The 67,984-nt window shown below is 52.0% G+C and overlaps 5 protein-coding genes across 10 annotated transcripts in view; 2 read left to right on the forward strand and 3 right to left on the reverse strand.

Moving 5' to 3' along the window:
• Dpf1 (double PHD fingers 1) overlaps positions 1–4,393 on the reverse strand; it is an 8,621-nt gene extending 4,228 nt beyond the window's left edge. For both annotated transcript variants that reach the window (XM_052179641.1, XM_052179633.1), the window contains exons 1-5: positions 4,325–4,393; positions 2,820–2,980; positions 2,639–2,746; positions 1,133–1,260; positions 848–937 (exon numbers count right to left, since the gene is read on the reverse strand). In XM_052179641.1, coding sequence (XP_052035601.1) covers positions 848–937; positions 1,133–1,260; positions 2,639–2,746; positions 2,820–2,980; positions 4,325–4,353 — 516 coding nt within the window. In that variant the 5' untranslated portion in view covers positions 4,354–4,393. The remainder of the gene's footprint in view (positions 1–847; positions 938–1,132; positions 1,261–2,638; positions 2,747–2,819; positions 2,981–4,324) is intronic.
• A 14,659-nt stretch (positions 4,394–19,052) lies between these two features.
• On the reverse strand, positions 19,053–30,168 carry Ppp1r14a (protein phosphatase 1 regulatory inhibitor subunit 14A). Its single transcript, XM_052167156.1, has 6 exons — positions 30,076–30,168; positions 27,504–27,770; positions 22,991–23,367; positions 20,779–20,859; positions 20,295–20,327; positions 19,053–19,253 (listed from the first exon to the last, which is right to left on the reverse strand). The coding sequence occupies exons 2-6, from the start codon at positions 27,538–27,540 to the stop codon at positions 19,125–19,127; spliced, it is 657 nt and encodes a 218-aa protein (XP_052023116.1). The 5' UTR covers positions 27,541–27,770; positions 30,076–30,168; the 3' UTR covers positions 19,053–19,124.
• Positions 30,169–30,378: 210 nt separating this feature from the next.
• On the forward strand, positions 30,379–54,550 carry Spint2 (serine peptidase inhibitor, Kunitz type 2). Of its 2 annotated transcripts, XM_052167134.1 has the most exons (7): positions 30,379–30,495; positions 47,308–47,478; positions 50,816–50,875; positions 51,798–51,851; positions 52,569–52,730; positions 52,974–53,012; positions 54,244–54,550. In XM_052167134.1, exons 1-7 carry the CDS (start codon positions 30,390–30,392, stop codon positions 54,408–54,410), a joined length of 759 nt encoding a protein of 252 aa, XP_052023094.1. In that variant the 5' UTR covers positions 30,379–30,389; the 3' UTR covers positions 54,411–54,550. The 2 variants fall into 2 exon arrangements, with proteins under 2 accessions (XP_052023094.1, XP_052023102.1); XM_052167142.1 differs by lacking the exon at positions 47,308–47,478.
• A 7,878-nt stretch (positions 54,551–62,428) lies between these two features.
• Positions 62,429–63,368, forward strand: C1H19orf33 (chromosome 1 C19orf33 homolog). Its single transcript, XM_052167209.1, has 4 exons — positions 62,429–62,578; positions 62,705–62,817; positions 62,976–63,044; positions 63,170–63,368. The coding sequence occupies exons 1-4, from the start codon at positions 62,557–62,559 to the stop codon at positions 63,293–63,295; spliced, it is 330 nt and encodes a 109-aa protein (XP_052023169.1). The 5' UTR covers positions 62,429–62,556; the 3' UTR covers positions 63,296–63,368.
• Yif1b (Yip1 interacting factor homolog B, membrane trafficking protein) overlaps positions 63,360–67,984 on the reverse strand; it is an 8,697-nt gene continuing 4,072 nt past the window's right edge. For all 4 annotated transcript variants that reach the window (XM_052167177.1, XM_052167168.1, XM_052167195.1 and 1 more), the window contains exons 2-8: positions 66,650–66,882; positions 66,455–66,559; positions 66,277–66,355; positions 66,121–66,178; positions 65,127–65,282; positions 64,955–65,048; positions 63,360–63,642 (exon numbers count right to left, since the gene is read on the reverse strand). In XM_052167177.1, coding sequence (XP_052023137.1) covers positions 63,487–63,642; positions 64,955–65,048; positions 65,127–65,282; positions 66,121–66,178; positions 66,277–66,355; positions 66,455–66,559; positions 66,650–66,882 — 881 coding nt within the window. In that variant the 3' untranslated portion in view covers positions 63,360–63,486. The remainder of the gene's footprint in view (positions 63,643–64,954; positions 65,049–65,126; positions 65,283–66,120; positions 66,179–66,276; positions 66,356–66,454; positions 66,560–66,649; positions 66,883–67,984) is intronic.

Here is a 67,984-nt window from a genome sequence, read left to right on the forward strand (position 1 = left end):
CTATGAAGATAATTCTTCTTGTTGTTTTGAGACAGGGACTCTCCACACAGTCCTTGCTGTCTGAGTACTCACTATATAGATTAGGTTGGCCTTGAACTCAGAGATCTTCCTGCCTCAGCCTCCTCAGTGCTGGAATTAAAGGTGTATTCCAAAACCTTTTTATTGTTCTTACTGGAGGGTGTGGGGGGGGTATGTGTGTGTATATGTGTGTATGTGATAAATGTGTTTGTATATGTGTATGTCTGTATGTGTGGTGTGTGTGTGTATATTTGTATGTGTGTGTTCATGGTATGTCTATATGTTTGTATATGTATATGTGTGTGGTGTGTATGTGTGTTTATGTGTATATGTGGAGTGTATATTTGTACATATGTGTTTGTGTGTATGTTTGCATGTGTTTTTGTATATGTGTTTGTATGTGTGTCTACATGTTTGTGTGTGTGTGTGTGTTTAGTGTGTGTGTTTGTGTGTGCATAGTGTGTGTGTATGTGTGTGTGTGTGTGTGTGTGTGTGTGTTGTTGCTGATGTTGTTGCTGGGGTAGCTAGTTTGGTTTAGGATTATTTTTATTTCTTTTTGCACATGATCTCTTTATGTAGTTCAGAATAGCCTGGAATTCACTTGTCTCAAACGTGTAGCAACTCTCCTGCCTCAGCATCCCGGGTGTTCGGATTACAAGTGTGGGCTACCACACCCAGCTCTGCAAGACAGCTCTGATCCACTAGGTCCATTTTTGAAATGTTTATAATCACTGAGTCTCCATTTCCTCACCCATGAAGACGGGTGTAAAGCCCTCTGCTCCTTCACATGGCTCTGGGGAGGAGGTGGAGGGAAGCTTCTGGAAGATACCTTTCCTTTGGCCCTGTTCTTCCTCCTGGGAATGTCTTCCTCCAAGTCTTCTACCTCGAGGTCATGCGGAAACTCCAGCAACTGCTGTTTCTGGGCCCAGTAGAAGGGAGATGGGGGGGTCAAGAAGGTGGGGGCACTGGTGTGCTGCAGGTGGGGTGGGAGAGCAGGTCAGGGAGCCTTCTACAAGCACAGGTGTTCTGGGAGGTCGGGGCAGAGGGTACCCAGAGGCCCTCAGAGCAGGAAGGCATAGTGGTGAGAGCATCTGCAGCCGGGCGGGGCTCCTACCTGACAGTCCATAATGGCCTCTTCCTCCTTCAGCTCCACCTTCTTCTCTCCAGTCTCAGCACACAGCAGAGCCTCAAGGACTGGCCCTTCCGGGAGGCCACCCTCCTTCTTCAGGGGCGCCTCGCAATCTGGGGACAGTCCACAGGGAAAGGGGTATCAGTTGAAGAGGCTGTGGCCAAAGTGCCCAGGTTGCGGGGTGAGGGGCAAACATGGTCCTTTCAACAGGGACAGGCTCTCCCACACGCAGCCAACGGTGGACATAAGGATTCAACTCAGGCCCTCGAAAGAATGCCGATACCCTGGGGAGACACAGTCACATCCTCAGCTCTACTAGATAAAGAAGACAGGACCAGACCCCAATACACCGGAAGCCTCAGGAACAATACGGACGCTCATAAACACAAACGCGGGACGTGCAGATAGATGGGCAGCCCCACGAAGGAACACAACCAACTTTTGAATACAGCTGGACACACAGAAGAGATATGATTAAGCCCTTGGATACAGAGATACTCAGAAAGAGATAGCCAGAGGCACAAAGAAATCTGGGCCTTCATTAATTAGGAAGACACAGGCAGGCCTTCTGATACACCTGGACACTCACAGACAACCCCAAGGAGAAACACTCAAATGTGCCCATATGTTTACACAGAGAAACACAGCCAGCCAACACGGTACTCTTGATCTGAGCAGACCTTCACTCGAGCATTTGGACAGAGGAAGAGAAGAGACCAATATCTGCTTTTCCTGAACACACTGGAAAACTCCAGAAGAAACACTTAACACAGAAAGACTCTCACAGACACTACCCCAACACGATGCCCTGATGGAATCAGATATACCCCACCCCCAAAAGCTAGATATACTCAGACCTACCATACACACACAATCAAACACACTTTCTGATACATACTCTCTTGGAAACACAGGCATTCTAAAACACTCAGCAAAACACAAGAGTTACAACTAGACACTCCTAGCTCAGAGTCTCTCAGCCTTCCTAAGAGTGTGACCCTAAATTTAATACAGTTCCCCATGTTGTGGTGATCCCCAGCCATAAAATTATTTTGCTGCTATGACTGTAATTTTGCTACAGTTATAAACACACTTACATAAATATAAATATGTCATGCAGGGTCTCCACCCACCTCTGGAGAACTGTTGCTAACTCTTACAAATACACAGAGAGATGGCCCTCAAGCACCCACATAAAGAAACGCAGCCAGACACGGGTGTATCCCAGCTCCCCGGGAAGCACATACACTCCGATCTGATTCATCTAGACATAGATAGCACCGCATCCTCCATACACCTGCTCGCCATGACCCACATAGCAGGTACAGCTGGCATCTCAGTAACTCAAAGAAAGTAACTCAAGACATCCGGGGACAGATAGCCTGCTGTGTGGACTCTCAGGATAATAAAGACGAAGTTCAGACGGGCAGCAGGGGAGCTGAAGGCCTTGGTTGGGGCCACAGCAGGCACAGGGGACACAGCTCCACCCACCGATCTTGTACTCGCAGGGCCGGAGCCTGGGGTCCTCGAGGATGTTGAGTCTCCGTTTCTTCCTCCAACAGCGGGCGGGGTAAGTGTAGATCTGTCCCGGGGCCAAACCTAGAGGAGAGAGGCTGTGAGAGTGAGGTCCCCGGACGCACGCCCCGCCCCGCCCCAGCCTCGCGGCGGGTACCAGGCCCGCGATGAGTCTTCTCCATCCAGATGTAGCAGTTGTTCTGGGCCACGCCGGTCTGCGAGTCGAGGAAGGGCAGGCGCAGGCTGCGCTCGGCACACAGACGCGCGTTGTAGCTGCGGCAGTGCTCGATGGCCTCCCGGTAGAAGTCCTCGCCAAGGCTGCGGGGGCGGGCGAGCAGCGGGCGGACGGCTGTCAGCAAGGGCTGGTGCGGGGAGGCCCAACACCCTCCCCCGGCTGTCCGTTCCCGCTGGTCGCACAGGGCAAGCCGGCCAGGTCCACCTTCGCCTCGCCTCCCCCATCCCCTCCCACCTCTCTGGAGCCGGGGGCGGGGCAGGGTGCTGGCAGGGAAGCAGCTACCTAAAACTTGATTATGTCTCGGGTTAAGAAGTGATCACAGACAATATAGAAGCAGACCAAAACATACCGGGACCCATCCACACATGGACGTAGCCAAACACCCAATACAAACAAATCGCACATGGCCACACAGGATTCACACACAAAGAGAAACATATCCCAATCTTCACAAAGGAGTAGCAAACAAATTCTCTCTGTCACACAGACACACATCTCTTGCAGAACACAAATATTCCAAATCAAAAAAAGTCATAGAACTACCTATGAATGTCATGTATCCAGAGACCCAGATGTGTCCAGAGACCCACAAAGATCCACAAAGACCCACAACATGGAAACACACCACACAACACTCATCCCAACAGTAACACAATGTCAAAAGATAGGGACCCTAGAATCAGTTACATATACGCTTACATATCCATCCAGACACTCCAGCCAAACACACAATACAAAGACCATCACAGAGATTTACAAGGGTACACATACACACATTCACACCCCGAGAAAAACAGAAACCCAAATTTAAAATACATTCCCAAATACACAGGTACACACCTCGGAAACAGAGGGACAGTCAGGTCTGCCCATGTTCACACAAAAATTTAGACCTATCCTCACACATCCATATCCAAAGACACAGAGCATAAATGGTGCAGATTCGCCAGACATGTGCACACACTTAGAGACCCAAATACTCAGATAGGTAGTGCAGAATAAAAGAAATCCTATACATACCCACACATTCAGCTACAAAACAAAAAGCAATGTATAAGTCACTCAACACACTCCACACACCAAGACAAAGGTAGCGTGGATTCGACTCGAGTGTACCCAGGCCCCAGCTTCCCTAAACCATTTACCCTCTCTCAAACCCTGGCATCCCTGGGAGGGGACGTGACCCCTTTCCCCTAAAAATCCTTGGAGACCCCTCCCCCACGCCCTCCACCAGTCCAGGAGCAACGCGTCGGACATCATTCTTGCTAGACACCCACAGTCTCATACACTCGCACCCCCGCACGCGGTGACAGCCCCCTGACACCCCACCAGCCCCACCCCCAGCGGCCACACACATACACACGCGCGCGCGCGGCCGCACAGACCCTCCCGCGCCGACTCCCCCGCCTCGCGCCCGCCCGCACCACCTCAGGGGGCTGGGGATGACCGTGGCCATCTTGCTCCCCGGGTCCTGCCCCCAGCAGGTCCCTGCCGGGTCGGTCCTCCCAGCGGTCGGGCGGGCGCTGAGGCCGCCCATCCATTCATTCCCAGGGGGCGGGAGCACGAGGATCTCAGCCAATCAAGACGGCAGGGCGGGCCGCCCAAGCCATGCCGGGAGTGGTAGTCCCTAGCGGGTCCTACGACCCGGGTGGGGGGGTAGGTGGAGGATCACGCAGTCGTTCACACACGCTCACTCACACGCACTCCCAGCCCCACGTGCACAGACGCATGCACGCACACACGCGCACATGGCATCTTACACAGAGTCACACTACACTCGCAGACTTCCATTCACCCCACCTTCACGCACACCCGGCCACAGGCGCCGGGACATCGCAGGTGCCCACCCAGCGGTGTCACCAGCAGGCCAGACGCCACCTGGCACTCCAAACTCTAGAGAACCCATCGTGACTGAGAGATGACTCTCGCGGCCGCCACAGTGCACTCCTACGAAGGACTACAGAACTGCCGTCATTCTTCCTGGCCTCAAATCCTCGCTGATAGGACTTCGTGCGCATGACTTAAGCGTTCTGGGCCTGTCTCAACGGACTGAAGATTACAATAGCAACAGGGTAAGTGGCTGTTTTAGGGACAGCATCTTGCTGTTCAGCCCAAACTGGCCAATTTTCCTGCCTCTGTCTCTCCAAGTGCTGGAAATAGTGTGTGATGCCACACCAGCAAGTGCTGGAATTAGTACCTGGCAGGTACCTTATAAATTCATTTATTCCACAGAGAAGATATCTACAAAAAGGATCTAATATGTACCAAGGCATAAAGTGGTAACACTGTTATTAGGGAGAATAAGTAGCCCGCCTTAGTAGGTATTCAACAAATATTTGTTGAGTGAATACTTAACACCCACTGTGTGCTTAACCCAGCTCTCTGGAGGCTAAACCGTACTATCCTCATTTTCTAGGGGAGGATTTTGAGATCCTGGGAGGAAAGCTCACCTGTTCTCAGCCCCTGACTGCTGTCTGGATGTAGCATTCTTGTGCCTGTCACCAATCCCTACGGGAGCCCCTCCTTTTCTCTCCCACCGTCACCCACAGACTCTACCCTAAGAGATCCCCAGAGAATGAGCTGACCTACTGAATCACACGAATCACACACACACACACACACACACTCACACACACACACACACACACTCACACACACACACACACACTCTCAGCCCCACCCTCTGGGGAATAACTTAGCATTCTGATTAGAGTGGCTGCATAAATTAGCATGTCAAGTGTTAATACAAAAACATTCTTGTCCAGCAGGGGGCAGTCCACCCATCCTCATACCGCTCAAGATTTCCCGCACTTCACACACACAATACACCTCTAGACTTAGCTCCCTTCCACAGATGTCCCCATCCACCCACCCGTCTCGGGCGTCCAAAGCCTTGACTCCTCCATCCCCCTGCACTGGTAGGGTGTCTGATTTATGTCCTGCCCGGGAATAAATAAGGGGTGCTGGTCCCCCTCACTCAGTATCATCTCGGGACCATGCCACAATCCGCCCAGTCTCCAGGCCCAATGTGGAGCTCAGAGGGTCCTTCTCACAGTCCTCTGCCACCCTCCGGATCCCAGCACACCAACTTGCTCCACGGCGCTACCTCGGCCCTGTCACCTCTGAAGCCCAGGCTACCACAGGACAGGGCCTGGCTCCATCTCCGTGCCTGTCACCATCACAGACCCTTCCGCACGCACACACACTCCCCCCAGAACTTGGTCCTCGCAGTCCTCTCAGTTGCCCAAGCAACGCTCCTGTCCCTGAGCCCAGTGCCCTGTGTGATAATACTAATTAGTCACTATTTACATCAATACTTTGAGTCAGGCTCTGTGCAGACTGCGCGACAAAGATGGGCTTTTGAGTGAGGTCCTGTGGCTCAGGTATGTCACCCTGGCATTAGTTGGCAACCTGCACCTAGAGAGTTTTTAAGAATCTGTCTTGAAAACAAAACAAGCAAAAACCCACGAGACTAAAAGATGGAGCGTGATGGTGCACACTTGTAATCCCAGCACCTCGCCGGTGTCAACGGGAGGTCAGGAACTCCAGGTCAGCCTCATTGATTTAGTAGTGGCTTTGAGGCCAGCTTGAGAACTACCTAGGATCAGCAGCCTCCCAGCGCCATGCTGCTGCCCCCACGAGGAAGCACAACAGCCCTGCTGCCCGATCCACACAGGGTGACACTGAGGCCCAGAGTGGGCTTCAAGCCAAGTGTGAACTCAGGCAGAGAGAACTACAGCCAGTGCCGGTGGACTCGTCACCCCAAGGGGATTTGGCTCTAGCCCCGGCTGGCCTGGTGCTGCTGTGTAGACCAGACCCGCAGAGATTCTCCTGCGTCTGAGATTAAAGGTGTAGGCCACCACGACCTGTGGCTCTGGCACTCCTGAGGAGCAAGTGTGTCCCCACTTCCAGCCCAATAGACAGACCCCTTGGAGGGTAACCTGAAGAGATTGGCTGCCCCCTCTACTCCTGCAGAGGGCACACCACACACACTTCCTCCAACGTGTCTGCAGCCCACCAACGCAGATTGGAACTCCACTCTTCACCGATTTCAGGGTATCCCTCCAAAAGGCGGACCTCTGTGTGTGTGGCTTTGAAGGAGAGGCAAGCATACCACATTACTCTCCCCTCACACTGACCCAGACACCAGACAGTCCCCCTGGTCTGCCTTGCTCCACTGTAAATCCCTGCCCCCTAACTCACACACACACACACACACACACACACACACACCAATACCAGAAACCAGACGCAACTGGGGAGGGGCTTTGGTCCAAATAACCCTTCTGTGGGTGGATGGGGGTGGGGGCGCACACCCCTTGTCATCCCAAAGCTCCAGGCTCAAGGTCAAGTCCATGAGTGCAGGGGGTGGGGAAAAGTGGAGGTAGCCCCGGCCCCTTTGTGCGGCGCCGCGGGCGCTCGCCCTCCGCCTCCTCTGCCGGGCCAGGAGCGGGGGAGGGGAGTGCCGCGCTCCTGCAGGGAGAGAGGGCGGGAGCGGCCACGCTCCTGTCACTCGGAGCCGGCTGTCACCGCCTGGGGAAGGGGGGGCTGGGGATGGGAGAGAGAGCTCTGGGACCCGGGAGTCCGGGATCCCGAGAAAGGACGGAAAGAGGGAGATATAAAGATCGGCTGGCAAAAAGCTAGGAGGGACCGGGAGGGGCTAGCCTCGGACGCAGGCGGCCGGGTGGCCAGTCACCCGGTCCAGCAGGCAGCCAGCGCTCAGAGCAGAGTAGCGCACAGACCCAAAGGGAGGGAATTCCGGGAGAGGGAGGGCGCTCCCAGCACCGGCTCCCGAGGCACGGGTCCCCACGGGGATGGGAGGTGCTCGCGTTAGATGGGTATGGGCGGGGAGAAGGAGGAATGCCGCTGTCCAAGCCGACCGAGACATCGGGACTTCTAGGTCTGGGAGACCCGAGAGCAAAGAGGCAGTGAGGACTCAAATGGGGATGGCCTTAGCTCCCACTCTGCAGCCACGGGGTTCTCGGAGAAAGACCCGACAAGAGGATGCTGCTTTGATGAGGGGGAATGGGGTGAGATTCGTGAGGCTCCTGGTTCGTACTCAAAGGTTGGTACCTCCCGCCCACCCGGGGAAGTCGGGCACCCCAAAGACTCCGAGGAGCAGAGATGGAGTAGGCGAGTGAAGCCCCTACCCCCACTCTGGGTGGGGACACGGCCTCCACCCCCCCTAGCCCGCGGCACATTCCTTCACTGACAGCGACAAAGAAGAGGTGCCCCCGCGATCCAAAAGGACTCCGGTACATAACCCCAGGAGCGATAGGGGGTGGAGGGTCAGCAGGGGAGTGGGGCGCAAGGGGGTCCCCAAGTACCATTTATACCACCCATGCGCTGCGTCCTCCCACCCCGGCCCGGGGGAGTGCGAGGGGGAGGAGCGGCTCCTGAGGGAGGGGTTCCGGACTTGGGGAAGGGACACTCACGACTTGAGCGGGTTCTGAATGGCGGTGGCCATGGCCCGCTCGGCTGGGCCGCCTCCGGCCCGGGGCGCCGCCGCCGCCGCCGCCGCCGCTGCTGCTGCGCGCGGGCCCAGCCCGGCCTGCGCCGCCCGCTCTGCCGCCCAGCGCGCTACGATTTCATTCATTCTTGGGGCTGCGGCGCGAGCGAAGCGGGGCGGACCGGGGGCGTGGCTCAGCCAATCCCCGCGCCTCCCGGCGCACGACGGGACCTGGAGTCTAGGGGCGCGCGGCGGCGCCCGAGGGCGCCCCTGCAGGGACTACACGTCCCAGGGGCCGTTGGGAGTATGGCGTACCCATTGGTTGCTGGGGATACAGGGAGGGGCTGGGCATCCCACTAAAGCATCCTTCCTGCCCACTCTGGGGATGTCTGGGTCCCAGCTGGGGCTTCTTCCACCATCTAGTCCCGTACCACTACCACCACCAAGGGATGTGGACGACCCACAGAGTGTAAGGGGTTTTGATGTTTTTTGTTTTCCCTGTCCCTACTTGTCTGAGCGGCTCTAACTTGTAAAGCTGTCCTAGAACAGAAGGGTTTGATCAATGTCTTTGTCCATTGATATAGCGCCCACGGGCCGGCACTCTCCTTGGCACTGGGGACCCGGCAATGTCAAAGTCACTGCTCTTCTCAAGAAGTTCATATTCTAGTGCTGGAGAGATGGTTTAGCAGTTAAGAGCGCCGCCTGTTCTTCCAAAGATCCAGGTTCGGTTCCCAACACCCACAATGGGCTGTCTACACTCTCTTGAAACTCCAGCTCCAGGGGTCTGACATCCTCTTCTGGTCTCTGTGAGTACCAGACAACGCACAAGGCACACAGACAAGCACACATGCGTGGAAACACTGGCAGAGAAAATAAGTCAAGTCTAAAAACAAATCTTAAAAATAAAAGGTACCGTAGGTGAATGAAGAATGGGGTCAGTTTAACGTAAGTGAGGAGCCAGGTGGTGGTGGCGCACGCCTTTAATCCCAGCACTTGGGAGGCAGAGGCAGGCAGATTTCTGAGTTCGAGGCCAGCCAGGTCTATAGAGTGAGTTCCAGGACAGCCAGGGCTACACAGAGAAACCCTGCCTCGAAAAAAAACCAAACCCAAAAAACCAAAACAACAACAACAAAACCAAAGCAAGCAAACAAACAAACAAAAAGACGTGAGGAGGACTCGGATGGTGTAAGATCTTAGAGGACACTGCAAGGGAAGCGGTGTGTTCCAAGGGGCACTCATCCTCCACACCCTTCTTCCTTAGAGAGAGCACACCACAGCCATCGCCAGATCCTACCACCCAAACAGTCGGAGGACAGCTAACAAGAGTCCCTATTATAAGCACAGGGTTCAGGATTGGCCAGTTCACCTGTCATACTTTTTTTTAAAATGTTACCTAATGTATTTATTTTGTGTGCATGTGTGGCTGTGTGTGTGCCCACTCAGAGCTCCTGCTGTTTCCACTGCCCTTGTGTGGAGACGAGAGAGCACCACACAAGAGGGCGCGCTCTCCGACCGCGTGAGTCCCAGAGCCAAGATGCTGGGAAAAGCTCTTCTCTCACCGAGCCGCCTCACCAGCTGGCGGTTTACTTTTTACTTGACAAAGGGTCTCACTAAGTTGACCAGGTTGGTCTTGAGCTAATAATACATTTTCTCCTGAATCTTTATAGCTGTTACACTATATACACATTTAATCATTCACTCCATTGTCTACCTCCACTCTTTAGAACACTGGTGGTGACACAGATTTAATCCTTGCTCTCAGGAAGCAGAGGTAGGCGGATCTCTGAGTTAGAGGCCAGCCTGGTTTACAGAGCAAGTGCCTACACGTGCAGAGAGAGAGAGAGAGAATGGGCTCCAGAAGGTTTGTGATTGCATTCATAGCTCTGTCCTCACTGCCTGAATAAATGGATAAAATCCCAAATTAGTCCCGTGTTCCCCTTCCCCATCCCCTGTGCGTTTCTGAGGACAAACCCAGCATGCAGAAGTAGTGAGGTGGCTGGCCAGCTGTGCTGCCACACACCTGGGGCACCCTCGGTTGGGGGAGGGTTCGGGCTCTTGTATTAGGGACATCACCCAGGGGACAGTCCCAGGCTGTAGCCTCCGGGCAGAGAGAAGGGAAAGGTTAGTAGGGGTCTGGGCATGGTGATCTTAGCGCTCCGGAGGCTGAAGCAGGAGGATCAGGAATTCAAGGCCTGCTTCAGTTGCATAGCAAGTTGGCGTGTACAGAATATGAGTAAGTAGATTTACCCGAGTACTGTGGGACCTCCCTAAGGAGCTCCTAACCCACTACCTGAAGGTAATATGTTTCTGTGTTTCTAGCTGACTACGTGTCCTGATCACTGCTCAAGGTTCTGCATTCTCACCTCCTTCATCAATGACGCCTTACCATCCTCTCACTCAAGTGCTAGGGGCCAGTGTTTCACCATCACCATCATCATCATCTATTTTAGTTTTTTGAGGTAAGGTTTCTCTGTGTAGTCCTTGTTGTCCTGAAATTATATTTGTAGACCATGCTGGCCTCAGACTCCATCTGTCTCTGCCCTCAACCCGAGTGCTGGGATTAAAAGTATTTTAAACCCTTGGTCATTTCTCTTCAATCGGAACCCAAAAGACTGGCCACGAGAGGGCAGTATGGCTCGGTCTTTGTCCCGCAGAGCCGGTTCTTGTGTTTTGGGATGGAGAAGCCACATCCCAAATATTGGGGCCTGCTAGGGAGACACAGACTTAGTTCTGCACCTCCAACCTTCTTCAAGGCCTGCGCACCAGATCTGCTCCCCACCTCCCCCCGCCCCCCAGCATCATAGGCTCCCGTGTACAGCGAGGCACGATGGTTACCTGCCTGTGATCCGCTGAGGTAAGCGGATGGAAAAGCTTCGGGGGTCTTAGCCTGCTTCACTTTGGTGCATAGCAAACCTAGGCCTCAGGAGGTGGAGATTTGAGGAGCAGGAATTCACGCTGAAGGGAGCTGTGGAAGCCTTGAGAGGTCCCCAATACCTCAGATCCACAGCAGTGGCTTCCCCGAGGTGACCGATGGCAAAATCTTTGCTCCAAATGCAAATGTTGACAGCTAAACTAACAGCTACAGCTTCCCCTTGGGCTGGGGAAACTCACCGGCAGAGACCTCCTACAGAGACAGGCCTGCAGAGACCTCCTACAGAGACAGGCCTGCAGAGACCTCCTACAGAGACAGGCCTGCAGAGACCTCCTACAGAGACAGGCCTGCAGAGATCTCCTACAGAGACAGGCTTACAGAGACCTCCTACAGAGACAGGCCTGCAGAGACCTTCTACAGAGACAGGCATGCAGAGACCTCCTACAGAGGCAGGCCTGCAGAGACCTCCTACAGAGACAGACCTGCAGAGACCTCCTACAGAGACAGGCCTGCAGAGACCTCTTACAGAGACAGACCTGCAGAGACCTCCTACAGAGACAGGCCTTGCAGAGACCTCCTACAGAGACAGACCTTGCAGAGACCTCCTACAGAGACAGGCCTGCAGAGACCTCCTACAGAGACAGGCCTGCAGAGACCTCCTACAGAGACAGGCCTGCAGAGACCTACTACAGAGACAGGCCTGCAGAGACCTCCTACAGAGACAGACCTTGCAGAGACCTCCTACAGAGACAGGCCTGCAGAGACCTCCTACAGAGACAGACCTGCAGAGACCTCCTACAGAGACAGGCCTGCAGAGACCTCCTACAGAGACAGGCCTGCAGAGACCTCCTACAGAGACAGGCCTTACAGAGACCTCCTACAGAGACAGGCCTGCAGAGACCTCCTACAGAGACAGGCCTTGCAGAGACCTCCTACAGAGACAGGCCTGCAGAGACCTCCTACAGAGACAGGCCTGCAGAGACCTCCTACAGAGACAGGCCTTGCAGAGACCTCCTACAGAGACAGACCTTGCAGAGACCTCCTACAGAGACAGGCCTGCAGAGACCTCCTACAGAGACAGGCCTGCAGAGACCTCCTACAGAGACAGGCCTGCAGAGACCTCTCACAGAGACAGAGTTGTTAAGAGGTAAAGGCCCCCCTCCACCCGGTCCACTTGGCCCCAGCCTTCTGCACATGTGTTCAGTGTCTGTCCTTTTCTGTCAGGCCAACTCTCGACACCAGGACACAGCAACATCAATTTGGAAACCAGACTAAAGCTACAAAAAAATCCTGCCTCCCCCACCCCCATCCAAAGAAAGTATTTGCTCATTCATATCTGCAGGTTCTAGCTGCGTCCATGCAACTAAAGTCTAATGTTATTCTGCCTGCTCTGCAAGATGGACACCATTTATACGGAAGTCCTTGGAATGACAAAGATGGCTTAGGTCTGGGCTGGACAACCGGAGGTACTGGGGTTGGATCCCCTGATGTAGGCCAGCCTGGGCTGGGAGTCCACGTGAGGGAGGCCATGCTGTCCAACCTCTGGTGTGTCGAGCTTGCTGGGGTCCAGCCATGGCTTCAGGAGATGGTCTGCAGGCCACGGGCGGGTAAGAGAGACCCTGGAAGCCGGACTGCTTGGTATACAGAGGAAAGTCGGAACTGGCAAGTCAAACATCCATCGAGAAAGGAGAGTGACGTTCTGGGTGGGCGGTCACCAATAGGTGGAGAGACAGAAGTAATGACAAGAGGTCAGAAGGGGGCATCGGAGTGTGGCTGGGAAAGAAGATAGCTGACCACAAACCACCTACCTGCTGAGGCTCTAATTCTGATGTGACTGAAGTCTAGCATCCCCGGAGACCCAGACCTGTGACTGGGAGAGTGAAAGGCAGAACTGTGTGTTTTCTTTTTGGCAAACTGCAGCAGAGAAGTGGAGCTAAGGAACTGGCTCCCAACACAGAGAGAGGTAGAGGAGGGATGCTGAGGCAGGGGATTTCAAGGTAGACACCAGCCTGGGATACATAATAAAACAGGTCTCAGGGTAAACAAGAGACAGGCCTGATGGTGCACACCTGTAACCCTAGCACAAAGGCCGCCGGGGCAGTGGCGGAACAAGCTTTAATCCCAGCACTCAGGAGGCAGAGGCAGATGGACCACTGTGAGTTCGAGGCCAGCCTGGTCTACAGAGTGAGTTCCAGAACAGCCAGGGCTACACAGAGAAACCCTGTTTGAAGAAAACAAAACAAAACAACAACAAAACCCAGAGCTGCTCTGGCTGTAGCATGCTGACCGACTCAGCTGCCGTCCCGACTTGGCTCACGTTGAGTCGGTGGGTCCCAACATCTACTCCATCTATGAGCTGCTGGAGTGTGTGGAGGGGCTGGTCCTGCCCCAAGGATGAAAACCTGAAGCATGGTTGTGATTGAAGATGGCTGTGGTGCCCGGTACCTGCCTCGGGACTTCAAAGCAGCTCCAAGGAGCCCGAGAGAGTGGAGGAGCCTGCTGGGTAGAAAGTAGGAAGGTGTGGCTCCAATCCCATGCCAGCGAGATCACCACGAGTCTAGGCAACAGCAAGATTATCCAATAAGAGTCTCGGACGGTCCAGTGTTCCAGGCCAGCCTGGTCTACAGAGTGAGTTGCTGGACAGCCAGGGCTACACAGAGAAACAATGTTTCAAAATACAAAACAAAATAATAACTCTTCACAATTGATGGCTTCTGGTTTCTTCTTCTTCTTCTTCTTCTTCTTCTTCTTCTTCTTCTTCTTCTTCTTCCTCTTCCTCTTCTTTGTTTTTGTCTTTTCTTTTTTCTTCATCTCTTCTCCTTCCTCTTCTTCTCTTCATCTTCTGTTTTGGGGGAGGTCACCAGTGTGGGGGGTGAACCTGGGCAAACTAGAAATAAGTGGGTTTGGTGGGGTGCCTGATGGGAAATTTCCAAATAATTAATAAAAATGTGTTTTAAAAATGGGTTAAGGCAGGAGGATCACTTCAAGTTCAAAGCCAACCTGGTCTACTCAGCAAGTTCCAGAACCGCCTAGACTGCACAGAGAGTTCTAATACAGCCTGCAGTTTCAGTATGAACAGGAAATTCTTCAGTGGATTAATATGCTAAGAACTTAATAGTGGGGTGGGCTGTCAGGAGGCCAGCCTGGATGGAGGAAGCAGGTCACTAGGTCACTGAAGACAGGCCCTTAAAGGATGCCTTAGCCTTGGACTCTTCCCATCATGCATTGCTTCAGGGACACCAGGAGGGGAGAGAGTAGGCACCTCTGGTTCATGTACCTCCTGCAGGATGCCCCGACTCACCTCAGACCCAAAGAAATAGAAAGCAGAGCCAGTGGGCTTTACAGGAAACTATGGAAACTGAGTCAGAATAAATCTTATTTTCTTTCCAGTGTCAAAGGTCAAACCTTTGGATCTGGGACATCTCTAGAATGTTTCTGTCTCAGAAAATTTCTATATCTCAGGCTGGCTTTGAACTTGAGATCTTGTCTCAGCTTCCAGAGTTCTGGGATCGGTCCACATTTGCTTTGGAATATAGTTTTAAAACTGACTCATGCAGATAGGGCTACACATCAGCACTCAGCATCTCAGGGGGTGGGTGCAGGGGAATCCGGAGTTCAGGGCCATTCTCTGCTAAATAGTTTTTTATGTATTTTATTTTACTTTTTTCCCAAGACAAGGTTTTTCTGTGTAGCCCTGGCTGTCCTGGAACTCACTCTGTAGATCAGGCTGGCCTCGAACTCAGAAATCTGCCGCCTTCTGCCTCCCAAGTGCTGGGATTAAAGGCGTGCGCCACCACTGCCCCGCTAGGAATTTTTAAGTAAGCCTGGGCAACATGGGACCAAGACAAGAAAAAAAAAACAAAAAACAAAAAAAACCCAAAAAACAACAACAACAAAAAAAAAAAACCAAAAAAAAAAAAAACCGATAACCTGATGGATGGGGAAGGAGGGTGGGTGAGTGGGAGGGAAAGGCTCAAATAGCCAGGACGAGGGGCTGGGAGACCTCGGGGGTGCATGGGCCGCAGTTAGTAAATATGACCACTAGGGGGCACTGGCGGCAAGCAACTTGTAACGGACCAGCGCTGTTGGAGCAAGGGACCAATGAACCTCAATTAAACTCACACGTCCTTTGGAGGTACCCTAAATTCTGTGGAAGAAATTAATCAGGTTAACCTTCAGAACAGGTGTTTCAGGGCAGTGCCGACAGGAGGATCTGGGACTCAAACGCACGGAGGCGGGGCCTGTGGCAAAGAAGCCAGGAGGTGTGGATGCTGCCAGTAGAGGGAACCGTGACCAGAGAGAGAGAACATAATTACTTTAAAATTATTTTTAAAATATTTAGGGGATGGAGAAGTGGCTTAGTGGTTAAGAGCACTGGCTGACCTCCCAGAAAGTATTTATCTGGGGACTAGAGAGAGAGATGGTTCAGATATTAAGAATTCTGGCTGCTCTTCCAGAAGACCTGGGTTGCATTTCCAGCACCCATGTGGGGCTCACAACCATGTCTAACTTCAGTTCCAGGGACCTGACACCCTCTTCTGAGCTCCTTGGTGCCCACATACGTGCGAACAAAACGTTCAGGCACATAAATAATTTTTTTTTTTTAAAGTCAGATCCACCTGGGTAGTGTAGCACACACCTTTAATCCCAGCACTCAGGAGGCAGAAGCAGGCACATCTCTGAGTATGAGGCCAGCCTGGTCTACACAGTGAGTTCCAGGATAGCCAGGGCTACACAGAGAAACCCTGTCAAAAAAAAAAAGAAACAAAAAAACAAAAAACAAAAACAAACAAAAAAAAAACAGATTCCCCAGACTGAGAACAAAACAAAAAAGAATGAACATCTTTTTGAAAAAAAAAAAATGTTAACTTGGGCACCTGTGGAAATCAGAGGACAACCTGCGAAGACGCTTTCTCCTCCCACCATGTGGGTCCTGAGGATGGAACCGTTTGTCACACTCAAAGGCAGGTGTCACTGAGCCAACTCCACAGCTTGGGAAATGGATTTTGATCAAAGTGGGGGTGAGACGATTTTTGGAGGAAAGGGGAACAGGGTGGGCAGGGACTGGAAGAGGAGGCGTGTGCCACTGTGGGAGAGGGTGGTGAGTCGGGCCGCTAGTCCCCCTCGGGGTCAGCACAACACCGGCACTGGGTGCAGAGCGTCTCCTGGGCAGGGCGGGCGGGGCGGTCAGCCCCTTCCCACCATGACAGGTTCACCCTGTGTGTACACACCTTGTCTCTTCCGGAAACCTCACAGCCCTCGGCGCGGGCAGCTCTAGTCATCTTTATTCACAGCCGCTGGCATGAGAGCGCATCGAGGCTTCAGGACTTGTCAAGACAGAGTGCACGAGGGGTTCGGTGGCACGTGTGTCACACTGGGACTCACAGAGGCCAGAGAACGGTGGAGTTGTTGTGGGCTGCCATGCGCGTGCTGGGAACTGAACCTGGGTCCTCTGCCCTTAGCTTCCCAGCCACCTCTCCATCACCTCTTCTCCGTTGGTGGTGGTGGTGAGGCATTTTCGAGACAGGGTTTCTTTGTGTGGCTGTCCTGGGACTCACTCTGTAGACCAGGTTGGCCTCGAACTCAGATCCACCTGCCTCCTGTGGGCTGGAATTAAAGGTGTTTACAGTGTGTGCCACCACTGCCCAGCCTTTTGTGAGAGAGTCTCACTACCTAGCCATAGCTAGCCTCCAACCTACTTAGATCACGATGGCCTCGAATTCCTGCATGAGGCGCATGTGTGAAAGAAAGGCTGTGAGGACCTGCCCTCGGGAGCCGGTTCGTTTCTTCCATCCAGAGACTGAACTCAAGTTCAGTCAACAAGCTTAGCAGACAACACCTTCAGCAGCTGTCTCTTTTTTGTTTTTATTTTATGTATTTGAGAAAGGACCGGGCCGTGTTGCCCATCCTGGGGCTCAGTCTTCCTGCTTCTGCCCCCCACACCAGGGCGGCAGAGCCCTGCCCTGTGCTTAGGGAGTTGTACACAGTGTTTCTCTGTGTAGCCCTGGCTCTTCTGGAGCTCGATGTGTAGACTAGGCTGGCCTTGAACTCAGAGAGCCGCTTGTCTCTGCCTCCTAAGCGCTGAGATCAAAGCGGTGTGCGACACTGCCTGCCTCTTGGCTGACCACAGAGGCCCGCGGCTTCCTGGTGCTTTTGCTGTGACCTCACATGCCTTTTCAGGGGATCATCTCCCGGAACTGTTAGCAGTCACCAACACCTTAGTAAGAATTAGACAGGGGCTGGAGAGATGACTCAGGGGTTAAGAGCACCAACTGCTCTTCCAGAGGTCCTGAGTTCAATTCCCAGCAGCTGCATGGTGGCTTACAACCATCTGTAATAGGATCTGATGCCCTCTTCTGGTGTGTCTGAAGACAGCTACAGTGTACTCATGTACATAAATCTTACGGGGGGGGGGGGGATTTACCCAATCTCCTTCCAAAACTAAAAATGACCCGGTGCTGGGGTGCCACCCGGGGACCACCACGCCCCAGTTTCCTAACAAGTGGTGCTGGTGATCCGGGCCTCCGAGTCTTCATCTGCGATATTCTTGTATTCTATAGACAACTGCAGACAATTTCACAACAGTGAAATCCAGGCCTGGGACTGGGGCTTGTCACCGCCATAACCATGAGAAACCAAAAACAGGTTCTGTGAAAGGGAAGTAGAGGGTCTGTGGCTCCTGCAGTGTTCTGGGACAAGAGGCCAGGTGATGGGCACCATTGCACGCCCCCCAGCCCCACCCAATCCTTTGCTCTGAGGGAGGAGGCGGCTGAGAAGCCCATCTGTGTGGAGACGGCTAAGCTGTCACATCTGGACAGCCAGATGTGAACTATCTTCCTTCCCTTACTGGTCTGTGGCTCAGATCCACAGGATGGGGCCCTGGTCCAGGAGGGGCAGCTGGGCAGCACGTGGGGTGGGCAGTCTCACTAAGATGGGTGAGTTGTTTTCCAAGACACCGTGACTTTGGGGTCAGAGCGTCAGTCACACAGAGGATGTTGTTAAGTAGTCACTCTCCACTTCCGACAGGTATGGAAGGCCAGGCGTCACTAACCCTTGATCGATTTCCCTGCCTGGCTCTGGGGACACTGTCCATCCTGATCAATAGTTGGTATTATCCCCAACAGAACTCTAATACCAACCTTTCTGCTTCCAAGTTCACTCTGCAGATATGGTTGAAGCAACCTGTGTTAAGTTCTGGCCTTGATGCTGATTCTTCCAGGAAGCCCTCCCAGATATTTTTGCCCAGCTGAGGAAGGAACCCATCTTGATTATGCTAAGTAGGTGCTCTACTGCTGAGCCACACCCCTCGTCTCTCACTGGTGGTTTCTAGCAAGCGCTCTGTTGTCCTATTGTCTGCTTCTCCACACCCTGGAGAAGGGGCAACCGCTCCTCCCACCCTGGAACCTAAGCTCACTGTGCACGCTGGACTCATTGTTCCTAACGGAATTGGGCTCTTCTCTCCACTTTACTGCCATACACCGCTGTCCTGTAGCCTCGGCTCCTGCAGTTACACCAAGCACACTCTCCCTAGAGTAGACTAGTGACCTCATCGCTGTGTGATGCCCTATGGGAAGTTGCCAGGGGGTCCCAGGGGGTGCGGTGACACAGGGATCTGGCCCTGACCTTCCCCAGGAGCTGGGACTGGGTCCATATGGGGGAGGTGGGGACAGGATGCGAGTCTCCAGGACGCCTCAGGGTCAGTAGGGTACATTCTCAGGCTCTGTGGCCAGGAGGAATGTTTCTCCGCCTGTCAGGGCCAGCTGTGGCTTGGGGGACCAAGGACAGGGACTACAGAAGGTCAGGGTGATGGGGAGAGGAAAATCCAGACACGGGAGGCAGTTACAGAACCATTAAATACAACTTAGACACAATCCGGGCTTTGGGGTGGAGCACAGGGACGCCGCAGTCAGGGTGGGGCGGTGTGGGCCCGGTCCTGGCGGGGGCTCAGGCTGCGGTCATCTGAGGGGCTGGGCTGCAGGAAGCCCGGCTGCTTGTGCAGGCCCCGAAGCTTGGCCAGCAGCTCCTGGACAAAGTCCTAGGGACAGAGTGGGGTTCTGAGAACAAGGAGGGAGGCCTCCCACCCCGAGGCCTGTGTCTCTTTGGGCAACAGCTTATTCAAAGTGGGATATGGGGCCAAAGAGGGAGGGGGTGGAGCCTACGATAGGTCAGAGAAGGGGGGAGGGGCAGGTAGGGAGATAGGAGGAAGCTGAAACTACTCCTTGGTCGCGTAGCTCTACTGGAGGCAGGAGGATTGCTTTGAATTTACACACTGAGAACATCTCTCAAGAAAAAGGCGGAGGGGTGAAAGGTGGTCCCGTGGCCGAGAGCAGTGGCTGCTCTTCCAGAGGATCTGAGTTCAGTTCCCAGCACCCACACAGCAGCTCACGACTGTGTGTAACCCAAGCTCCAGTGGCTCTGAGCCCCCTTCTGGCCTCCATGGGCACCAGGCAGACATGCAGACAAAACACATATCCACTAAAAATGAAGTAAAATAAAAATAGAGATGGAGAGACAAAGACCCCGATCTGAGAGAGACTTATAGACAGACACGGGCCCCGAGGGAAGAGGGGGATGTTTCTCAGGCCGAGAATCAGTCCCCAGAGAGCGGCTCTGAGCCAGCGCCAGGCGACTGACAGGCGTGACGTTTGTCTTTCAGGCATCTGGGAGCTAAGGGGAGATCCGTGAATATTTTCCCTTTTAAAGCTGGGAAGGAGGTGGGAGTGGCCGCGCTGCCCAGTCCCAGGACCTGCAGGATGGGGGAACCCAGGATGGTATAGACAGTAATACGGGGGAGAGAGAGGGTGAGCCCTCCGGACAACCAGCAAGGGCGGGCACCATATGGGCAGAAACAGGAGCCCCCTGGGGGATGGGCTCGGAGGCAGCAGCCTGTGGATCCCGGGGACAGATGGGAGGGAGGGAGGGAGGGAGGGGAGGAGGAGACGAGGCTGACAAAGAGCAGGACAGAGATGGGATCCCTAGGCCTGTCCCCATCCATTCCGGCTCTGGCCAGCCTCCCCCTCCCTCCTCCCTCCCCCATAAAGGTGAGGGGTCCACTCCAAGAGAGACAGAAACTCACCTCTGTGGGATTTGCACAAGCCTCCAAGAGTCCCTGGGGGGTGGGGGAGAGCAAGACAAACAAACAAAACCAAGACAAACAAACAGTAAATAAATGACACCCGTTCCCTCAGAGGCCCTCCCTTTCCCAAGGGAACAGATGAGGGTCAGACCCAGGGTGGACAGCCCAAGTGGCTTCAGACAGGAGCTCAGAGTGACCAGCTCCTCTGCGGTAAGGTCATCGTGGAAGGTCAGGCGGGGCGGCTGGTCAGCCCCGGGTTGGCTGCGAGCTTTGGACAAGCTGTGTGACCCCGAGCAAATACTTCAGCCTCTTCAGTCTTCTTTTCCTTTCGGTGGTAAATGTGCCTACTTTATAGCGTTTTGTGGAGGATTTAGTGTCTGGCTCAGGAAGTGTTTAATAAACACGTCAGCTTGGGCTGTCCTGTTTGGGGCCCTGCGAGTTGTTGGGCTGGGGGAGGGGCGACCCCTGCTTTCTCTCCACCTACCCGGATTTTCCGGGATCTTTCCTCTTCACTGCTCAGTTCCAACAGTTCATCGATGTTGACCTCGTCCGGCATGTCCGACTCCTATGGCCAGGAGAGTGGGCTGCTGGGAGTCACGTCTCCCTGTGCCCACTCCACAGCCTTTTGTCCAGGGCGCTGGAGGCCCCTCACCAACCCCAGGCCCAGCTGGCCGGGCCAGGCCTGCAGCAGCAATGTGGCAGGCAGGGACAGCACCACTGAGGCAGACATCTGGGTCTGGGGTGGGGGTGGGGGTGAGGGGAGTGACAGATGGGTGGAAGGAGGCCCAGGCCCTGGTACCAGTCGGATGCCTGCACCCTTGGCTCAGCTGCGGGGGCCTTGGGGCTGGCACGGGGCTCTCTCCTTGGCTGCTGTTCCTACTCGGCAAAGCAGGCCCGGTCCAGTCTCGGAATGTCAGATTCTGGGATTCGGGGAGGGATTGGCTTCTGCCCTTTCAAGGGAAAGTCTTAGCAGTGGTGTGGGGGAGGGGAGCCAGCTGGGGCGGGCCCCTTCCCCTGGGGACCAGAAGGGCTTCTGGGCTTAGGGCCAGCCAGGCCTCCCAGGGCCACATCGCAGGCTGCTGGGTCAGAGAAGCGACCACCTAGGCCCACCACGGCTGGCTGACAGGAATCGCCTCTGAGGGGAGCCTAAGGCCTCATGGTGGTGGTACAAAAGATATCTGGTCATGCTGTGGACAAGATCCAGGGGTCCTGGGCCAGAGGCCCCTGGGCTTAAGCCTTTACTTTCCCAGTCCTGTTGCCCAACTGGGGCGTGAGGGTGCTGTCCTGTGAGGGAGATGGGACCTCTGGCATCTAAGTGTGCTGGGCCAGAGACTGAGGGGCCTACTTGCCCTGAGTGAGTGTATCCAGTGTGGCTGCCTCTCCAGGGTGGCTATCTCACGTCAGACATGGCAAACTGCAGTGACTATCTTTATTTATCTTTGTTTGTTTTTTATTTGTTTTTTTTTTTTTCGAGACAGGGTTTCTCTGTATAGCCCTGGCTGTCCTGGAACTCACTCTGTAGACCAGGCTGGCCTCGAACTCAGAAATCCGCCTGCCTCTGCCTCCCAGAGTGCTGGGATTACAGGCATGTGCCACCAGCGCCCGGCTTTTTTTTTTTTTTTTTTTTAAGATAGGGTCTTTTCTACGTAGCCCTGGATGACCTGGAACTCACTCTTATAGACCTGGCTGGTCTCAAACTTACAGAGCTCTCTCTGCCTCTGCCTCTGCCTCCCCAGGGCTGAGTCTAAAAGATGTGAGGTGTGCCACCACCCCAGGTTTGTCTTGGATTTTTCAGACAGGGCCTCCTTATCTGAGGTTGTCCTTGAACCCCTAATCCTCCAGCCTCAACCTCTCAAGTGAGTGCTGAGATCACACGCGTTCGCAGCATGCCTAGCTTGGTTCTAATGCTCTGTATTCCTGGGACACTTTTCCCTGTTTTGTGTGTAATTTCCACAGATGTGTGTGTGTGTGTGTGTGTGTGTGCAGAGCTGTGATATCTGCCCTTCCGTTTGTTGGCAGCCATACTTTTTTTTTTTGACTGCAGATATTGGCCTATGTAACTTGAGTCACTCTGTGTCCCCGGATAGCTATTGCAGCGTGGGGCACCGCAGCTGAAACTGATGTGTATCTCTGCGCAGCTGTATCTCTTCACTTGGCGCTGAGGATGACTGTGGTGTGCGTGCGCGTTATTGTGCCCATGGCAGTCCATTGTGTCCCTTGAATTCATCCACTTGTGTTCCTGTGAGTTTGTGTGTGGTTCACTTTGGTGCTGTTGTCTATGAGTGGCTGTGACTTCCGTCATCTGTGTATACTGTTGCTTCCTCTGATGAGAGTCTCTGCTGTCCTATCTCCCTTGTCACCCATGTCTATGTTTGGCTTAAGGACATCCCGTCCCTATCCATTCTCTCAATATGTTGGCTCTGCCCTGCCCCCGCCCCTTCTTTTTCATCTCATCCCCAGGCCTTCCAGTTGACTGGGTTGATTGGACGCACACATGTCTGGGGATCCTGGATACATGTCTGAGTGCCCACAAGCTAGATGCCTCTGAGCGCAGAGACCAGAGCCTCAGGCCATGAATCCTCCTAGCAAAGCCACTGTCGGTGCACCAGCGAGCCTGTACTAGGGTCTCCGAGGTCGCAGGGTCGCAGGGTCTCAGCCTACCTCCGTCCCTCAGCCCCAGCCCCTCTGAATCTCACCCTGCCACGGTACAGCTCCTCCAAGCATCCGTCGATCCACTTCTCCACGTCCAGCCGCCGCTGCAGCTCCCGCCGATCGTACTTGACGGTGACTCGCGCGTGCCGCTTCTGCAGCCCACTGGGGCTGCCCCCCGGGCTTCGGGCCCGCGATGGGGACTGCAGCTTGCTCAGCACGCGCTTGCCCAGCCGCTGCGCTGCCATCTCGTCCTCTGTCTCCTCTTTGCTTCCAGCCTCCTGCTCCGGGCTCTCACTAGCCGGGGCGGGGCCACCGGGGGCGGGGCTCGTGCTCTGGGACCCGCCCATCTCTAGCCGCAGGGCCTCAGTTTCCCTTCCTACAGAGGCAAGCAGGCTAATGTGCAGACTTCGAACCTCGGGTCCTGCGGGGGTGCAGATGGGGTGGGGGCGGAGTGCCCATCTCAGAATGCTCCAGGGCAGGCATCTCCGGGCGGGGTCCCGGGACACGCTCTGGGGTCCGCCCTGTGCGCCCTCTGGCGGCAGCAAAGGGTGTTGCAGGGGTGCCGGGCTTATCTGTAGGGCAGCGGGGCTCCCTGTGAAGTTTCTCCTTTTTTTAAAAGAGGCCTCCTCTGGTCATGAACTACTAAACCTCCTGCCCCCATCTCCTAAGTGATGCGATTCCAGACCTGAGCCACCACACTCAACATTTTCTTTCTCACCCCCCACCCAGAAGGTGATCGGAAACGGACCTCAGGAAGGTTAAGCAAGTGCTTGAACCATCATTTAGTTTACCATCTATCCATCCATGTATTCCCTTGTTCCAGTAAACAGTGTACTGAGTGACGTCAACAGCATGTAACTCAGGCACTTAGGAGGCGGTAGCAGGGGAGTCAGGAATTCCAGGTGAGGGTGGGCTACACAGTGAGTTTCAGACTTCAGAACAGGCTGAGCTGCAGACCCTGCCCAGATAGATAGGTAGGTAGGTAGATAGATAGATAGATAGATAGATAGGTAGGTAGGTAGATAGGTAGGTAGATAGGTAGATAGATAGGTAGGTAGGTAGGTAGGTAGGTAGGTAGATAGGTAGATAGGTAGGTAGATAGGTAGATAGGTAGGTAGGTAGGTAGATAGGTAGGTAGGTAGATAGGTAGGTAGGTAGATAGGTAGATAGGTAGGTAGGTAGATAGGTAGGTAGATAGGTAGGTAGGTAGATAGGTAGATAGGTAGGTAGGTAGGTAGATAGGTAGGTAGATAGGTAGGTAGATAGGTAGGTAGGTAAATAGGTAGATAGGTAGGTTGGTAGGTAGATAGGTAGATAGGTAGGTAGATAGGTAGATAGGTAGATAGGTAGGTAGGTAGATAGGTAGATAGGTAGGTAGCTAGGTAGGTAGGTAGGTAGATAGCTAGATAGGTAGGTAGATAGGTAGGTAGATAGGTAGGTAGATAGGTAGATAGGTAGGTAGGTAGGTAGGTAGATAGGTAGGTAGGTAGGTAGGTAGGTAGGTAGATAGGTAGGTAGGTAGGTAGATAGGTAGGTAGGTAGGTAGATAGGTAGATAGGTAGATAGGTAGGTAGATAGGTAGATAGGTAGGTAGGTAGGTAGATAGGTAGGTAGATAGGTAGGTAGGTAGGTAGGTAGGTAGATAGGTAGGTAGGTAGATAGGTAGGTAGGTAGGTAGGTAGGTAGGTAGGTAGATAGGTAGGTAGGTAGGTAGGTAGGTAGGTAGGTAGGTAGGTAGATAGGTAGGTAGGTAGGTAGGTAGGTAGGTAGGTAGATAGGTAGATGGAAGGTAGAGAGCCAGCCTGGGTGAGTGTGACCGCTGTCTTGGTAAAGAGGCTTAGTGCTAAGCCTAAGGACCTAGCTCGATGAATCTCAGCTACTGAGGAAGGGTGGTAAAGACAGTAAAGAGAGGCTGAGGCAGGAGGATAGATGAAAATTCTTGGTAAACTTGGGCTACATGCTGAGAATTACCTCAAAAATGGGAGGTAGGGGTACCTGGAAAGATGGCTCAGCAGTTAAGAGCATCAGCTGCTCTTGTAGAGGAACTGGGTGCACACACGTGCTCACGCATGCGCACTCGCACACGCAACCCCCCACACCCCCACACACCCACAGGATGGCTCACATCTACCTGTAACTCCTGTTCCAGGGAACCTGATGCCCTCTTCTGGCCTCCAAGGGTGTCAGGGAAAGATCCTGGCTTTGTAAAGTCATCCTACTCAGGGCAGAAGCAGCAAGAACCATCCTTCTCTATTGCTTAGGGTCTGGGGAGCTCCAGCCTCACTGGCGGTGAGCAGGCAGTCTGTCCCTGAGCTCAGCTCCACGAGACAGCACTTTCTCAAGGTGAGTGTGTGAGTGCGTGTGCGCGCGCGTGTGTGTGTGTGTGTGTGTGTGTGTGTGTGTGTGTGTGTGTGTGTGTGATTTATCCATTTGCTTTTTGCCTGTTCCTCAACCAGCACTGGAGTAAAGGTCAGTGGGAGTTATGTGCCTTGGGCACAGGCAAAATGTGGGTAACGGACGGAAGGGCTGGAGCAGTCAGTACAGTGCTTGGCCTGCAGGCGTGAGGACCTGAGTTAGGCTTTCCAGCCCTGTGTTAGCCTGGGACGGGCAGGAGGTGGCTCAGAGGTTAAGAACACTGCAAGAGAACCGAGGTCCGGCTTCCAGAGCCCACATGGCGGCTCGCGACCACCTGAACTGCCCGCTTCAGGGGATCTAATGTCCTCTTCTGAACAACAAGGGCGCCGGGCACCCACATGTTCTGCGTATATACACTCAGGCAAATGCTTATACACATAAAAAAAGAGCTGGGCATAGAGGTGTCTGCCTGTAGTGACAGTTCTAGAGAATCAGAGAAGCCCTGGGTTTCTCCAGCCAACTGGTCTACCAGAATCAGCAAACAGCAGGTTTAGTGAGAGACCTTGCCTCAAAATATAAGGTGGAAGTGGATTGAAGAAAACAGTAGATATTGATTTCTGGCCTCTACTACCTACAAGTACATGTCTGGGCACACAAATACATAAACACAAGAAGCCATTGTTGGCTACATAGAAAGATCCTATCTGAGCCTACCTCCTCTCTAAAAAGTCATTCTTAGGACACACTGCACAATTCCAAGCAAATAGTGCCAAAGGATCTTTCCATCCAAGGGGATAGTATGCTTTATGAAGCCCCGCCTCAAAGCCACAGCTCCACCCTTCTTCCTACCTCCTCTTGCTTTGTTTTTGTTTTTTTGATTTGATTTGGTTTTTTTTGTCAAGACAGGGTTTCTCTGTATAGCCCTGGCTGTCCTGGAACTCACTCTGTAGACCAGGCTGGCCTCGAACTCAGAAATCCACCTGCCTCTGCCTCCCAGAGTGCTGGGATTACAGGCGTGCGCCACCACCGCCCGGCTTCTACCTCCTCTTGCTATGTTATCATCATCATCATCATCACCATTATCATCACCATCATCATCATCATCATCTTAGGACAGGGTGTGCAAATGTTATTGAGCCTGAGACTGGCTACATAGACCAGTGCCGTTCTGGGCGGGAGACACAGGAGACTGCCACCCTAGATCCAGGTTCACTGAGAGATGCAGTCTAGACGGAATAAGGTGGAAAGACATACAGCAGGGCTCTCAGAGATCTGCTGGGACGAAAGGTGTGTCCCATATGCATTACAAAATTAAAGTTAAAACAAAGAGTACGCATACTCTGTGAGAGTGCTTGCCTGACACGGATGCCTCCCTGAGAGGCCCGGGCTCAGGCCTAGCACAGCCCTAGTCATTCGCATTGTCTCCACAAACCCGCGGTTTTCCAAAGATGACAGCTGACCTGTCCAAATAGGCCGGTTTTCACCGAGATGATGGTGAGCTGGTCTTTAAACAAAAGTAACCAGAATAAAACAGCTGTTAGGCAAGTTCTCAACAATTCTAACAAGGAGATCACAGTTTGTCTCATTGTGCTGAGTGTGAACGTGCAGGCTTACACTCCAAGACCAGAGAGCTACACCATCCTCGGTGGGTCTCCATCTTATCTATTTACTTTATATATGTGAGTACACTGTCACTCTCTTAAGACACACCAGAAGACAGCATCAGATCCCATTACAGGTGGGCATGAGTCACCATGTCACAGGGTGCTGCGAATTGAACTCAGGATGTCTGGAAGCACACGCAGTCAGTGCTCTTAACCGCTGAGCCATCTCTGCAGCCTCTCTATTTTATTTTTGACAGAGGATCTGCCACTAAGCCCGGAGACTGCCAATTTGGCCGGGCTTCCTTGCCAGCGAGCCCTCGGTACCCTCAGCCTCTGCTTCCCTAGCACTGGGCTACAGTCAGTCTGCTGGGCTGCCCACACTTTCCATCGGTGCTGGGGATCGAACTCAGCCCTGAGCGGGAATGACAAGCACTTTACCAACAGCCAGCTGTCCAGCTCTTGTTCCCCTCCCTCCTCCCTGAGCCCCTCTTGAGACGGGGTCTGACTGTGTAGCCCAGGCTGACCTGGCACTTACCATGATCTTTCTCCCTCCGCCTACTTACTGGCAGGAATTAAAGGCCTGGGCCACTGAACCTACCTGAGGAGCATTCCAAAGCAATCACCATGGCAAGCATTAGACATCTATGGCTGCCACTTCGTGGTGGTTTCTAACAGAGCCCGGATCGGTTCATGGTCGCGCCTTCTCAGCATCTATAGCAGGACCGGACTGTGCTGAGTGAGTTTGCTTCAGTGGGTGACGAAGAATGAGTGGTGTTTTCCCCACCCAGGATCTCCAGCCACATCAGGCTGTTTACATGCGCAGAGTAGGAGCTGGTGGGAAGCCGGAAGGGTAGGGATCGGAGTTCTGGACAAGATAAAGAAAAGAGCAGCATAAAACTATCTTAGTTGCTTAAGGCAAACGCTGTATAGATAACTCATGTTTTTTCAGCAACACAATGTTGACAGTGGCCCCCGGCTTCCACAATACCCAGGTATCATAAGATTATCTACGGCAGCCTGCGTTGGTGGTGCACGCCTTTAATCCCAGCACTCTGGGAGGCAGAGGCAGGCGGATTTCTGAGTTCGAGGCCAGCCTCTACAGAGTGAGTTCCTGGACAGCCAGGGCTACACAGAGAAACTCTGTCTTGGGGAAAAAAAAAAAACCAACAAAACAAAACAAAACACCCCAAGAATATCTATGGGCTGGCTGTGCCGCTTGCCTTTAAGCCCAGTACTCCAGAGGCAGAGGCAAGTGGATCTCTGTAAGTCTGAGGGCAGCCTGGTCTACCTAGAGTTCTAGGTCAGCCAGGGTTACACCAAGAGCCAGTGACAAAACAAGGAGACCTCTTGCACAGGACTGGGGTTTGGTTTCGAGCTTCTACAGGGCAGCTCACAACTGGAGTTACACCTCTAGTTACAGGGAATTTTATGCCTCTTCCGGTCTCCGTGGGCACCAGGCACACATATGTGGTAGTCATGCAGTCCTATGCACATGTAAGCAAAACACCCACGCATATAAAATAATCCTGAAAAGGAGAGAGGGCCCTCTGCTGCTCCTGACGCAGTGTGTGCTGGTCGTCTCCGAGCCTTCGGCTGTGAAGCTTGCTTCTCACAGCCCTCTCTCCTCGGCCGGCCAGCTCCAAGACTCTGGGCGTATTCCATTCCAGCCCCAAATCCACCCTCCAGTGTTAGGTTTGGTGTTTGTTTGTCGGTTTCTTTTCTCTGTTGCTTAGCAGGGTCTCCTGAAGCGCAGCCTGGTCTGAGTCTGCTCCTCTGGCTAGGGACTTGAACTCTGGCTCTGGGTCCTCTGGCTCCCAACTCCTGAGTGCTGGGGTCACAGGCATGTGCCAAGAGGGCTGGCTTTGTGTGCTGAGAATCAAACTCAGGGCTTCCGGCATGCTGGGTGAGCGCCTCGCAAGTGGATTACACCCACACCTGGTGGTTCTGTCTTTGCTTGTTTTTGAGGGTAGGGGCTGGTGCCTGTTGATGGCGTTGGCTGTGAACTATCCCAGTCCTGTTTATCCAGAGCGCTGGGGATACAGGCTTGCGCAGTCAGGCCTCCTTATATTACAGTAACAAGAATGCGATTTTCTTTTTCTTAAACACATTTGTGTGTGTGTGTGTGTGTGTGTACACACACGTGGTCTGGCAGGTGCCATGGCTAAGAGTGTGGAGGTCAGAGAACTTCAGGAAGCCAGTTCTCTTCCTCCACCATGTTTGCACCGGAAATCGAACTCTGGTCATCAGGTTTGGTGGCAGGTGTATTTACTAAGCCACTTGGCTGGCCCAAGAGCAATATTTTCAATGATAATCTGATCGATCATCTTAGTTCTCCTGCTAATGATCTTCTACTTCCTCTGTCAGTCCCGCTCCATTCCTCCAGTTTAAATGGAGCCTCTTTGCAGAAGCCCACTCTGGTTCTGTGGTAGTGGTTTGCAAGTCTCCTTTGGGTGTAGAATCAATTCCAGTCCTGGTATCCCTCCCTCTTTCAGGTCATCCTATATAAGCTTCTGATCTTCACCCTAACACCTCTTTATAGCTGTATTTGTCTTTCTGTACAGGGTCCAGAGAGGCCTGACGTTTTAGGGACCTGTCACCTCTTTCCAGACAGTGCCCTGCCTAGCTGGCAGTCGCAGTGAAGGAAACCTGCGTGGGCTCTTATGTCCTGATTTTCACTGTCCCAACCCCTGCTCACTCAACTCTAGGATTTCCCCATCGCATTCCTGATCACTCTTCCCTCTCCTTCCGCATCACTACTACGGGCTGACCCTGTCTGACGACACACAGGCTAAGCTGGCCTGGCCACTGCTGAATCTAGGACATTTGGTTATGGCTCAGAGAACAGGGAGTTAGGTAGGATAAATCCCGCATACCTAGAGGAAATCTAAAGCAAAGCGGGCAGAAAGCCACAGGTTTCCGAAAAGTTTGTTTCTCTTTCCAAAGTCACAGCGACGTCGTGGCCAAAGCCCACACCGAAAGGTGAGAAAGCTCGGCCGACCCACCCCTCCCGCAAGGTCCGGTTGGGGCGGAGTCAACGACAACCACGCCTCCTCCCACGAGCCGGGGGCGGTGCCAGGTGTAGGCCGCAGAGCCAGGTGCTGGCCCTCCGCGCCTGCGCCCTGTCCGCCCCGCCCCTCCAGGTGTGCCCCACCCCCCAGCCTGGGTGCCACCTTCTCCGGTGTCCCTGCGTCCGCCATTCGCCGTAGGGCCCCTCGAACGAGTGGAGGTCCTCCTCTTCTGGGGAGAGTCGCAGAGTGTTGCCGGGCGTCCAGGGACCGTGTTGGGAGGCAACTAGGGCGTCGCACGCGCCAGAAACCAGAAAAAGGGACTTCCGGGGACCCGGGCGCCTCGAAGTCCTACTCGCGTACCTGAGCTCGCGGGCCTGCAGTGCGCGTGCGCGGCCGTGGGCTTTTTTTCCCCCCCGCACCTGCTCGCGAGACCCCCCCACCCCACAACGGCCGGCGCGCGGCGCGGGCAGCAGGTCATGGCGCAGCTGTGTGAGCCGCGGCGGGGCCGGGCGCTCCTCGCCCTGCTAGCTTCGCTGCTTCTCTCCGGGGCCCAGGCGGCCAGCAGAGACCTAGACGTCCACGGTGAGGGCGAGGCGGGGGATCCGGGAGCAGGGGCTGGAGGCGGCCGCAGCCGAGGTGGGGTACTCAGTGCGCGAAGGAATCGCGGGCTCCTTGCGGGTGGTGAGGGCGGGCAGCGGAGCCAGACCTCCAGGTGGAGGGGTGGAAAGGTTAGGGGACACATCGAGCACGGCGAGCGCGGAGGCGGAAGGGTTAGCAAAGTGTCCCTTAGAGGAGGAAGGAGGGAGGGAGATGAGGTGTATTGACCCAGGAAGGCGTGGCGCTGGAAGTGGGTGAGGAGCTCAACGGAGCGGAAATGGCTTGGCCGAAGAAAGCCCGGGGTGGGGCTGGGGGTAGGGAGCGAGCGCATCCAGGCCTCAGAAGGTGGAAATTTGTCCCGGAGACCTGTTGGCGGCTTTGGGTACAGGGAAAATGTTCTTCAAACACCTGTTGTTACCATGTGTGGCAACAGCCCTCCGTCATGTCCCAAGGAAGAAGAAAAGCAGCGGCGGTGGAAGGGAGATTTGCCAGTGCAGGAGGTCTCAGAGTGTGGTATTGGCATCCAGCAGCTGGGGTTTGCTTCTTCAAGTGTTAGCACAACTTTTAACTGCTTCAGACAAGCGCTAGCCGGCTTTGAAAAGATCTCTGTTGAAAGACTTCATTGACTGAGCAAACTCACTGAGTCCCCGCTGAGGGTCAGTCAGGATGGTGATTGTGGCTGACCCGAGACTAGACAGGTTCCTTCATTCGCGGAGCGTGGATTCCAGTGGGCACGGAAAACTTACCGTGCAGAATACTCGCCAAAGGTTAAATGACTGAGCGGTGACAACAGACCGTGGGATAATAACAGTGATAGAAGATGGTGAGGGGTAGTTAGAGGTACTCTAAGGAGGGTGGCACCTGTCCTAACAGGAAGGCAGCCGTACTAAGACCTTTGTCCCAAGTAGTGGGAGGGAGTAGTGAGAGTCTAGAGTTGGTTGTGGTCAAGGGAGAGCCCGTCCAGGAGGCTGGGACAGAAGTCAGGAAGGGGACACAGCCACGAGCCCCAAGGCCATAGTGGGCAAGCTATTGGTGAAAGAGAAAGCAGGACGTGTGGCAGCCAGGCCATCTCAGGGTAGCTTCTGGGGTTTATTCCTGTGTCTAAGACTGGGGCAACAACGAGAATTATTGGGAATACCAAGGGCCAGTGGGGAGAGGCTCAGCTCTGTGAGAGTCAGAGTCAGAAAGAAGCACAGAGGTTGGCCATCGTTGTAGTATAAGCCAGACTCTAGCAGCATTTACAGACCGTTTGGCGCCTTGTATCTATAGTTACCTGGCCTGTGACTGTCTGGTTTTGGCTTTTCTAAGCTCTTGGGTCATCTAAGCCTGGAACCAGCCTGATGTGGTGGTGACATCACAGGCCTTCGGAAGGTCGCACATAGCGACTGGTGAGCCCATGTCCTTCCCAACAGGCTAGACCTACTGACCTTTTTGAAGGCTGCCAGCCATCAGGCCGGTGCACCGCTACCCTCACTTATCTCAAGTTTGAGATACTGTTTGAGAGCTTCAACAGCTCCAGCAGAGGCTCCGGGTTTGATAGGGTTTTTTTGGGGGGGGGTGGGCTGCATGTTTGTTTGGCTTTTCTCAGCAAACAAAGTCATACTCAGGTGAGGTGTTTCTTCGTACCAGCTGTGCGGTGCCAGTAAAAGAAGTAGAGAAACTTGGACAGGAGTGACTATGAAAGGCTGCTCATAGAATCTTATTTTCGCCAGTGGCAGAGGGGCAGTGGGAAGGTGGCAGGTATGGCCAGCAGATTGTTAGGGTTGAGGCTCTGGAAGGAAAAACCTAGAAACTAGCTAGAGTGGACCCTGAGCCTGGATGAGGACACTGGGGTCCTGAAGAGATCTAAATGTTGATGTTAGACTGAGGTGATGGGAAAAACAAGGTCATTGGAGGATAGACAGAGAACAAGGCTCCTTTGTCTATGGAAATCCCCACAAGTAAACACAGCCTAGGCCATGAGCCCTAGATAAGGGCTGTAGAGAGGAGCAGGTGTGGGCCAGCAGATGACAGACGGCGGGCACTGAGCCTTTACTCTTGATGACTTCTTTTTGCCTCTAGAGGTTTGGGGAAGCTGAAGGGAGAGGGGTCTAGAAACGGGTGTAGCGGTGAATTAGTTAAACCACTTTGGCTCCCTGTGGGTCACTATTCCAGCTACCTGCCAGAGCCCTCTGGATCCAAGAATGAAACACACACACACACACACACACACACACACACGCTAATTTTGATATGTCTTGACTAGCTTGGAGGCTGGGCATTTCTAATCCTTCTGGAGGCTAACACCCCCCCCCCCCATATTCGTGAGTTAATATCTTTTAAAATCTGTATTTCATTTCTGCTACCCCAACCTCTAGGGCCACTTTCCTGGATTCTTACATGCCAGTGGGCCTTTAAGTTTCATCTTTTCCCTTTCCTGTTAAAGCGATTCTGTCTTTTCTTTCTCTCCCAGCCCCTTGTCCACACAATCTAAAAGTCCCCCACCTTCATCTCCCTGCCCGGCTGTGGCTGTATGGCAGTTCTTTATTATCAGTCAAAGCCAGCTGGGACAGGGACCCTCAGGCCTGGAAGTGTGGCTTTTGGTAGACAAAATAAGACAAAGCCTTAGAACAAATTCCAGCACGGGTCTGGATTGTTGTTAGACAAAGGTATCATGAAGGCTCATAGGGACTGCAGAGATGGCTCAGGGATCTTGCAGAAGATCCAGGTTCAGTTCCCACTAAGCACATGATGGCTCACAACCATTCATAGCTCCAGCTCCATGCCCTCTTGATTTTCTCAGGTATCAGGTATGCACATGGTTTTGATATATGCATGCAGGCAAAGAACTGAGACGTATGAAATCTAAAATTTTTAGATTAGGGTTTCTCTATAGCCCTGGCTGCCTTGGAACTCTGTAGACCAGGCTGGCCTCAGACCCAGATAACCTGCCCCTGCCTCCTAAGTGCTGGGATTAAAGGTACGCACTTCCATCATGGCTTAATGGTTTGTTTGTTTTTTTTAAGGTTCAGAAAAGAGATTGAAGAAATGAGCAGGAGTGAGAGTTGGGTGGAGGTAGAGGCAGAGCAGGCTGTTGAGGGCTGTCATGTGCATGGATGTGATTGAGGTTCTGCGATCTGACATTGCCGGGGTTGATAGCTGAAAGCAGTGGGAAGGGTGTCCCACTGGCTACATGTGGGAAGGCAGATCAAGAGGCTACTTAGGCAAGTAAGCAGGGAAACGCTGATCCATGGAGACTCACCCCAGGGGACTGTCACAACTAACAATAATTGTATGATTTCTGAAGTTGAGAATTTGTAATGTTAAGGTGTTTAATTTGGGGACATTGACTGACAGTGTGAAGGTCTGATACCTTGAGCAGAGTACAGGCCTGTTTTCACACATAGCACCCATGGGCCAAAGCCAGGAACCTCTGTGAAACAGGACACACTTCCCAAGTCTCTGATTACATATTCCGTCATACACCTGCCTGCCCTTTATGTCTCAGGTTATGGCCGGATCTCAGGCATATTACTTCCTTAAATGGAAAAGCTGCTTTGCCAGATGCTCTGCTCCCTGATATTTAAATATTTAAGAGCCCTAAATTTTCTTGCTGTTTTTTTAAACAGCTGGGGGTTTAACTTAAGGTCTCATATATGCTAAGCAAGCACTTTCTGTACTTTTAAATTTGTTATTTTGAAGCAGTGCCTTATATGTAGCCCAGACTGGCCTCACATACACTTGCATGCCTGCCTGCATGCCTGCCTGCCTGCCTACTTTTCTATTTTGAGGTGGGTTCCCAGTTGCCTGGGCTGGTCTTGAACTTCTGTAGCCCAGATAGGCTTTGCCCTTGGGCTCTTTACCTCAGCTACCTAAATAGCTGCAGTTACAGACCTGTGACAACTACCTTGGCAGAGATAATGTAATTTTGATCATTATTCCAAGGTCAGGTAACAATTTTCCCTAGTTGGAAATCCCTTTGAGTCATGAGTTAAGTTCCTGCTCCAGTAACTGTTAGCCATGCCTAGGGCATCAGAGTTGTTTGTTCCTTGGTGGTTCTTGGGAATTTCCTTTGGAGCTGAGCCCAGCTGCATTCATTCCTGAGCCTCTGCTGACTTTCCAGCATCTTGGGTTAATCACAGCTTCCCCAACACCTAAACTTCAAGGTACACTTTTCGACCAATCTTCACTGAGCATGCCATTAGTTCCTGGCTCTTTTCTTTCCTTACATGGTTAGTATGACCCCGTGGTCAACATAGCAGCGAGGAGCTGAGGTGTAGCTGGACTTGGTATCAGCTGGGCACATTGAAGAGGGAAGGAGTTGTCCCGCTTGTGGGTAGTGCTTTTGGAAATGCTTATTAATTTAGCTAGCATATACTTCTTACAAGTACCTACTAAGTGCTAGGCATCCGTTTAGATTTCCAAATAGAACACTGAACAAAACAGGCTAGGGAGACAGCTAAAGACTGATGGCTGAGTCAGTAAGGACCTGCTGCACAGGCATGCAGACCTCCCCAGCACACACCGGATGTTATAGGGTAGGCCTGTAGTCAGCAGCAGGGCAAGGCAGCCAGACTCGGTGAATCAGTGAGCGCCCGTCTCAAATATAAGGTGGAGGGGCTTGGCATGGTTGTCTGTGCTTTTAATTTCAATGCTAGGAGGCAGAGGCACATGGGTCTCTTGAGCTCCAGGCCAGGGATAGTAGCCTGCAAAAAAAACCCAAACAAACAAACAAAAAAACAAAAACCACCTGTGTGAGAGAGACTTGACTGCTGCACACAAGCACAGTGCACACAGTGAACTCACACGTGTGCTGCGGGGAGGAAAGGAGGACTTGGAAATGGCTTCCTCCCTTGCAAGCCACCACCACAGGGCAGGTTCGCCATCCTGTTTCAGTGATGAGTATGCAGTTACAGTGGGTATGAGCAGTTGTTTACATGAAATGTAACTTTTACATCTAAATAGTTTATATGTAGAAGATCAAAATTTTATATCCACAACACCAAAATTTTATGACCCTTGTAATTTGGGTTGGATTTGTCATTATAAATGTTCTTTCCTCATAAATACCCATAAATATTGAGTTACTCCTAATAATGACACATTCCAGACACCAATGCCTAGGAGAGATGGGGGTTAGTTAGTAGGCTTTGTACTGGAAGTACATTGAGACATGTCAGCCATCTCGATAACCACAAATAAGTGGCTTTGTCAATCACTGTAAGGCTGAGAGCGGAGTATGCCTTTCCATGCCTGTCCTCCTAGCACCTAGGAGGCAGGGGCAAGTGAATCCCAGAGCTGGCAGCCTGCTTGCTCTGCAAAGTGAGCTCCAGGCCAGCCAAGGCTGCACAGTGAGAAGAGGATACATTGTAACGTGCATGGCAACTTCGGAACTTGAGAGTTAAGACTGTTTTGGTGGACAAGAGGGTCAGCCCTGGGGAGCATGGTGAGACCCTTCTCAAAAACCCAAAACCAAAACAGCACAAAGGCCAGGCATGGTGGAGGCAGATTAGGAGTTCCAGGAGGCTATCCTCTGCTACATGGAGTACCAGACTAGCCTGATATACATGAGTCTCAAGAGACAAGAATGTCGTCGGTTTTGTTCGGAGTCAGTTTCCCCGGGTAGCTCTAACTGTCCTGGAACTCACTCAAGACCAATCTGACCTCCAACTCAGATCTACCTGTCTTTGCCTCCTGGCTGTTGGGAATCAAAGGCGTATACTACCAGTACCCAGATCATAAGAGTGTTTTAAAAACATAACCCTGACTGTCTTCTTGTCCACTATCTGTGGTGTAAAGGCCTGTAATCCCCTTTCTGGAAGCTGAGGCAGAAGGGTCAGGAGTTTGAGGCCCTCCTCAGCTATATGAGACCCTGTCTTAACCACAACAGAAAATACTTCTTCTTTTTATTTAATTTAATTTTATTTTTTATTTTATTTTATTTTTGGTTTTTGGTTTTTTTCAAGACAGGGTTTCTCTGTATAGCCCTGGCTGTCCTGGAACTCACTCTGTAGACCAGGCTGGCCTCGAACTCAGAAATCTGCCTGCCTCTGCCTCCCTAGAGTGCTGGGATTATAGGCATGCGCCACCACCGCCTGGCTAACTTTTTTTTTAGGCAAAACACACCAGATGTCCAGGCACTAGCTCAAGTCTAGGTTTCTTCCTTCCCTAGTTCCCCTCACTGTCTGCCTCCCAATGTCTCCTCTGTATCCCTGTACCCAAGTGTCATGGTGTAGACAGGGCTCAAGCCCCTGGAGACATTGCTGTTATCATGAGAGGACTCCCAGGGAGAGTGTGATTCTTACAGTTCTGTCCTGTTTGCCTTGGGCTGCTTTCTTTATCTTTCCTTGTCCATCACCTGCTTTGGTGAGTTTCAGTTTAAGTTTTTTCCCAAATAGCAGTAGTCCTAGCTTGACTTCAGTATTGGATCAGCAAGCTGCACCACCACCCCCTGGCTATTTTAAGCGTTTATAACTTCTCTTCATAGCACCTGAGTTCTTAGTACTTACCATATCAGGACAACCTCCATCTGCTTTGCTTTGTGGCAGTGAATGGGCGAGTGAGGGAGCAGAATGCATCTCTGGGGTCTGCAGAGAAAGCTGGCTTTCTACTTTGCCATGATAGCCTCCAGTTTGATTGTGTGGGGCTGTGAGTGGATGTGGCTCAGTTGTGTACAATGCCTGCCATGAATGCTTGAAGCCCTGGGTTCCATCCTTGATGCTTGCAGACCAGCTGTGGTTGCTCTGGGCTGTGGGGGTGGGGGACTAAGATTGGAAGGAGCCGGGCAGTGGTGGTGCACACCTTTAATCCCAGCACTTTGGAGGTAGAGGTAGGCGGATTTCTGAGTTTGAGGCCAGCCTGGTCTATAGAAGAGTAAGTTCCAGGACAGCCAGGGCACACAGAGAAACCCTGTCTCGAACCCCCCCCCCCAAAAAAAAAGAAGAAAAGAAAAGAAAGAAAGATTGGAAGGGGTTATCCTCTGCTGTATAGCAGTGGAGTCTGAGGCTAGCCTCATGAAACCTGGTTTCAAACCAAGGAATAAAATGTTAGCAGTGTGTTCCAGAGCTGGAAGCTAACTAAGTCTGAAGGAAGGTCCTAGACCAGTGCTTGTAAATAAACTTGGGCAAGAAACACTTCCTTACTTACAAGATCCAAACAGGTATAAATGACAGACAGGTCTTTGTCTCCACTTGCGCCTAGTTATGTTAATAATGTCCTTAGGAACACAAAGGGATGAAGCAATTTTATAGTCAGAGCTCCTGAAAGCCGTGGCCTCTGTGTTTTGAGGTGACATCCCCTGTGCTGCCCTTGCTGGCTTTGAGCTAGTAAGGCGCAGTGACTGTCTCTCCTCAGCCTCTTCATCACTGCCCTCGCTCAAGGCGCAGGTCTGCCTCCTGTTGGTTTGTTTAGCCAAGCTTAAATCAGAGGAAGTGGGCTTGCTGTACCAAAGATTATGAGGCTTTTTGTCCAGGCCTAGTGGTACAGGGCTATAACCCCAACTACCAGGGATGCAGAGGCAGGAAAGTCAAAGCACTAAGGCCTTGGCTGTAGAGGAACTTGAAGGCCAGCCTGCACAACTTCCTAAGGTCTTCCCTCAAAAGGGACAAAGAGCTAGGGTGTGGCCCAGAGTTAAAGCCAGTGCCTGGCAGTGTAAGAGGCTCCGAGAAATATTTTAAAAACTTACTCCATTAGACTTAAACTTTTAAATTTTTCATATCGTTTATGGTGTGGATGTTTTGCCTGCATGTAAGTCTGCACCGTGTGTGTGTGTGTGTGTGTGTGTGTGTGTGTGTGTGTCTTTCGCCCTTGAGGCAGGCAGTTGGTGTCAGATCCCCTGGGACTGGTGCTAAGAATCAAACCTGGGTCCTGTGAAAGAGTAGCTAGTGCTCTAAACCATGGAGCTATCTTTTACTTTTTTATTAAATTCTTATTTGTTGGTTTTGGATGCTCACATGCGAATTTATAGATCATCCCTTAGGAGTCAATTCCCTCCTTATGCTGGGTCTTGGGATTAGATTCCGGCTGTCAGGCTTGGTGGTAAGAGTCCTTACCCACTGAGCCATCTGCTCATCTCCCCCTTCCTCCGCATGTGTCAGGTTACTGTTCCTATGAATGAGGAAATAAACAGAAGGAGGCCAGAGTCACTGCTGGGAAACTAGCTAGTCAGAGGGTGCACAGCCTCGTTCTCAGGCTCTGTGTGCTCTGCAGTCTGTTAGGTACTTCTGCTAAGTGATTTCTGCTGTGTACTTCCTTTGGTGGTTTCCTTTGTACCTTATAATAATTCAGAGGGCTTATAATAAGCTCTTAGGATTTGGGGTGTGTTTATAACAATTTTCCTTTTTTTCACTATGCATGAAAGTCTACAGGCATCTATCTGCCTAATTGTGGATGTGTGGAAGGCAAGCACTTGGGGGGTAATCCACGTTCCCCTTCATCTCAGGACAGTCTTTAAAAGCATCCCTGCTGGGAGTGGTAGCTCAGATGTGTGATTTCAGAACTCAAAAGGCAGAGCTAGGCGATTTCTGAGTTTTTTTCAGTCAGTCAGATCTACATATTGAGTTCGAGGACTGCATTTGTAAAACTTTATAAACAAAACAAAATCACTTTCCTCCATCATCTGTCTTGGACATTTTTTTTTATCCTCCCCTGGTGCACACCTGTCTATTTTTAACAGCTTGGAGTCGTCCCTTATCTGGATGTCTGTGGTTGGTTTGCCTGCCAGCACAAACAGATGTGTTGGAGAGACTTGAGCTGCTACAAACCTGAGCCTCGAGCCCTGTGGACTGCACAGCATTGTCCCGGTCTGAGCAGTTGCCTTGTCCCTGTCTCATCTCCCCTCTGCTTTCCTTCCTCATCCTCTTCATTCTCCACACCCTGCTGTGACTGGTCTGGAACTCAGAGATCTGTTTTTGCTTTTGCTAGTGTGATAGCTTGTGAACCTCACACTGTCTGAAGGTCTTAGTAACTGTAACCCGATTGCCTCTGTCCTTCCCCTTAAGAGTTCTAAGCAGCTTTAATGAGAAGAGCACAGCTGCTTTTTACACTGCCTGGACTTTTTGGCAAAGGATAACCTGATGAGGAATGTGTGTTATGCAAACCTTCAAAGTCTGGGTTATGGGTTCTCACTTCGAAGGTTGTGGTATGTCATGGTGGTGAATGATGTTTTCTAAACACTTCAAAAAAGAGTGAAAGTTCTTAATATATTATCATGTTTTTGACATGATGTCCGTGAGTTGGGGCAGGCACCAGCATACCACCGTGCCCTGGAAAGAGTCAGTTCTCTCCTTCCACTGTGGGGTGTAGAGATCAAAATCAAGTCTTCAGCCCTAAATTGCACTTTATAACAATGCCTGCCTGTACCCCTAAGTGCTGAATTTACAGGTGTGTGCCACCACACCCAGCAGTTTGTTTTTGAATAGTTGAACAAAATCTAGGGAACACTATGTTGTAATTTGGGAATTATATGAAATTCAGTTTTACTGCACATAACAATTGCTATAGTGCAGCTGTCCATTCTCACATTGTCCTGGACACTTTGTTGTTGTCATGATTATGACATCTATAGAGACCATGTCATCTATAAAGCCCTGGCAAAGGCAGTTTTCCACATCCACATGACCTCTGTGTGATGTCCTATAGAAGCGAGGGGTTGGGTTGGTTTGTTTCTGGTTTTGTTTTTTAGATATAGTCTCACTATAAGCCCTGGCTATTCTGGAACTCAAGATCTACCTGCATCTGATTCCTGAGTGCTAAGTGCTAGGATTGAAGGTATGTGCCACCATGGCCACCTCACATCAAGTGCTGAGCACTGTAGAAGACAAGCTGAAATCTTAGATGTGGGTCTAGATCCAGAGAAGGCTAACGGAGGAGGCCTGTGAAGAGTGGTGAGAATACAAGAAGCTCTGTTACTTAGAGGAAGAAGTGAAGCATTTAACCGTTTCAGTATTTAACTATGGCTAGACTGGTGGTGTACACCTTTAATCCCAACACTGATGAGGCAGAAGCAGGCACAGCTCTGAGCTCAAGGCCTGCCTGGCCTGCATAGTAAGGCCAGAGTCAGCGTGTGCCCCTAAGACTCTGTCCCACACAAACAAGCTGGAGTATGCGTTCTAAATACCTGTTTTTACCTTTGTGACCAAATTATTTTGTTTTGTTGTTCTGATCATTTGTTTTGAGACAGGTTCTCAGTTTGTGGCCATATTGGCCTATTGTCTACTATGTGCTATGATTACAATTGTGGCAACTTAACAAACATTAAAGATATGCGTATAAGATTGCTTTTCATGACTTCACACTCTCCTGCAAGGCAGGTATTCCCTGTGTTCGCCACTGGACCCTATCAGATTTTTTTGGTCTTTGCTCTAGGAAAAACAGATGGGCAGACAGGACTTGTAAATGGTTTGGGGCTTTCCTCTTGTGTCTATAGCTAGCAGATCATGAACTTCAGTTTAAAGTAACCTTCAAGTTTCATGGGATGTGATCATGCACATCTGTAATCTAGCAGTCCATTGACTGAGACGAGATTGCAAATTTGTTTTGAAAATTGTTTTTTAAATATTATTTATTTATTTTATGTATATGAGTACACTGTAGCTCTCTTCAGACACACTAGAAGAGGTCATCAGCTCCCATTACAGATGGTTGTGAGCCACCATGTGGTTGCTGGGAATTGAACCCAGGATCTCTGGAAGAGCAGTCAGTGCTCTTAACCACTGAGCCATCTTTCCATCCCAGTTTTGTTTGTTTGTTTGTTTTGAGACAAAGTTTGACTATGTAGCAACTGCCAAATAGGGGTCAAACTTAACCCTAAGACATTGTGTTTCAAAAGTGAATTTGGGAGCTGGGGATGTAGTTCAGTAGTAGAGCTTTTGTCAAACATACCCTGGGTTTCATTACCTGAATGCACACATCTTACAAGAGTAAACCAAATGGATATAAAAACCTACATGAAAGAAGCTGGGAGTCTGGAGGTGCACACTTGTAATCTCAGCACTTGGGAGGCTGAGGCCTAAGGTCAAAGCCAGCCTGGGCTGCAGTGTGAGACCCTGCCTCAGCAAAGAAAAAGCTGGGAGGCAGGAGGATCTCTCCTTCAAAGCTATCCATAGCTGCATAGCAAGTTCAAGGCTAACTTTGGCTGCATGAAACCCTGTTTCAAAAAAGAAAACGTAGAGATCCAGATGGTTGTTCATTTGGGGGAGAGAGCAGATGGAAGATGAGCAAGGGTTGGGGAGATCTCTCTGAGGTAGAGCTCACGCCTGGCACATGGGAGGCCCCAGGCTCACCCTTCAGAACCTCGTGATAAGGCTAAGAAGTCATGCACTGTATTTTCTGTGCCTTTCGGCATTTTGAAATGTTCCTAAACTGCCTTTGCAACGAGTATAGCTGTGGAAAATGATCCCGTCTTGTCTATTTAATCAGATTGGTAATGCTTAGGAGCCTAACCTTTCTGTGATGCCCTTGTTAAAAGGTGACAGCTCATAGGAGGCTGTGAGCTCGATACTAGCCTGGTCCACATAGAGTCCAGGGAGCCAGGAAAGCTGCACGGAGACCCTGTCTGCCAGGGTCCAGCCTTGGCACACGATCGGAGTTCTCAACTGGAAGCAGGGATATCTGGGAGGCTCATAATAAACACACGCAGACAACTTTTTAGGTACAAACTGAGAGGCAGTTTTTTAAGGCTTATCTTTCTCTCTGTCTTGTAGCTTGAAGCTGTATGTACTTTTGCTCTCTCTTCAGGCTGGGGTTGTGCTCTCTTGTGAGAAAGGTCTCACGCTCACACACTGTGTTCTTCTTCCACACACACGTCTCCTCTCTCACTCCACACACTCCTCACCGTCTTTCTTCACATGCTCGCTCTCCACACGCTATACTCCCCATGCACACCTTACTCTCACCTTTAACTTGCCAGTCTTCTCACTTTTTACTCCAAAAGCAGGTTAAAAAAAAGACATTGTATAATCTCTGCCAAATCAAATTCAAAAGAAAAACCACATCCCACAAGAGAATCAAGAATTAAATTGTTCCCCAAAGCTTCAAGCTTCTCCTATTCCCAGGCCTGTGACCAAAATAATAAAAATTGAGCCTTTAATTCCAGCACTGGGAGGCAGAGGCAGGCGGATTTCTGAGTTCAAGGCCAGCATGGACTACTGAGTGAGTTCCAGGACAGCCAGGGCTACACAGAGAAACCCTGTCTCGGAAAAACCAAAATAAATAAATAAATAAAAAGAACTTTTTGTCATTATTGAAACTTTAACTTTTGACTTATACTACAGAGCTCTGAGGTCAGCTACATGCATTTTCCTGTGAGGCTCTAATGATAAATGACATGGGCAAAGCTGCCAGGCAGTGGCCAGAAAGAATCAGGTTAACCCTTAACTCCGTAGTTCCCCTAGCTTTCCGCTTCTGCACATTGCACACAGTGACTCTGCTGAGAGTCCCAGTGCTTTGACTTAGTTTTACTAGTATATAATTTTATGAATTCTATACTTGTTTATCCAGGAACCACTCTCAAATGTTGTGTAAAACTTATTTCATAATTTTAATAACTTTTTCCTTTCTCAGGGTCCCAATGTTGGCTCTGTTTCGTTTTCTAATATTTCTAAACATAATTTTTTTAGACTTTCTTTACAAGTCAAACATTAATCCAGAACTGCCACTGTGCAGTTATTACGTTGTTTCCAAGAGGAGAGCATACAGCATGCACCTGGGCCATTAGGACTGTGCTGTGCCCCTATGCCTCAGTTTTTTTTTTTTTTAAAACATTTATTTTATGCATCTGAGTATACCACCATTGCTCTCTTCAGACACACCAGAAGAGGGCATCAGATCCCATTACAGCTGGAAATTGAACTCAGGACCTCTGGAAGAACAGTTGGTACTCGTAACCACTGAGCCATCTCACCAGCCCCCTATGCCTCGATTTTAATTAAGAATCATTGTATCAAGAAACATCTAGTTTCACAGAATTCACCAGAGCAGGAGAAGGGAGTAGGAAAGTCAGATATAATAGAATAATTATGCACACCAAGGCCAACTGAAAAACAGTCACATTCAAATAAAATCTATACAACCGTTGTCCAGGGCTAAGGTTAGGAGAAATGGGAACAACTGCTATTTTATAAAGAGCTGCCGTAGGCTACTGAGATGTTTCCATCCTGACCTACTGCAGGCAGTCCCTTATTTCTGATGGTGGGTCGCCTGGAGGGATGTGTCTGCTTCTTCTCAGGGTCCCAGATGCCTTCCTTTGTTACAAGGAGCTGCCTCAGGCTTCTGAGATGTCTCCATCCTAGCCTGCTGCAGGCAGTCCCTGTCCTGGCATGCTGTCTTCAGCACCTGGAGAGAGAGAGGCGACAGCAAATCTTTCCATTTACCAAAGCAGGGTGAAGGGTGGGACAGTAGTGGCGCACGCCTGTAACAGGTGGATTTCTGAGTTCAAGGCCAACCTGGTCTACAGAGTGAGTTCCAGGACAGTACAGAGAAACCCTGTTTCCAAAAAAATAAATAAATAAATAAAACAAACGTAGTAACCCGAGAACCAGAGAAACCTGTTTCTTCTTGACAGCATTCCCAGACATCAGTCTGCAATTTTATAGCAGTGCCTGCCAAATTAGGGTGTGTTCCCTTCAGTCTCCATGGGAGAGAGGTAGGAGACAGAAAAGCAAGGCAGACAGTTTTGCTCCGCTCGTCTGGCTAGCCTGTAACTCTGTTTGAGTAGACTGGGCTAGGCTCTGGTTTGAGGTAATCCTCTTGTAGCTGCCTCCTAGTTCTGGGGTTGTATAGAATGTGTGACCACCTGTCTGCCCAGCCTCCCTGCTTTTCTTACCTGCTTCAGAAGCAGTAGAGATAATTTTGTATTTTAGGTTGAATGTGTCTGAAATCCCAGCATTTGAGACCCTGTCCCCCCAAAATTGTGTGCCAGCCGGACTTGCGGCTGCCGTGTGGCTCATGCATAGTCCTCTGTAGGCCCTGGGCCTTTCCTCAGTGTTGGAAAGGAGAAACCAACAAATAGAACAGGAGAGGGACACGCCTTTCACAGTTACCTGTAGTGTTTAGACCAATTACATTTCTTTCTTTTTCTACACAGGGACTCAATGCTGGGCTGGCACTGGCTATGTAGACCAGACTGACCTTAAACTCAAGATCCACCTGCTTCTGCCTTCTGAGTACAACACCCCACTAAATCATTTTATAGTCTTGTTTATTTGTTTAAAAGTAAAAGCCCTGCTAGGCAGTGGTGGCACACGCCTTTAATCCCAGCACTTGGGAGGCCGAGGCAGGCGGATTTCTGAGTTCTAGGCCAGCTTGGTCTACATTGTGAGTTCCAGGTCAGCCAGGGCTACACAGAGAAACCCTGTCTCGAAAAACCAAAAAAGAAAAAAAAAAGAAAAGAAAGAAAGCCCTTATAAGAAATAACTTGCTGAAATTATGTCGAACCACATCCCATCAGCCTTGGCTGGTATGATTGGCATGTTACTGTCGGTGACCCTGTAACTGAAAGCAGAGGCTTCTGATGAGGGGAATTTGCTTTTATGACCCCTCAGATTGTGATAAAGAGCCCACCTTATGCTGGCTTCGAAGCAGCTCTGTTTTGTGTTTTCCCACTGCCTGTGGGTGTCTGCAGCACTCCCCCTTAGTTGCTCAGAAGAGCCCTTGTCCCAGAACTTAGGTTCTGAGTAGATCAGTGTGAATTTAGATCTCCTCTCCACGTTCCAGTGCCCCTGCTTGGAAGGAAGTAAAGGGTGTTACTTTGTGATTGTTTCATTGTGGTGGTGGTGGTTGTTATATTTAACATGTATTTGTGTGCATGTGTGCTCTCAAAAGCTTGTCTTAGCACTTGAAGTCACAGGAAGGAAGACAGCTTTAGGAACGGATTCTTCTTCCACCATGTAGGTACCAGAGACCACAAGTTGTTTGGCTTGCAGCTGAACCATCCTCTCAATGTCCTGGTTTGTTTGTTTTTTAAAGACAACTCTAGCCAGACTAGGCTTGAATTCACTGTGTTGCTTGGTAAGATTAGTCTTAAAATTCTGATCTTCCTGTTTCTATCTCCCAGGAGTGGGATTATGGCTATGCACCACTACGTTGTCCTAACAGTGCACAGAGAACAGTGGCATAGTAGCCATTGGTGACTGCAGGACCCAGCTCAGCAAGGCTTCTGTAGCGCTGCTCCCCTCCTGTTTTCAGTAGAGATGCTGGCTGGGTCCTGTGGGTTCTCTTCCTCTTGTCCTCTTGTCTTGTTGGGAACAGTGTTGCCTCTTCCATCTGGCTTGTGTAGGCTGGGCCAAATAGCAACCAAAGGCGTCTGTTCTGTGTGCTCCCTCTGGACAGTGCTGCTGCACCCGTGCGTGCTCTGTGGTCTTTGGCACTTCGTCAGGGTACCTGTTGCAATTGTATACCAGCTGGCTCTTTTTTATTTTTACTGAGATGCCTTGGGCCTTAAACTTAAAGATGATTTCATTACTGAGGAGTTAGGTGTCACCAGCTCTTTATGATTTTTGTTTTGTTGTTTTAAGATAGGATCTTATTAAATTCCTCAGGCTGACCTTGAACTCACTGTAACTTAGGGTGGCTTTGAACTTTCCATCCCTCTGGTCCATCCTCCAAGTAGCCTGATTACAGATCTGTGCCATGAGCCTGGGTGGGGAGGTGGTTCAAGTCACAAGCCTGAGGACCCACATGTCAGCACGGTGTGGCAGCACACATGTGTAAGCCCATGCGGAGGAGGCCGAGGGTGATCCGCTATGCCACTGCAGCCGACCTTTTTCCTGGGGGAGGGGTATTGATCCGGGGTCACCAGGTTTGTGCAGCAGCACTTTTGTCCACCGAGCCATCTCGTTGGTCCTGGAATGTTCCTTTTCTGTTACTTACTTGAGATTTACTGGCATAAGTGGGAGTTGCAATAGAAGTTTTTGTTTTACACAGTAGCAGTGTGTTATGAGTATAGATGGTGTTTTGAAAACATCTGGTTCCTTGCCCATCATAACGTTAAGCAGCCGCACAGATCCTGTCCTTTGCATTTTCCAAGATAATCTCCAGTAGGAGAATAAAGTAGACATGAGCAAGCTGGAGAGCAGCAAGGACTACCTGTGGCCAAGTGCACAGCTCTGGGACAGTCGACTTTGAGAGCTGACATTTGGGTGCTCCTCAGATTGGCCCTCAGTCTGGGGTGGGGAGGGCAAGGTGCCACTGCAGAGGAAGACATGGGCCCTCCGGAATGACTCCTCCTGTTCAGGTGAACCCTTGCCCTGCCCACGTCCCCCTGACCAGCCTCTTCCAGTGACTTCAGATGTGTCCAACTAGACTACCATGCTTGGTGTTTTTTCCTTTGATTGGAGTGGGACAAGCCTTAGGACTCCTGGAACCCAGTCCCATGAGCTGGGTGGCCCTTTACAGACAGGAAACTGTAGAGTTAAGCAGCTGATCTCTGAAGTTCTTGGAGTTGAGTGTTGGTTCTGTGTACTGATGGTCTGTGTGGGACGATGTGGAGGGCCTGGAATCTAGGACCCGGCACACACATGCCTGCCAAGGGCTCTGCTAGCCACATCCTCACCTGTGCATTTCTGTAAGCGTCAGGGCAGAAGGCACCTGCAGCTCTGTCAGGTGCTTTGGATGTTGTTACCAGGTGATATTTCTTTCCATATAAGGAAGTAGCATCAGCACCGGCTTTGGGAACAGGTCTAGAGGAACTGGCAGGGCCAGAACAATTCACTTCCCTTTTGGAATATCTTGAACAACTTGAACTTCCTCCTACAGAATATGTGTGTGTGCTTTGACCCGGGACTGTCCCCGTCAACCCACATGGGTTCTGTTTTGTTTCAGAGTCTTGTGGAGTTTCGAAGGTAGTGGGGAAATGCCGGGCTTCCATCCCCAGGTGGTGGTACAATGTCACGGATGGGTCCTGCCAGCCATTTATTTATGGAGGCTGTGAAGGAAATGGCAATAACTACCAGAGCAAGGAGGAGTGTCTTGACAAGTGTGCTGGTGTCACTGGTAAGACTGGAGTTGGGAGAATTAGACACGTAGAGTTCATTGTTGGCATGTGCACTTCTACAATCTGCTGGGTCTTTACTCAGAACCTGGGATGGGGTAAGAATCAAAAGCAGAAGCAGACCCAGGTACTGGTTCCTGTGGCCACGCTGGTTTCACTGCAGGCTCCCTACTTCTTACCAGAAAGAGTCAAGCCTATTACTTGGCCTCCTCTGTAGTCGTCCTCCTGAGTGCAAGCGCTAGGCCAGCCTTCCCCAAGAGGACTGGCATCTGCACACTCTACAGACCCTGGTTCCTTGGGTATCCTCTGAGACAACTGATCTGAAAAGCTCTCAGAGCTGTGTTAAGAGTGAACACTGGGGTCTGTGCCCTGAAGTCCATCCATCTCCACTCTTGAAGGTAGCATTGGCCCTTACAGTGCAATAGACCTGAAGGCCTAGTAGAGCCCTGAGTCCTGATCCCTCTCTACTGTTCCCAAGGCTGAGCTGCCTACAAAGGTTTGGTGCCACCCTTCCTGGCTTGCAGATTTGCCTGGTGACATAAAGCTGTGACTGGTTGTGTTGAGCCCGAGTGTTCAGTCAGTTCCCATCTGGTTTTCTGTCTGCTCCCTTACTGCTAGACTTTGAGCTATGCATATGAGATGAGATAGGCATCTTCAGGTTGTGTGCAGGCCGGTCAGCAGTGGCCTCAGGCAGTGAGTTACCTCTGGTCTACTGCAAGGCTGAAGCACCTCTGTTTGGTTTGCTTGTCTGAGGAATTTGGAGAGATGGGGGTGGGGTAGGGACAAACGGATAAGAATTGATTGTAACTTAGTGTTTTAGTCCGCGTTTCTTTTTCTTTTTACTGCATAGTCTAAGTCTTAACCTCTTGGTCTTCCTGCCTCTGCCTCTTTTGGGGCACTGGCCTCAAATGCTCAAGTGCTAGTAAGTTTAAAGGTATCCACCGAGATGCCTAGCTAGGGTATGATTTCAGATGGTGCCGGCTAGTCCTTCACCTTTTGGGTGGCAACTGGAATATCAGGGATCTGAGTGAAGAAAGTGTTGTTCCCATGTGCTTTCCTCTCCTTTGTGGAGGGCGGGGGTTGGAGATGACGTTTGCTCCACTAAGGTGCTGAGGACATGTGCAGGAGTAGTGGGGTAAGGCACTCAGTATCTCCCGGACCCCAGCTGCATGAGCTTGGAAGGTTTTTTGGGGGCATTTGCTTGTCTGTCTCTTGGCACTCTCATGTAACACAAGCTGAAAACTGCCAATGCCACTGGTTCCCGGAGTCTTACCAGCCTATTTTCTAGGCAAGCAAGTTCTGAGGGAGGTCAGAAAAGAATGAAGGTGTGTGTTCATTAATTTGTAACGGAGACTGGAACCTCCCAGGGGACCAGACTAAGTATGCAGGCCTTCTAGTGAGTTGCCGGAAAGTAGCTTGATTAGGGCAGAAGAAGACTGAGGGGACCTGGTTGAGGTGACCATTGAGCGACATCAGGCCTGCCTTAGGCCTCTACACCCACTATCTTAATTTGTCCTGGAGACAAAATTATATCAGATGTTACGCACAGTCTCACCCAATTATAGTTACAGCTGCAAAACTGAGAAGTAGAGGCAGGCTGATTTCAGGAATTAAGAGACCAACCTAGGCAGTGTAGCAAGATGTGTTTAAAAAAAAAGAAAAAGAAAAAGAAACACTGGGCTGGAGGGATGGCTCAGCGGTTAAGAACACTGACTGCTCTTCTGGAGGTTCTGAGTTCAAATCTCAGCAACCACATAGTGGCTCACAACCATCTGTAATGCCCTCTTCTGGTGTGTCTGAAGACAGCTACTTACATATAATAAATAAATGAATCTTAAAAAAAAAAAAAAACATACCCACAACCCAAATTAAAACAAAACAACAACAAAAAACTGTCCATTTTGTTAGCTAGTGGTGGTGCATGCCTTAAATCCTAGCACTCAGGAGGGAGAGACAGGTATATCTCTGTGGGTTAGAGGCCAGCCTGGTCTACAGAGGGAGTTGCAGGACAGCCAGGGCTACACAAAGATTCCCTGTCTCTTAAAACAAAAAAAAACCTAACAAGCAAACAAAGAAAACCCTGAGCATTTTGAAGTCTCTTTACTTGCTGCTCCGTTCCATCCTTGTTGTGAAACAAAGTCTGTGTGACCCAGGCTGGCTGCTTTGACCGTCTTGCTTCAGTCTTCAAAGTAGTTGATGGTAGGTGTGTCCTCATGCCTACCATGTCATCTCCGCCATTTTAACTGCAGTTCAGCAATGTCAAATACATTTGCACTGTTCTGTGCCTTTGAAAATTCTAGGTAAATACATACAGGCTGGCTGGGATGCTGCTTGACTAGAACCCTCCTACAAGGATTTCTACAGGTCCATCCACGGTGGCTTAGGCTCTGCAGCTCCAGGCCGGCCTGCGTGACAGGATGGAAAGAACCCTGTCTCAAAAGGTCAGAATAAGGCTCTGGAGAGACCACCTAGTAGTTACGAGTGCTTACTACTCTTCCAGAGGACCAGGGTTCAACTCCCAGCACCCACATCAGGCAGCTCACAACTGCCCGGTGCCTTTTTTGGCTTCTTCAGGTTTCTGTTAGCAGGTGGTGTACACACACTCATGCTCCTACAGGCGCACACACAGATGGGTTTAAATAAATAGTTAAAAGAAAAGCTCCCCTCTCCCCCAAATGTAGAGGTGATCTCCTTGAGAAAGACACAACCATCCATGGGTATATCTAAGTATCTCCACTCACCTCTCTCCTTAAGGTCTGTGTTCAAATGGGGAGAGTGAGGAGGCTCAGGGGTAAAGGCCAAGTAACAACACCCAGATTAACTCCAGGGGCCAGTGGAGTGGAAGGAAGGAATGAACTCTTGAACCTGTCCTCTCGCCTCCACGTGTACCCTGAGACACACACACATGCACACATACACACAAAATATTTTAGGTATTGTTAAAAATGTCATAACATGCTGTGTGTGGTGGCGGATGCTTTTAATCTCAGCACTTGGGAGGCAGAGGCAGAAGGATCTCTGAGTTCGAGGCCAGCCTGGTCTACAGAGTGAGTTTCAGGACTGCATGGGAGACCAGAGAAACCCTGTCTCGAACAATAAAAACAAAAGTCATAATCTACCTCTACTTTAAACCAATGACACGGCCCTGGGAGCCCTGACTGTACAAAGTCATTTTGCTTCTGCTCGCGCCGAGTCCTCGGGCAGACAGTCCTCATCTCTAAGTGAAAAGCTTACCCTGCCCTCACGCGCCCCAGAGCTGGACTTCTTTTCCACCAGGGTTGGTTGTCACATGTACGGTCCACTTGATGGTAGATTTCTTTTCTGCTTTGTCCCTCACAGAGAACACCATTGATGGCGTGGCCAGGAGCAGGAATGGAGCGGACTCTTCGGTCCTGAGTGGTAGGTTCCTAAGGACCCAGGTGGTAGCCGCTGAGGGGAGTGTCAGGCACCCCCCTCTGCCTCCAGTGCACAGCCACAGCAGCCTGTGGCTCAGGCCCTGCCTTTCCTCTAGGCTGCTGCCCACCTTCCTGTGCCCTCTGCGCCCCACTGGGGTTCTGTCCCCTCCCTCTCTAGAAGTCCTTTGTCCTCTGCCACCTACCGCTGTCCTTCATCTGTAGCTTTGTGTTAGTTTGCTTTGTAGAGCTGTCAGTAGCTGCCCTGCTCCTCTTTTATGCTTAAGGGACTCTGCTGCAGGAGCCTGGGTGAGTGGTCCCTTGTACCAGCGAGTAGTGATTGTACCCTTGGGCCCAGCAGAGCCAGCAATACCTGCCCTTCCACAGGGTTAGGGGAGGAGACTGTACCCTGACAGGGACGGAACCCCTAGTAGGTAGTCCCCTGCATCACAGTCTGGGCCTGCCCTGCCCTGCATCTCTGACACCAGAGCCTGGGTGGGAGCTGTTTGGTTCTGGGGCTCCCCTGGCTTACCCGGTGCGGCGAGGCTAGGTGCTTCCCGGTTGTCTCTGGGCCCGCTGGCCAGCTGCTCAGGACCTGGGTGGCCATCTTATTTTCAGCATATTTCTGAACTAAATCGCCCCAGTAGAATAAGACTTTTCTGGATGCTTCAGAAGACAAATACAGCTCTCTCTTCTTGATCACCTCAAGAAACATGGCTGTGATTAGTTTCCATAGTAACCTCTGAGGTAGCAAGAGTCCCATGCACCTCCAGTGTTCAGTGTGTACTGTGCTCCAGAGATCAGCAGCACCAAGGGTGTGTCTACCCACTTAAAGGCAGCACTGCCTGAGCTTCCTCCATGACCCTTTACAGCCAGCTCTGCTAGGACCGTTATCCTGTGTCCCTCCTAACCGGATCTTTGTGTTGCAGCTCCCAGAAAGCAGAATTCTGAGGACCTTTCTGGTGAGATCTTCAACTATGAAGGTATAACTTAATCAGTTGTGTCCTTGTCTAGTTGGGAAATGAGTTCACTAGAAGCTTGTTACAAAGTCCTTTCAGACTTTATCAGGTAGCTATACTTTAGAGCCTCAGTAGGTATCTCAGGCTGTCGGGAATCCAGATGTACCAGCAGAGTGAAGTCTGAGGGGTATGTGCTTCCAGACTTTGCCTACCACCCTGATTATCCCAGCTCTGGCTGAGGGTGGGTAGCTGTGCCCTGTACATAATTCCCATGTGTATGTAAGGTGAGGGTCCCAGGACAGATCAGAGGGACTGCATGAACTACAGTAACATGGTCAGGCTTGTCAGCTGAAATGAAGCCAGCCCCTCCCCCATGACAAGTGGTATGCAGCTGAAATCCCAGCATTTGGGCAGAGGAGATGCTGGACAGGAGGATTGCTTTGAGTTCAAGACTGCTCTGGAGCCGGGCGTGGTGGCGCACACCTGTAATCCCAGCACTTGGGAGGCAGAGGCAGGTGGATTTCTGAGTTCGAGGCCAGCCTGGTCTACAGAGTGAATTCCAGAACAGCCAGGACTACACAGAGAAACCCTGTCTCAAAAAACGGAAAAAAAAAAAAAAAAGACTGCTCTGGAACATGCATACCAAGACGCAAACATACGCACACATACAGGAAGAGGCTGTGTGCTGCTGCTTGGCCCTACTGATTTGTCCTCCTGAAGCTCCCTTGTTCTCGCTTCCAGAATACTGTGTCCCGAAGGCCGTCACTGGGCCATGCCGTGCCGCCTTCCCTCGCTGGTACTATGATGCTGAGAAGAACTCCTGTAACAGCTTCATCTATGGCGGGTGCAGAGGCAACAAAAACAGTTACCTCTCCCAGGAAGCATGCATGCAGCACTGCTCTGGCAAGTCAGCTGACCCCACTCCTGCACCACAGGAGCCCTTGAGGCTCTTCTCCCGTCCCTCTCCCTAAAGTGAAGCCTTTGGAAGACGCTCTTCCCCAGAGCTCCTAGGGAAGAGGCGAGCCCTAGCATTCAGGAGGCAGAGACCACGAGCCCTAGCATTCAGGAGGCAGAGACCAACCTTGGTCCCAGCTCTGAGGATGAAGAGCATGGGGGACTGACCTTAGTGCTTTGCATTCTCTGTAGGTAAGCAGGCGGATCCTTTCCTGACCCTGGGCACAAAAGGTAAGTGGCCTCTGCCTTCTCCACCTGTCTTCCACCTCCCTCCCCCTGGCCTTCCTGGGCTAACGGTGTTCTGCCCAGTGTATTTGCTGCCCTGCTTACACCATTGTTCCCCACTGGAATGTCCTTGTGGCAGAAGGCCATGTCTGTATGAAAATGGTTAGGCAGCATGGCATGTGTGCACATTTGCCCTACATGAAACACCAGACACAGTGGGGGCTGAACCTGAGTCAGGGATTTCCTAGGCAGACTGTGCTTGAGCTACAGGGGCTAATCACAGGCAGGCCTGCCCTGATGGGGTGTGAAGAGATGGTCAGGGGTATCAGGAGGAAGACAGCAGGGGCCTGGCCTGGTGAGGGCCCTATGTCCTGTCCCCCATTTTTGTTTCCGAGCTTCCTCGGAAGCTAAGAGCTGCCCTGTGGACCTGCCACGCTGGTCTGGCCTCTTGATCTTTTCTCCCTGTAAAGGAGCCTGGACCTGGCCTACAGGTCTGCCTTGTTCTAGAAGTAGAAGCTGGTTCTCAAGGCTGGGCTGGAAAGGCCCAGGGCTGGAGGGCTGGCTGTGGGTGGAGCTGGGCGGGAGATCACCCCAAAAGGCTAGATAGGTCCTATAGCCCATGGGGAGGGAGCCAGGTGACTGTCACAGGGAGTCACATGCCTGAAATGGGGCCCCACTTGGAAGGAAGGCATCTTAACCGACAGTGGGGCATCGGCTGTTGCTTACCCACAGTTAGAGACCCTGGGGTCCCTCCTCACCTAGCAGGCACACTGCTCAGGCTGGCACTTAAGGGACACATCTCTTTGTTTTGCCATTCAGGACTTCAAGGTCAGAGTCAGCTGCATGGGCCACTAGAGATGGCGTCTCAAAAAAAAAAAAAAAAAAAAAAAAAAAGCCAAAATAGGGCTGGTGACATGGATCAGCAGGTTGTAAGGTGGCTCACAACCATTTCTAACTCTAGTTAAGGGGCTCCAGTACCCTCTTTTGGCCTCTACAGACACTATATGGTGCACAGTACATGCAGGCAGGCAAAGCACACATACACATAGAATTTTAAAAATAAAGTTCAGAAGTTAGTCTTTGTGTGTGGCATTGCACTGGCTGCCCTGGCAGACATCTTTCCAGATTCCCAGGTCCTTGTTCTGAGTCGCCTTGGGCTACTGTGCATTCTGGGTCACCCTACTGGCCTTCTGTGGCCATGTTCCTCCTTGTCTTACCTGTCCCCTCTTATCCTTAGCGGTGATCCTGGTGGGGCTATTCATCATGGTCCTCATCTTCCTCCTGGGAACCTCTATGGTGTACCTGATCCGTGTGGTTCGCAGAAAGCAGGAGCGTGCCACGCGCACCATCTGGAGCACTGCGGATGACAAGGAGCAGCTGGTGAAGAACACCTGTGTCTTGTAGAGACTCCAGTGCTCAGAGAACCGGGAGGTGGGGACCACATGTGCTGTTTGAAAAGATAGCAGCTGCCTGTGTCTGTGATCATTAGGAAGTTTGTCTTTGTTTCCAGCCCTGCTGAGCGGCTTAGGGCCTCCTGACCCTGTCCTCCCTCCGCCCCTCCACCCGTCCCCATCGCCGCCGTCAGCATCACTAGGAGCCCCATTCTTGTAGTCTTCACTGTTTGATTTAAGTGGTTTCTTTTTTAAGTAGATAAAGGTTTTTTAAAAAATCGGGATTCTGAAAGAAAGAATGTGTTTAATAAAGTGGGTCTTTTAAAATAAAATTTCCTATGTAGTTTGTTTGTTTTCTTGTGCATCCTAATTACAGGTACCACGGTTTATCTCAGGGCTTGCTCAGTCAGTCTGGATTCAGGGGTTGCTTTCGTGGTTTCTTTAGACACAAAGTTTGGTGTTTGGTGTTTTTTCTTTTTCTTTTTTCATACCCTACAGGGGTCCCAGGCTGACCATAAGCTCTTACCTAGCTGAGGTGACTTGAGCTTGCTACCAGCTCCTAAGTGCTGACATAGTGTCCCCATACCTAGACTGTCCCAGACTGAGGCTGGAGCCCAGGGCTGCTGCTCTGTTGGGCAGGCACCTCGCCAACAGAGCTGCAGCCCAAGTCTGTCTGGTTTTTTGTTTGTTTTTTTTTTGGTCTTTTTCAAGACAGGGTTTCTCTGTGTAGCCCTGGCTGTCCTGGAACTCACTCTGTACACCAGGCTGGCCTCGAATTCACAGCTATTCACCTGCCTCTGCTTCCCAAGTGCTGGGGTTAAAGATGTGCATCACCACACCCCAACTAACCTCCCAAATTTTTTAAGATTTATTTATTTATTTATTTATTTATTTATTTATTTATTTATTTTGGTTTTTCGAGACAGGGTTTCTTTGTGTAGCCCTGGCTGTCCTGGAACTCCCTCTGTAGACCAGGCTGGCCTCGAACACAGAAATCCCCCTGCCTCTGCCTCCCAAGTGCTGGGATTACAGGCATACGCCACCATGCCCGGCTTAAGATTTATTTTTTTATTTTATGCATATAACTTTTGTTTCCATGTATCTTTGTGTACCATGTGCTGATTCTTAAGGAGGCCAAAAGAAGGTATGGGATTCCCGGGATCTAGAGTTACAGACAGTTGTGAGCCACCATGTAGATTCTGGAAACCAAGCCCAGGTCCTCTCCAGCCACGGCCAGTGCCCTTCGTCACTGCCCCATTTTTTTCAGTCAGTGAACTTCCTGGCCACACCCCTGGATGCTTGCTGGCCACTCTCCTGGACGTAACCACAGTCCTTGCTTCCCTGGGATACAGACACTCTCAGATTCTGGATGTTGGGAAAAGACTCCGGCTCTCACTGCCACCTGCCCTCTGACCTCTAGAGTACATTTGTGATAGAGTTGTTGGGAGGCACGTGAAAGCCAGGTGTCTGCCTTAGCCAGGGGCCCTCACAAGGGAGCATGGTACCACGTGCCTATAATCCTAGCACTCAGAAGCAGAGCAAGATCTCAGTTCAAGGCCAGCCTGGGCTATAAGACCCTGCCTCAAAAACAAAAGCACTTGGCCAGGGATATGGCTCTTGCCAAGGGCCCAATTTCAGTGCCCAACAACACGTGGTGGCTCACACCATCTGTTTGTTACTCCAGTTCCAGGGTGTTTACTACTATCTTCTGGTCTATGGGACACCAGGCACACAATTGGTGACATACATACAGCCAAAACACTCTTACGCATAAAATTTAAAAAAGATAATTGTCAACATTGAAGCCTGCTTTATGTTCAGTACCACAGAAATCTGCACTTATAGTATGGGGCAGTTGCCATTTGTGATTGAGAGTACACTAGAGGTCACAAGTCAGCCTGGTCCATCAGTGTGGGTCCAATGTGTGACAGACCCTTAGATCTACCCTGTCTGTAAGATGTGCTAATCCTTCCCCCGCCTGAGGCTCCTGGGTCGCCTTGTATTGCTCAGATTGATCAGTGTTGAGTGGAGCTCCTCAGTGGACACCCACGCGGTTGAGGGTGGGGCAGGACTGATGGGAGAGTTCTCCACAGGGCCTCTGGTCCTGCAGGTCCTGCTTTCGGAAGTTGGCAATTGGTTGTACTTGCGTGGAGCTCTCCACAGGTGGGACTGTGGCGAGCAGCTGGCTCTGGAGGAGGAAGCTGTGACGCTGTTCCCTGGAATGGAAACACCCATGTTGTCCTGGGACCAGGAACCCCGGGCGCTAGAACGGGTGATCCTGAGCACCGTGAAAGTCATTCACTCCTCAGAATGGCATTTGCTGCCCGGCTCTCTTGTTCAAGGAGGAGGGGCAGTCAGCTGCTGGTATAAAGCCTAGGGTCCCCCAAGCTTCCTAACACGCCTTTGTTGACGCCAGGGACTCGCCAGGCCAGTGAGCCACACCCACCTCACCTCCTCCTTCCTGTCACAGCCTACTGCCCTGGCACGTACGTACGTGTGGATCTGGGGTCTGTGATACAGGTTAACAGCCAGGATGTTAGCACGGAAGCAGAAGGAAGTAAACTCTGGACTGCTGACTGGGTGGACGCCGAGCGAGCTCAGCCCGGTAGTCCCAGGCCAGCCCAGAGCTTCAGGCTGAGACCAGCCCCTACCCCTACGTGCTGCTGCGAGCTCAGCCAGCTGCTAGGATGTGGGCGAATGGGGAGTGTTTACAGGAGCTGGGCCTCTGTTTGTGGGAACTCCAGGAAAGACTAAACGAATCCTCACCATAATCCTGCTTCTAGACAAGCGTGACCTCAAGCATGTAGGAAGGACCTGAGACACACAGCGCTCCAGGAAAGGCATACAGCTATCCCGACTGGGCCCCTCAGCATCCTGGCTTCCCTACCCACTATAATTGCTGACCAGAAATATGTTTGGGGATTGAAGTAACAAAATCCCGGGCTTTACTGGGCAGTGGTAGTGCGTGTCTTTAAACTGAGGAGGCAAAGGCAGGTGAATCTGTGAGTTGATACCAGCCTGGTGTAGAGTTCCAGTCCAACCAGGGTTACACAGGCCCTGTCCTACAACAGAGCTGAAGTGCAGGGCTGGAGTAAGCCCTGAGGACGCCTTTTCTTCAGGCGAGGGGGCCAGGAGTGAAGACAGGAGCAGTGCTGCAGGCTAGCTGACAGCCGAGCCCTTTTCTTGAGGGCGAGTGGCACTACTTAACCCCCTGGCACCAAGACATTAGGGGCACAAGTTAATGAGACAGGAGGCAAAGAGCCAGAGACCACAGCAGCGAGGGGAGGAGCCTGACTGAGATGAGGCGAGCAGGTGGCCATGGCGGCCTGCCAGCTGGGGCTTGCCGTGAGAACAGGACACAACCCCGTGCTTGAGACTTCCAGGAGGGCAGGTGCGCTGCCTGCCAGGTGAGGGGAAGGGTGGGAGTGTGGCATCCTGTGCATAGTGTGATGCAGTGACGTTAGGTGAAACAGGGCCATGCTCTTCCACTCTGAGATGGCACAGCAGGACATTTACTCTACCTGTACCCTGGAGAGGCCAAGGCAGAGGTTCACCACTAATGCCCCAGCGTGGACAGGAGGGTTAACCATAGAGCTGACCTCACTGAACGATGCCTGTGCCTGTTCAGGCCAAGATTATGCAAAGCCATTTACTTTATGAGGCAAGAAATTTTTGGTTTTTAATACTTTATTTTGTGGGTCTGAGATGGAACCCAGGATCTTGTATATGCTAGGCAAACACTATCACTGAGCCGCACCCCCAGCCCCTCAGTGGATGCTGGGAAAGTGTACTACCACTGAGCCTTAAGACCCACCACTTAGTATGTCCATGTGCTTTGTGCATGCATGTGCACACGGGAGCACATGGAGGTCCGAAGACTACCTCAGACATTGGTCCTTACCTGAGGCCAAGAGCTCTACTCTTTTAAAGATCTGTCAGTTATGTGCATCTGTGAGTCCAAGTGCCAGCAAAGGCCACGAGGCATCTCATTCCCGGGAACAGGAGTGGCAGAGCTGATTGTGAGTAACCATGTGGGCACCGAGAACTGAATCTGGCCCTCTGGACGTGTTCGTGCTCTTCACTGCTGAGCCATCTCTCCAGTCCGGACAGGGTCTTGTTTGCTGTCAGTGTGCTGCACTGGCCCATGAGAACCTGGTGTTCTAGTCCTGCCTCCCATCTCACCTCAGGACACTGAGGTTACAGATATGTCAGCCAGCTCTACAGAGAGCAGTCAGTTGGATGACTAGTTTTGGATTTTTTGTTCTGTTTTGAGACAAAGTCTTCTTACACATCCCTGGCTGGCCTCCATCAAACTCACAGATAGATAACCACCTGCCTCGCATCCTGAGTGCTAGCATCTAAAGCATGCACCATCGCACGGGCCAGTTTGTTTTCTTAAACATAAATTTTCTTGAAAATAGATTTGTGAGCCAGGCGGTGGTGGCGCACGCCTGTAATCCCAGCACTCTGGGAGGCAGAGGCAGGCAAATTTCTGAGTTCGAGGCCAGCCTGGTCTACAGAGTGAGTTCCAGGACAGCTGGGGCTATACAGAGAAACCCTGTCTCAAAAAAACCAAATCCAAAAAAAAAAAAATAAATAAAAATAAAAAAAATAAAAAAAGAAAGAAAGAAAATAGATTTGTGTTTCTGTGTGAGTGAGTGTATGCCACACACTCACATCCTTGTGCTGGGGCCTCTGGAGGTCAGGGAAACTCAACTCGGGCTTCTGTGGAGCATATGCTCTTAACCACTGAGTGATCACTACAGCCCCTCAATTCATGCTCTTTTGTGTATGAACGTTTTGCTTACATGTATGTATGTATGTATGTATGTATGTATGTGCACCATGTGCATGCCCGGTGCTTATGGAGTTCAGAAAAGGATACCCTTTTTTTTTTCTGAGACAGGGTTTCTCTGTGTAGCCCTGGCAGTCCTGGAACTCATTCTGTAGACCAGGCTGGCCCCGAACTCAGAAATCTGCCTGCCTCTGCCTTCCAGAGTGCTGGGATTACAGGCGTGCGCCACCACTGCCCGGCTGAACTTGGGTCTTCTGCAAGAACAAATGCTCTTAACCATTGAGCCATCTCTGCGGCCCCTCAGCCGGTGTTTTGAGACAGGGTCTCACTGTGGGGCTCAGGCTGTCCTTTAACTAGGAATCCTCCCACCCTTCCTTCCTTTTTCCAGCGTTTGGATTATAGGGCTGTGCCAGTGTGCCGGGCAGGCAAGTGTTAATCTTCTCACCGGGGAGAACAGGTCCTGACCACTTAGTGAGCTGAGCGGTAGGTAATTGAGGTGTGCCTGTCCCTATCCCTGTGATCTGCTAGCAGAGCACTCCCTGGACAGAGGTAAACCAATTCACAGGACACACCGCTGAGTCACCTGTCTGGGTGAGGAGCGGGGCAGGCAGGGTCCCACCCTCTTGGAGCTTGTATTCTGCCTGGACAGGCTTTCTGCCTATTCTGTAAGGAGCTGTGGGTGCAACGGCCAGCATGGTTCACACAGCCCCTCCCAGTGAGCCATCGAGATGCAGACCAAAGGTCCCCCACTCCCTCCTTACCTCTGCCTCGCCCCTCTTATCTACAGTGCCTTCCTTAAAGATCCCTGTGAACCCTTGAACCTACCACACTATCTTAATTTACCTTTTTTTTTTTTAATAGACAGTGTTTTTCAAGGTCGCCCTGGCTGTCTTAGAACTTGCTCTGTACATAGACTGGTCTCGAACTCTGCCCGAGTTTGCCTCCGGAGTCTGTGGCATCATGCCTGGCCCACTTCTAACTTTAAAATTTGTATTTTATTGAGGATTTAGCCTAGGGCCACATGTATGCTAGGCAAGGGCTCTGTTACTGGGAACCCCTCCACCACCGCCGCCCCTTTTGTTCCTTTGGGACGGGGTTTTGCTTAGGCGCACAGATCAGTCATGTTTATAGAGTCTTGAAACTGCAAACCAATGCAGCATGCGGGCATGGTGGCACACCTGTGTGGCCCCCACCTACATAGCAAGTCTGAAGCCAGCCTGGACTATCAGAGACCCAGCCTCAAAACCACAACCAAGCATCTCCAATGATGTTTTCACTTTAAAAATCCAACCCCTGTCGGGCAGTGGTGACACACACACTTCCAATCCCAGCACTTAGGAGGCAGAGGCGGGTGGATTTCTGAGTTCAAGGCCAGCCTGGTCTACAAAGTGAGTTCCAGGACAGCCAGGGCTACACAGAGAAACTCTATCTCAGGAAAAAAAAAAAAAATCCAACCCCTTATATAGAGAAACCCTGTCTGGGAAAACAAAATCCAAAAACCAAACAATTAGCTAGGCAGTGGTGGCACACACCTTCAGTCCCAGACCCTGGCTGGCTGAGTTTGAGGCCAGCCTAGTCTACAGTTCCAGGACAGGCAGAGCTACACAGAGAAACCTTGTCTCAAACAACAACAAATCCAAGCCCTCCCCAACATACACACAGTTGGCCAGCGGTTCCTCTGCACACCGCTTTTCTCCTTGTCTTTACTCCGTTGGCTGGTGGAGTGGGTGTCGGGTTTTAGAATCCACTGCTATTTAAGACCAGCTCGGGTTGTATATTGACTTATAGGCAGATAGGTGTACATGAGACCCTGTCTCAAGAAAAGAGGGTGGGTGGGTACTAGAAAGATGGCTCAGTGATGGACAGCACTGGCTGCTCTTCCAGAGGACCTAGGTTCGATTCCCAGAACCCACATGGTGGCTCACAATGGTAACTTTGGGGACCCTACACTGTCTTCTGCAGGCTGCAGGCACGATGCACACACATACACAGGCAACATCACTGCATGTTAAGAATGTAAGCTGTAAAGTGGGAAGGTGCTAGAAGGTGGTTAGGAGCGTTTGTTGTTCTGGTGACTCAAACCCACCTGAAACTGCCGTCCCAAGCGTGGCCTCCAGACACCAGCACGCGCATACACAAAAGCATTCACACACACAATGGGACGCACCAAGTGTGTGCCGGAGTGACAGGTGTGGAGCTCCTCAGACACTGAGCAGGCATCTGAGGTGGCGCGTGCCCACCTGATCCCTGAAACAGCCACCTGTTCCTGCTGAGAAGCGCCTGCTTTCGGAACATATAGGTGGGTGTTTTGTTCTGAATACTCTACGATAGCTGTGTTGTGTGTTTGTGCCTGGATGTGCGCCTGTGGAGGTCTGAAGACAACTTGCAGGATTAGGTCTCCTCTCCCCGCTGGTTCTGGGTGATCAGACTCAGTCCATTAACCTGGCCTACTTTCTGGCTGGCACAGAACTCACTCCATAAGGCCAAGCTGGCCTTGAACTCACATATCCACCTGCCTCTGCCTCCTGAGTGGTTAAAGGTGTGTGCCACCAAGCCCAGCACTCTTGTCATACTGTGTAGCCCAGGCTATGATAGAACCTTCAATTCTCCTGCTCCAGTCTCCTGGGCTTACAGTACCTAGCTTGGAGCTAATGTTTGTGTTCTCAAAAGTCACATGGCGAAGCCAAGTCCCAAATTCAAGATCCTACTACATTCAGACATGGAGAGCCGACAGCTTGGCAGGGAGTAGGCCTTCTCCTTACTAGCCTGTGCCTGTAGCCCCGCCTATGCCTAGCTTACAACTATGAGGTAAATTACAGCTTAAGCACTAATCTGTTATGTTTAACAGCCCAAATGAAGACACCTGCCTTTACCAAAACAACACAACACATTTCACCACCACGCACTCTGCCAATCAGCAGCCTAGGAATTTAACCCATCTGCCCTGTCTTCCACCATCACCCCAGGGTGCAACTTTGCTAATGCCTTTCAGCTGCCGCCTTGGCGCACTCGGCTGGCCACCAAATTCCTCAGACACTACCTATATCTCAGGCTCCCAGGATGCGCTGTAACTTTGTGCAGTGTAGGCGGGAGGGCTCTCCCGACGCAACGGGGGCAATCGACGACGAGTCCCATCCCCCTTTCTCCCAGAAACCTACAACCACTTCCACCCCCACTTCCCACTTAGGAAAGTCTGGGTGGAGCTGGGAGCGCTGGGGCAGTGAGTCAGGGCCTAAGAGCGGAGAGGGGACAAAGGTCCGGAGGGTGGGGCTGCGCAGAATTCCTGAGGTGGGCAGGTCGCAAGGCCCCGCCCCCAGCCCTAGGCTCGGCCTAAAGCTTCGGGCCGTCCAGCCTGGTCACTGCCATGGAGTTTGACTTGGCCGCAGGTACGCTCCCCGGGAGTGAGTGGTGGATTTGCGGCGAAATCCGGGACTCAAAGCCTGGGTGGGATTCCCACTGACGGGCCGCTCGGTCGCCTACACAAGCCGTGTTAACTCCCCTCTCCTCCGCAGCCCTGGGCCCTGGTTCTAAGAAGCCAGAGGGGGCAGGACAAGTGGGAGACCCCAAACACTGTCCTCTTAAAGCGCCGGGCCGGCCAGAGGCAGGCGCTGCCCACAAGCCGAGGGTAAGTCACTTCCCCACCGGCATCGCGTCCCGAGGGCCCGAGATGAGGACTGGCTTCCGTCCTGGGTCGTCGTCCACACATCAGCCTCCCAGTGTGGGTTGGAAGCTGCTCGTGCGGGTTCTCGTCCTCACTGTCACCCCCACCCCATCCCCATCCAGCATGGCCCTGGCAGCTCCTCCGACTCCAGCAGCAGCAGCAGCTCCAGCGACTCGGAGGCAGAGGGGAAGGTAAGAGGCTGTCCCTCGTCCGTCCCCAGCCTGTTCCCCGCCATGGTCATGGGCAGGTTAGGCTCCCGGCCGGGTGGGTGGGGCGGGGCCACCTCCTCTCCTACCCACCGTCCTCGGCTCTCCAGGAGCACGCCGCTGGCTGCAAGAAGCATGAACGCTCCTCAGACAAGGCCAAGAAACCCAAAGTGAAGAAGGAGAAGAAACAGAAGGAGAAGAAACAGGAGAAGAAGAAGGAGAAGGCCCCCCACTGACTTATTAAACTCGCAGCCCTTTCCGCTCCCCAGCGCCCTCTGCCGGTCAGGAGCGGAGGCCGCGCCGAGCCCATCAGGTTTATTGTTGCGGATGTGCAGCAGGCGACAGGAGCACCTTGGCTGGGAGGGAGGGCGCGCAGGGGCCCTGGTTAAGCGAGATGAGCGTGGGAGCTGGAGGCCAGGCCGGCAGCTCACCGTACAAGGTGGAAGGTGAGCCAGTACATGAGCACCGGCTGCGCAGCCGCCACCGCCATGGTCAGGTACATGCGCAGCTGGTTCCGCGCCCCGCGCACCGGCACTCCTTCGGCCGCAGCCTGGGCCAGGATCTTGAGCCGCAGGGTCCGGATCTGGGTAGCAAGGGGAAAGAGGGTCAGCGTGGGGGACCCGTAAGTGCCAAGCAGCCCGGGGTGAATCCCTGCCCCTCTGTGTTCCTGAGCAAACCACAGTGAGCTGCAGAGGCAAAGGCCAGTTGGGGCTCTGCTAACAATTGTAGGCGCCCGGCCTGAAGAGCGCGGTCTGGCTGCTTCCACCCACCGGGAGGCAGTGCCCTCCTTCATGCAATGCAGATCCTCGCAGACACTAGCCCAGTGCCCTACCACAGAATAACACTCCCCAAACACGCCAGCTCCAGAAGACAAACTACAAGAGCCATTTTCTTTTGGGTTTTGCTCAGATGCCCCCCTTTCCCTCTCTCACTGGAAGAGAGGGCAGGATCTTGAAATGTGGACCAAGGTGGCCTCAAGCTTCCTGCAATCTACTTGAGCTCTGGTATGAACGTCAGCACAGCCTGCGGGAGTCAGTTCCCTCCTTCCACCACGTAGGTTCCAAAGCTAGGACTTCAGAGTTGTCAGGCTTGGGGACAAGGGCCTGCTTAGCCGCCTCACAGTCCCAGATATTTTTTTGGATGTGTGTGTGTGTATGTATGTATACATAATATCTGTGGGGGCCAGAGGACCCCTGGGGGGGGTCCTTCTTTTTTTCCAGACAGGGTCTCTTATTAACCAAGCATTTACCCAGTAGGCTATGCTGGTAGACCAGTTAGCTCCAGACCCCTGCCCCCACATTCCTAGCTCTGAGACTGTAAGAGGATATCCACTCTGGGCTTTTTTTTTTTTTTTTAATGTGGGGGTCCAAGGATTGAAGTGAGGCCTTCCTTCCTGCTAGAGCCATGCCCCAACTCCCTTAACGTAACAAGATGACAAGGCTTGTGCTTGTGGGACAGTCAGTGTCACCCTCTGCTTCCCCCTCACGCTCAGTCTAAGTCTCCTGAGATCCCAGGTGCAGTCACCAGGCATCCCATTTTACGAAAGAAACTGAGGCTTAAGTAGGAGGTGACTCACTCCAAGTACAGATTAGAACCCCCTCACCATGGCCCCATGGCCTCTCGACCCCACCTGGAGGGACTCTGGGCATGCTGGCAGAAAGTCCAGCATCTAGGAACAGAAGTGAGAGCCCAAGAGGCGCCTGCGTCCTGGGCAACCCTGGCCCTGGCCTAGCATCCTGGCTGGCGCCCGCTCGCATTAGGCCCATATAAGAGTCTCCCTCTTCCAGGAGGTGCTCCTAGACCCCAGATTTGGTACTTGGATGCTCCCAAGATGTCCCCAAGCCTGCCCAGGAGGCCCCGTGGCCTCAGCCGTGCCCATCCCAAGTCCCACTCACCATGAACACAAAAATGGACACGCAGCACCAGGCCAGCACCAGGTAGTAGCCAATCTTTCCAAACAGCAGGCCTGTGAGGACCCCGCCAATCATCCTGAGGGGGAGGGGGAGGGGAGCCAGTGTGAGGAAGAGGCCAAGATCTGGGACTGGCAGGCAGGGGAGGAGCACTCACCCCACATATTTGTAGCCCAAGAAGGCCACCAGGTCAATGGTGGTAAGGTCGGTGTTGACAGTGACCAGGTAGAGACTGAGCAGGATGGCTACGACTTCCAGAGTCAGCCAGGCCAGTGCAGAGCTCGCCTGCAGTCCCAGGAGGTCTGGGGAGAACCTGCCGGAAGAGACATCTCCTGAGCCTCACAGGGCAGCCCCGTGTTGATGGCACTGGAGAGGGAACAGAGACTGCCAAGGAGCTGGGTCTGCCCCTAGACAGTGACACTAAAATCAGGGCTTAGACGGGGACCTCAGAGCCCTGTGAGGCGTACCAGGAAGGTTCTTCCCTCAAGAAAGAAGAGCTGGGCTGAAGCCTGAAGTCAGGAACTAGTGGGGAAGGGGCCCTGCTCCATCTTGGAGCCTCAGCAAGGAATACACTAGTTCTGTGACACTTGTTTTTGATGTGGAGGTGGGGGGAAGGAGCAGGTGACAGTGAGGGAGAGGTGGGTGGGGCCTGGTCAGCCTGCAGGTTAGGAAATGACACAGGATGGGAACCTGGGGAAGGAGCAGGTGCCGGAAGGAGGGGAAGAGCACATTCCTGTGTCAGTGAACTAACTGGATGTGCAAGGGCCCTGAGGCAGCGGCGGCAGTGGGGGGGGGGCGGCGGCAGGAGGGCTGGGTGAGCTGCTTGACCTTCGAGCCATGGATAGCTTACAGGATGGGGGGGCAGGCCCACCTCTTAGAGCTTTTAGTTGCTGCTAGGGTGAGAGTATAAGGGGTGAAGGAGCAACTTATTTAAGGGACTGTGGGTGACAGCCAAGAGGAAGGAAGGTTGGATCTAGAAGACAGCCAGGTACAAACCGGTTTGATGGGTTTCACGTGGATGAGTGAAAGGTGTCACTGAGGTGACTGGCCACAAGGTGGGGCTGTCCCAGGACAGGAGAGCTGAGACCTCTCTGATGGCTCCTGGCCTCATAGATCCATCCCCATGTCGTCCCCTGCTCCAGGAGCCTTACCTGTCTTGGGTCCCCAGGGCAAGGCCGGCCACCAAGATGTAGGTGATGAAAGCCATGGCTGTGGAAGACAGACACTCATCAGGGGAGGGAAGCCCTGTTGGGTGCCAGGCACCCAGACGCCTGCCCCAGCCATGCCAGGCGGTGGGAGGGGACAACCTGGAATGTAGAGGTCTGGAGCATTGATGTCGAAGCGAGGGGCCACTGGGGTGTCCTGCTGGTACTGCACCTCCCAGTCCTGTGGAGAGAGTTGGGGCAGTGGCAGCGCCCCAGGGCGGGGGTCCCCGTCCCGCCCCCACCCCCCCACTTCCTGGCAGGCGCTGAGGCGGCTGCTCACCTGGTGAAGGTAGGGGAAGACAAGCAGTCCCAGCTTCTTGCCCACGTACACCGTGTCCACGGCGAAGTAGTACTTGAGCTTGCTGACGGGGATGAAGCGGTCGATCTGGAGAGGTAAAGGGCAGGCCTAAGGCCCCGTGGCCCCCGCCCGTCAGCCGTGGGCTCCCAGCCTACACCCACCGCTGAGCCCACTCACGTTCTTATCCACCAGCTCCTTGCCGTGCGCGGCCAGGCTGCTCCCGTAGGCCATCGCCATGTTGGACATAGGGGCGGCCAGGAAGGCTGCCTCGGGTGAAGAGGTGGGGTAACCCAGACCACCCGGTGACGGCTGGCCTCCATAGCCCCGGCTCGGGGCCGAACTTGTGTCGTCGAAAAACTGGTGTGGATCAGTCATGCCTGGCTGGGACGCTGGGACCCTCCGCTTTGAGGCTGCACAGAGAAGGGGAGGAGCTCAGTAATTCTGCCTGGGGTCCTCCACTCTCTCTGGCCACAGCTGGAGCAAGGGTCACCAAATAGACGCTGCTGTGACGTCAGACGGGCTGCCGTCGATTCACCCATTCATCGACTTACCCATCATTCATTCATCTGTCCATGCATTCATTCATCTGTCCATCACCCATTCTGTACTTATCCATCTGTCACCCGCCCACCATTTACCCCTCATTTTCTGTCTCTACAAGTGATAATGGCGAGAGCTCCTTCATCTTGGGGTCTACTCTGCACAAATCCTATGCAGCCATGACAAACAAACTTCTGCTCCTAGAGGTCCCCGACTGGGCTCCCGGCTCTCTGCCCCACGGTCTGGCGCCCCCCCCCCCCCCCAGCCCACCCTCCACTGGAGTCTGCTGCACTGGGCAACCACGGGCAGATGAGCTGCTGTTTTTCTCTTGCTCACTGTCGGGTCCCTGGGGCGGGCGTGGGCCCCTTGTTCACAGCTGGATGCCCCAGTTCCCAGACGAGCTTAGAGTGGGCAGGCGCCCTCTTGGGCAGCCTATGGGAAGCTCATTGGCTCATACGGGGCGCGATCGCGCGCGCGCGGTGTGTGCAACACAAAGGCTACGCTCACTCACTCACAGCCAGCCAATCCAACTGAGGCGATTTCCAGTTTAAGTTATCACTAAAGATGTCCCAATTCAGGCCGAAGCATAAGGGTTAAGGGACAGGCTCTGGGAAGGGAGGGACACCTTGGAGAGCTTGGGTGTGAGCTGCTAAGTCACAGAGGTAAGATGTACCAGGTGAGGCTATGGACTTCTCAAGGAGGTGCGGAGGCGCGCTTCTACCCACAGTTCATAGAGGAAGCCAAGGCCAGGACAGCGAGGCTCAAAGTCTTACAGGCACTATGGGACCACGCCCACATCAAGGGCTAGCCCAGCGGGTGCAGTGCTGCAAGTCTCTCATTCCAGGACGTGGGAGGCAGAGGCAGGAGGATCTCTGCCCCAGGCCAACCTGGTCTACATAGCAAGGTCCAGGAGAGCCAGGAGGAATACCCACAGTTTGCCAGGGATATCTCAAAAACCAAACAATCCTCTCC

The sequence above is a fragment of the Apodemus sylvaticus genome, chromosome 1 (genome assembly GCF_947179515.1).
Source record: "Apodemus sylvaticus chromosome 1, mApoSyl1.1, whole genome shotgun sequence".
NCBI classification, from domain to species: Eukaryota; Metazoa; Chordata; class Mammalia; order Rodentia; family Muridae; genus Apodemus; species Apodemus sylvaticus.

What these genes read in the sequence shown, in the direction of transcription:
- Ppp1r14a (XM_052167156.1), bottom strand. Translation starts at nt 27,540, where the DNA reads ATGCTTGCCATGGTGATTGCTTTGGAATGCTCCTCAG. An exon ending in AGGAGCTGTACCGTGGCAGG is followed by an intron (nt 20,860 to 22,990) that starts GTGAGATTCAGA and finishes TCCTGGCCATAG; the next exon opens with GAGTCGGACATGCCGGACGA. An exon ending in AAAGATCCCGGAAAATCCGG is followed by an intron (nt 20,328 to 20,778) that starts GTAGGTGGAGAG and finishes CCCACCCCCCAG; the next exon opens with GGACTCTTGGAGGCTTGTGC.
- Spint2 (XM_052167134.1), top strand. Translation starts at nt 30,390, where the DNA reads ATGGCGCAGCTGTGTGAGCCGCGGCGGGGCCGGGCGCTCCTCGCCCTG. An exon ending in CAGAGACCTAGACGTCCACG is followed by an intron (nt 30,496 to 47,307) that starts GTGAGGGCGAGG and finishes GTTTTGTTTCAG; the next exon opens with AGTCTTGTGGAGTTTCGAAG. An exon ending in GGACTCTTCGGTCCTGAGTG is followed by an intron (nt 50,876 to 51,797) that starts GTAGGTTCCTAA and finishes TTTGTGTTGCAG; the next exon opens with CTCCCAGAAAGCAGAATTCT.
- C1H19orf33 (XM_052167209.1), top strand. Translation starts at nt 62,557, where the DNA reads ATGGAGTTTGACTTGGCCGCAG. An exon ending in GGAGTTTGACTTGGCCGCAG is followed by an intron (nt 62,579 to 62,704) that starts GTACGCTCCCCG and finishes TCTCCTCCGCAG; the next exon opens with CCCTGGGCCCTGGTTCTAAG. An exon ending in GCGCTGCCCACAAGCCGAGG is followed by an intron (nt 62,818 to 62,975) that starts GTAAGTCACTTC and finishes ATCCCCATCCAG; the next exon opens with CATGGCCCTGGCAGCTCCTC.